The sequence below is a fragment of the Zea mays genome, chromosome 3 (genome assembly GCF_902167145.1).
Source record: "Zea mays cultivar B73 chromosome 3, Zm-B73-REFERENCE-NAM-5.0, whole genome shotgun sequence".
In the NCBI taxonomy this organism is placed as follows: domain Eukaryota; kingdom Viridiplantae; phylum Streptophyta; class Magnoliopsida; order Poales; family Poaceae; genus Zea; species Zea mays.
The window spans coordinates 171,010,063-171,080,845 of record NC_050098.1 but is presented as its reverse complement, the minus strand read 5'-3'; the positions used below and the strand labels follow the sequence as shown (position 1 = coordinate 171,080,845).

The 70,783-nt window shown below is 47.7% G+C and overlaps 3 protein-coding genes and 1 non-coding gene across 7 annotated transcripts; 2 read left to right on the top strand and 2 right to left on the bottom strand.

Moving 5' to 3' along the window:
* Positions 1-18,935: 18,935 nt before the first annotated feature.
* On the bottom strand, positions 18,936-25,491 carry LOC100384162 (putative recA DNA recombination family protein). The gene is given in 8 exon segments (NM_001176740.1): positions 18,936-19,703; positions 19,929-20,060; positions 20,413-20,559; positions 20,764-20,936; positions 21,793-21,880; positions 22,036-22,247; positions 22,422-22,479; positions 25,359-25,491. Coding segments are annotated over 8 exon segments (1,278 nt in total). The 5' UTR covers positions 25,434-25,491; the 3' UTR covers positions 18,936-19,310.
* A 382-nt stretch (positions 25,492-25,873) lies between these two features.
* Positions 25,874-28,477, top strand: LOC100272546 (uncharacterized). 4 transcript variants are annotated; one of them, XM_008674127.4, is made up of 7 exons: positions 25,874-26,075; positions 26,686-26,823; positions 26,928-26,987; positions 27,089-27,331; positions 27,432-27,617; positions 27,727-27,975; positions 28,081-28,475. In XM_008674127.4, exons 2-7 carry the CDS (start codon positions 26,719-26,721, stop codon positions 28,312-28,314), a joined length of 1,077 nt encoding a protein of 358 aa, XP_008672349.1. In that variant the 5' UTR covers positions 25,874-26,075; positions 26,686-26,718; the 3' UTR covers positions 28,315-28,475. The 4 variants fall into 4 exon arrangements, with proteins under 4 accessions (XP_008672349.1, XP_008672348.1, XP_008672350.1 ...); XM_008674126.4 differs by having other exon boundaries at positions 25,903-26,395; positions 26,729-26,823; XM_008674128.3 differs by having other exon boundaries at positions 25,908-26,075; positions 26,729-26,823.
* Positions 28,478-28,763: 286 nt separating this feature from the next.
* TRNAI-AAU (transfer RNA isoleucine (anticodon AAU)) lies at positions 28,764-28,837 on the top strand. Its single transcript has one exon. It is a non-coding gene; the product is annotated as a tRNA-Ile (tRNA).
* Positions 28,838-31,349: 2,512 nt separating this feature from the next.
* LOC100281758 (uncharacterized) lies at positions 31,350-34,010 on the bottom strand. The gene is made up of 5 exons (NM_001154678.2): positions 33,788-34,010; positions 32,449-32,605; positions 32,140-32,190; positions 31,899-31,991; positions 31,350-31,636 (listed from the first exon to the last, which is right to left on the bottom strand). Exons 1-5 carry the CDS (start codon positions 33,931-33,933, stop codon positions 31,577-31,579), a joined length of 507 nt encoding a protein of 168 aa, NP_001148150.1. The 5' UTR covers positions 33,934-34,010; the 3' UTR covers positions 31,350-31,576.
* Positions 34,011-70,783: the final 36,773 nt, after the last annotated feature.

The window sequence follows — 70,783 nt, the reverse complement described above, 5'->3', positions numbered from 1 at the left end:
GTTGTGAAGTCCCGCATGGCACTGGGGCTACCAAGTCCGGAGAAATCCCAACAGAAGCTGGGCTCGTCGTCTTCCTCGGACCCAGAGGGCCCGTAGGTCAAGACGTCCGTCAGCCGGTCCCAAGGTGACCGCACACGAAACCCCAGAGGGTTCGGACTCGCCTTTGCGAGGGCGCCCGCCAAAGCGAGGCCGCTAGGCGGGTCGAGGCTGAATTCGAAAGGCGTGGGATGGGAATCGGTCGGTACCTCTTGGTCGACGGGCGGTGATGAAGTCACGTCGGGGACTGACTGCACCGTTGTCTCAGGTACGAGGGTGACGTCCAGCAAGCCTTTCGCGAGCGTGCTGGCGTCGTTCGTTTGCTCGAGATTGGCGTGTTGCGGGGAGACGGTGCTCGTCTTCGTCTCGAACGCGAGGTCGATACCCGACGCGCCCCCCGTTGGGGTGCTGGCGCCGACGAGGCGCTGCCTCCTGCTTGGCCTTGGTTGCCCCGCCTCCTCCTCCGTCGGCGGGGGAGAGGACGGGGTGAGCTCGAAGGTTGTTCTTCCACCACGCGGGGAAGACGTCGTCGATTCCGCCACCGGCGGGCGGGTTGTCGGCCGCCATTGTCGCTGTCGCACGGCGGTGGAAGGAGTATCATGTCGTAGCTGCCATCGAGGGACTTGAACTCAAGACTCCCGAAACGGAGCACCGTCCCGGGCCGGAGAGGTTGCTGGAGACTGCCCATCTGGAGCTTGACGGGAAGCTGTTCATCAACACGCAGCAGGCCCCTACCTGGCGTGCCAACTGTCGGTGTTTCGAGACCGGGGGGTCCCTAAGCCGACGAGTGAAGTGTCGCCGCGTGCCCCAGCCCAGATGGGTAGGCGCGAGGCCGAGCGCGAAGGGGGGAAGTGAGGCGGCCGGAGATGGGCGTGAGATAGGTGGAAATCCCGCGGCCTTCGTGTTCGTCCCGCGCCCAAGTCGGGTGCGCTTGCAGTAGGGGGTTACAAGCGTCCACACGGGAGAGGGAGCGAGCGGCCTCACGCGAGCGCCTGTCTCGTCCTCGTCCCCGCGCGTGAAAGGGAAATGTGCCCTTGGGCCATTTCTAAGTATTTTGGTGATTTAGTGTCTAACACAAGTGCTTAAATGTAAAATGGTGGACAAAGTACAAACCAAGGATAAAGGTATGTTTCTCAGACTTAGTACATTGTTTTATGGACTAATCTATTGTGTCTAAGTGCTGGAAACAGGAAAAATCCAATTGAAAATGTCTTGGCTCGAGCAGCCAAGAATCTGCTCAGTCTGGGAGCACCGGACTGTCCGGTGGTGCACCGGACACTGTCCGGTGCGCCAGACTGGATCGAGCGAAGTGGCCGCTCTCGGGAATTCACCGGCGACGTACGACTATAATTCACCGGACTGTCCGGTGTGCACCGGACTGTCCGGTGAGCCAACGGTCGGCCGGGCCAACGGTCGGCCGCGCGATCTGCGCGGGACACATGGCCGAGCCAACGGCTAGAAAGGGGCACCGGACTGTCCGGTGTGCCAACGGCTCCAAGTCTGCCAACGGTTGGCTGCGTCTGTTAAGGAAAGAAATCTGGCACCGGACAGTGTCCGGTGTGCACCAGACTGTCCGGTGCGCCAGACGGCAGAAGGCAAGAATTGCCTTCCCAGATTGCTCTCAACGGCTCCTAGCTTCCTTGGGGCTATAAAAGGGGCCCCTAGGCGCATGGAGGAAAATACCAAGCATTCCTACAACATCTCTAAGCACCAAGACACCGATTCCGCGCATTTGTTTCATTGTGATAGCATATAGAGCTCTAGTGGAGTTGTGAACTCATTGAGTTGTGTTGCGAGCTCTTATTGCGACTTGTGTGCGTGGTGTTGCTGTGATTTCTTGTCTTGAGTGCGTTGCTAATCCCTCCCTTGCTCCGTGCTTCTTTGTGAATTTCAAGTGTAAGGGCGAGAGGCTCCAAGTTGTGGAGATTCCTCGCAAACGGGATTGAGAAAAAGCAAGCAAAACACCGTGGTATTCAAGTGGGTCTTTGGACCGCTTGAGAGGGGTTGATTGCAACCCTCGTCCGTTGGGACGCCACAACGTGGAGTAGGCAAGCGTTGGTCTTGGCCGAACCACGGGATAACCACCGTGCCATCTCTGTGATTGATTTATTGTGGTTATTGTGTTTTGACTCCTCTCTAGCCACTTGGCAATTATTGTGCTAACGATTAACCAAGTTTTTGTGGCTTAAGTTTTCAAGTCTCACAGGATCACCTATTCACCCCCCTCTAGGTGCTCTCAATTGGTATCGGAGCCGTTCTCTTCAAGAAGGGACTAATCGCCCGAAGAGATGGATCCTAAGGGAAAGGGGATGGTGATCAACAACAATGAGAAGGAGTCTATCTTCAATGAGCCGAAGGATGACAAGCCTACCGACTCAGGCTCGAGCCACAAGCGCAAGGACGGGAAGAAGAAGAAGACAAGGCGCATCAAGGAGATCGTCTACTACGACAGCGACGAATCTTCCTCTTCCCAAAAGGATGACGACGACTACGAGAAAAAGAAAACGGTCAATTCGAACTTTTCTTTTGATTACTCTCGTATTCCTCAAAGTACAAATGCTCATTTATTATCTATTCCACTTGGTAAACCTCCTCATTTTGATGGAGAGGACTACGAATTTTGGAGTCACAAAATGCGTAGTCACTTGTTCTCTCTCCATCCTAGTATATGGGAGATTGTAGAGAGTGGAATGCACTTTGATAGTTCGGATAGTCCCATGTTCATTAAGAGCAAATTCATAAGAATGCACAAGCTACTACTGTTCTTCTAGCTTCATTGTGCAGGGATGAATATCACAAAGTGAGTGGCTTGGATAACGCCAAGCATATCTGGGACACCCTCAAGATTTCACATGAGGGGAACGACGTCACCTTGCTCACCAAGATGGAGTTGGTGGAAGGCGAGCTTGGACGATTCGCGATGATAAGGGGCGAGGAGCCAACTCAAACGTACAACCGACTCAAGACCCTTATCAACAAAATAAGGAGCTACGGAAGCACGCGATGGACGGATCACGACGTCGTCCGATTGATGCTAAGGTCCTTTACCGTTCTTGATCCTCATTTGGTGAATAACATTCGTGAGAATCCCAGGTACACCAAAATGTCGCCCGAAGAAATCCTTGGAAAATTCGTAAGCGGGCGAATGATGATCAAGGAAGCGAGGTACGTGGACGACGCTCTAAACGGTCCAATCAACGAGCCTCAACCCGTTGCTCTCAAGGCAACAAGGAGCAAGGAGGCGTTACCCAGCAAGGTAGCACAAATTGAGGCCGCCAGACTTAATGATGAAGAGATGGCCCTCATCATCAAGAGATTCAAGACGGCGCTTAAGGGTCGCAAGGGACAGCCAAGCAATACCAAAGCCAAGGGGAAGCGCTCATGCTTCAAATGCGGTAAGATTGGTCATTTTATTGCTAATTGTCCCAATAATGAAAGTGACCAGGAATACGGGAGCAAGAGGGAAAAGAAGAAAAATTACAAGAAGGCCAAGGGTGAGGCACATCTAGGAAAGGAGTGGGACTCGGATTGCTCCTCCTCCGACTCCGACAATGAAGGACTCGCCGCCACCGCCTTCAACAAGTCATCTCTCTTCCCCAACGAACGTCACACATGCCTTATGGCAAGGGAGAAGAAGGTATGTAGTCGAAACTCTACTTATGCTTCTTCAAGTGAGGACGAATCTAGTAATGAGGATGAAATAGATTATTCATGTTTATTTAAGGGCCTAGATAGAACCAAGGTAGATAAAATTAATGAATTAATTGATGCCTTGAATGATAAGAATAGGCTTTTAGAAAAACAAGAGGACTTGTTGTATGAAGAACATGACAAATTTGTAGAAGCACAAAAATCTCATGCCTTAGAAGTTAAGAGAAATGAAGTGCTTTCTTGTGAATTATCTTCTTGCCATGAGACAATTTCTAGCTTAAGGAGCATTAATGATGATTTGAGTGCTAAGTTAGAAATAGCTAGTAAATCAACAAATTGTGTAGAAAATGTTGTTATTTGCAATAGATGTAAAGATTTTGATATTGATGCTTGTAGTGAACACATAGCTTCTATTGCAAAGTTAAATGATGAAATGGCTAGTCTTAATGCCCAACTTAAGGCTAGCAAAAGTGATTTTGATAAACTAAAATTTGCTAGGGATGCCTACACGATTGGTAGACACCCCTCAATTAAGGATGGACTTGGCTTCAAGAGGGAAGCCAAGAACTTAACAAGCCATAAGGCTCCCATCTCCGCCAAGGAGAAAGGGAAGGCCCCTATGGCAAATAGTACTAAAAAGAACCATGCTTTTATGTACAATGATAGAAGACAGTCTCATAGGAGTTGTAATGCTTATAATGCTTTTGATGCACATGCCTTTGATTATTATGCTATGTTTGCTTCTAGTTCTTCTTATATGCATGATAAAGATATGTTTAGGAGTTATGTTCATCATGTGCCTAGAAAGAATGTTGGTCATGTTGCTAGGAAAGTTATGAATGGTCCTTCTACAATTTATCATGCTTTAAATGCTTCCTTTGCTATTTGTAGAAAGGATAGGAAGATAGTTGCTAGGAAATTAGGGGCAAAATGCAAGGGTGATAAAACTTGCATTTGGGTCCCTAAGACAATTGTGACTAACCTTGTAGGACCCAACAAGAGTTGGGTACCTAAGTCCCAAGCCTAAATTTGCCTTGCAGGTTTATGCATCCGGGGGCTCAAGCTGGATTATCGACAGCGGATGCACAAACCATATGACGGGGGAGAAGAAGATGTTCACCTCCTACGTCAAGAATAAGGATTCCCAGGATTCAATCATATTCGGTGATGGGAACCAAGGCAAGGTGAAAGGTTTAGGCAAAATTGCAATATCCAATGAGCACTCTATCTCTAATGTGTTTTTAGTTGAGTCTCTTGGATATAATTTACTATCTGTCAGTCAATTATGCAATATGGGATATAATTGTCTATTTACAAATGTAGATGTGTCCGTCTTTAGAAGAAGTGATGGTTCACTAGCATTTAAGGGTGTACTAGACGGCAAACTTTATTTAGTTGATTTTGCAAAAGAGGAGGCCGGTCTAGATGCATGCTTAATCGCTAAGACTAGCATGGGTTGGCTGTGGCATCGCCGCTTAGCACATGTGGGGATGAAGAACCTTCACAAGCTTCTAAAGGGAGAACACGTGATAGGTTTGACTAACGTGCAATTCGAAAAAGATAGACCTTGTGCAGCTTGCCAAGCAGGTAAACAAGTGGGAGGAGCACATCACAGCAAGAATGTGATGACCACTTCAAGACCTCTGGAGCTGCTGCATATGGACCTCTTCGGACCCGTCGCCTATCTAAGCATAGGAGGAAGTAAGTATGGTCTAGTTATTGTTGATGACTTTTCCCGCTTCACTTGGGTGTTCTTTTTGCAGGATAAGTCTGAAACCCAAGGGACCCTCAAGCGCTTTCTAAGGAGAGCTCAAAATGAGTTTGAGCGCAAGGTGAAGAAGATAAGGAGCGACAACGGGTCCGAGTTCAAGAACCTTCAAGTGGAGGAGTTTCTTGAGGAGGAAGGGATCAAGCACGAGTTCTCCGCTCCCTACACACCACAACAAAATGGTGTGGTAGAGAGGAAGAACAGGACGCTCATCGATATGGCAAGGACGATGCTTGGAGAGTTCAAGACCCCCGAGTGCTTTTGGTCGGAAGCCGTGAACACGGCTTGCCACGCCATCAACAGGGTCTACCTTCATCGCCTCCTCAAGAAGACATCGTATGAGCTTCTAACCGGTAACAAACCCAATGTATCTTACTTTCGTGTATTTGGGAGCAAATGCTACATTCTAGTGAAGAAGGGTAGAAATTCTAAGTTTGCTCCCAAAGCGGTAGAAGGGTTTTTGTTAGGTTATGATTCAAATACAAAGGCGTATAGAGTCTTCAACAAATCATCGGGTTTGGTTGAAGTCTCTAGCGACGTTGTATTTGATGAGACTAATGGCTCTCCAAGAGAGCAAGTTGTTGATCTTGATGATATAGATGAAGAAGACGTTCCAACGGCCGTGATACGCACCATGACGATTGGAGATGTACGGCCTCGGGAACAATTGGAGCACGATCAACCGTCTTCCTCAACTATGGTGCATCCCCCAACTCAAGACGAGGAACAGGTTCATCAACAGGAGGCGTGTGATCAAGGGGGAGCACAAGATGATCATGTGATGGAGGAAGAAGCGCAACCGGCACCTCCAACCCAAGTTCGAGAGATAATTCAAAGGGATCATCCCGTCGATCAAATTCTGGGTGATATTAGCAAGGGAGTAACTACTCGATCTCGATTAGTTAATTTTTGTGAGCATTACTCCTTTGTCTCTTCTATTGAGCCTTTCAGGGTAGAAGAGGCCTTGCTAGATCCGGACTGGGTGTTGGCCATGCAGGAGGAACTCAACAACTTCAAGCGCAATGAAGTTTGGACACTGGTGCCTCGTCCCAAGCAAAATGTTGTGGGAACCAAGTGGGTGTTCCGCAACAAACAGGACGAGCACGGGGTGGTGACGAGGAACAAGGCTCGACTTGTGGCAAAAGGTTATGCCCAAGTCGCAGGTTTGGACTTTGAGGAGACGTTTGCTCCTATGGCTAGGCTAGAATCAATTCGTATCTTGCTAGCATATGCCGCTCACCATTCTTTCAGGTTGTACCAAATGGATGTGAAGAGCGCTTTCCTCAATGGGCCGATCAAGGAGGAGGTGTACGTGGAGCAACCCCCTGGCTTCGAGGATGAACGGTACCCCGACCACGTGTGTAAGCTTTCTAAGGCGCTCTATGGACTTAAGCAAGCCCCAAGAGCATGGTATGAATGCCTTAGAGACTTTTTAATGGCTAATGCTTTCAAGGTTGGGAAAGCCGATCCAACTCTTTTCACTAAGACTTGCGATGGTGATCTTTTTGTGTGCCAAATTTATGTCGATGACATAATATTTGGTTCTACTAATAAAAAGTCTTGTGAAGAATTTAGCAGGGTGATGACGCAGAAATTCGAGATGTCGATGATGGGCGAGTTGAACTACTTCCTTGGGTTCCAAGTGAAGCAACTCAAGGACGACACCTTCATCTCTCAAACGAAGTACACGCAAGACTTGCTGAAGCGGTTTGGGATGAAGGATGCCAAGCCCGCAAAGACTCCGATGGGGACCGACGGACACACCGACCTCAACAAAGGAGGTAAGTCCGTTGATCAAAAGGCATACCAGTCAATGATAGGGTCATTACTTTACTTATGTGCTAGTAGACCGGATATTATGCTTAGCGTATGCATGTGTGCTAGATTTCAATCCGATCCTAAGGAGTGTCACTTAGTGGCAGTGAAGCGAATCCTTAGATATTTGGTTGCTACGCCTTGCTTCGGGATCTGGTATCCAAAGGGGTCTACCTTTGACTTAATTGGATATTCAGATTCCGACTATGCTGGATGTAAGGTCGATCGGAAGAGTATATCGGGGACGTGCCAATTCTTAGGAAGGTCCCTGGTGTCATGGAATTCTAAGAAACAAACCTCCGTTGCCCTATCCACCGCTGAGGCCGAGTATGTTGCCGCAGGACAGTGTTGCGCGCAACTACTTTGGATGAGGCAAACCCTCAGGGACTTTGGCTATAATCTGAGCAAAGTCCCACTCCTATGTGATAATGAGAGTGCCATCCGCATGGCGGAAAATCTTGTTGAGCACAGCCGCACAAAGCACATAGACATCCGGCATCACTTTTTGAGAGACCACCAGCAAAAGGGAGATATCGAAGTGTTTCATGTTAGCACCGAGAACCAGCTAGCCGATATCTTTACCAAGCCTCTAGATGAGAAGACCTTTTGCAGGTTGCGTAGTGAGCTAAATGTCCTAGATTCGCGGAACTTGGATTGATTTATAGCATACATGTGCTTATGCTTTTGATCATGTTCCTTATGCATTTTGTTGCTTACTTATGGTGCTCAAGTTGTACAAACACTCCCCGGACCTCACAAGTCCTTTTTGCAAGTGATGCACATATTTAGGGGGAGCTGTGCTACAACTTGACCCTTTGAGACTAACCATGTGCTTGAGTTTGCTTGTTTTAGCCTCAAAGGAGGTTTGAAAGGGAAAAGGTGGACTTGGACCATGAAAGACTTCCACTGCACTCCGATGAGAGGGTAACTTATTCCAAGTTCATCTCATGTACTCTTATTGCCTTTGTATTCTTATTGAAGATTTTGGTGAGGCAATGGGGTTCTGGGGCCAAGATTGATCCCGTTTTGGTGCTTGATGCCAAAGGGGGAGAAAATAAAGGCCAAAGCAATAGATGGATCAGCTACCACTTGAGGAATTTTGAAAATAGTAGATTAGAGCTTTTGATTTGTCAAAACTCTTTTGTTGTCTCTTATGTCAAAAGTTGGCCTCTTGTGGGGAGAAGTGTTGATTATGGGAAAAGGGGGGAGTTTTTGAAATCCTTGATCAAATTTCTTTGGAAAACCTCTCTTTATGTCTCTACAAGTGGATTTGACTTAGAGATAGGAATTTGAGTTTGATTTGCAAAAACAAACCAAGTGGTGGCATAGAGTGATCCATATATGTCAAATTTGAATCAAAACAAGTTGAGTTCTTATTTGAATTGATTTTGTATTTGTTCTACCTTCTTTATATTGTGTTGGCATAAATCACCAAAAAGGGGGAGATTGAAAGGGAAATGTGCCCTTGGGCCATTTCTAAGTATTTTGGTGATTTAGTGTCTAACACAAGTGCTTAAATGTAAAATGGTGGACAAAGTACAAACCAAGGATAAAGGTATGTTTCTCAGACTTAGTACATTGTTTTATGGACTAATCTATTGTGTCTAAGTGCTGGAAACAGGAAAAATCCAATTGAAAATGTCTTGGCTCAAGCAGCCAAGAATCTGCTCAGTCTGGGAGCACCGGACTGTCCGGTGGTGCACCGGACACTGTCCGGTGCGCCAGACTGGATCGAGCGAAGTGGCCGCTCTCGGGAATTCACCGGCGACGTACGGCTATAATTCACTGGACTGTCCGATGTGCACCGGACTGTCCGGTGAGCCAACGGTCGGCCGGGCCAACGGTCGGCCGCGCGATCTGCGCGGGACACGTGGCCGAGCCAACGGCTAGAAAGGGGCACCGGACTGTCCGGTGTGCACCGGACATGTCTGGTGCGCCAACGGCTCCAAGCCTGCCAACGGTCGGCTGCGTCTGTTAAGGAAAGAAATCTGGCACCGGACAATGTCCGGTGTGCACCAGACTGTCCGGTGCGCCAGACGGCAGAAGGCAAGAATTGCCTTCCCAGATTGCTCTCAACGGCTCCTAGCTGCCTTGGGGCTATAAAAGGGGCCCCTAGGCGCATGGAGGAAAATACCAAGCATTCCTACAACATCTCTAAGCACCAAGACACCGATTCCGCGCATTTGTTTCATTGTGATAGCATATAGAGCTCTAGTGGAGTTGTGAACTCATTGAGTTGTGTTGCGAGCTCTTATTGCGACTTGTGTGCGTGGTGTTGCTGTGATTTCTTGTCTTGAGTGCGTTGCTAATCCCTCCCTTGCTCCGTGCTTCTTTGTGAATTTCAAGTGTAAGGGCGAGAGGCTCCAAGTTGTGGAGATTCCTCGCAAACGGGATTGAGAAAAAGCAAGCAAAACACCGTGGTATTCAAGTGGGTCTTTGGACCGCTTGAGAGGGGTTGATTGCAACCCTCGTCCGTTGGGACGCCACAACGTGGAGTAGGCAAGCGTTGGTCTTGGCCGAACCACGGGATAACCACCGTGCCATCTCTGTGATTGATTTATTGTGGTTATTGTGTTTTGACTCCTCTCTAGCCACTTGGTAATTATTGTGCTAACGATTAACCAAGTTTTTGTGGCTTAAGTTTTCAAGTCTCACAGGATCACCTATTCACCCCCCCCCTCTAGGTGCTCTCAGCGCGGCCAACCCTCTCTAAGAGGGCCCTGGTCCTTCCTTTTATAGGCGTAAGGAGAGGATCCATGTGTACAATGGGGGGTGTAGCAGAGTGCTACGTGTCTAGCGGAGGAGAGCTAGCGCCCCAAGTACACGCCATCGTGGCGGCCGGAGAGATTTTGGTGCCCGGTTTGTGTGATGTCGTGGCCGTCGGAGGAGCGCTGGAGCCTGGCGGAGGGACAGCTGTCGGAGCTGTCGAGTCCTTGCTGACGTCCTCTTGCTTCCGTAAGGGGGTTGAGAGCCGCCGTCGTCACAGAGTATGCGGGGCGCCATCATTGCCTATCTGGCGGAGCGAGCCAGATGGGACGCCGGTCTTGTTCCCCGTGGCCCGAGTCAGCTTGGGGTAGGGTGATGATGGCGCCTCCTGTTGATGTGGCCGGTCTGCGCCCTAGGTTGGGCGATGTGGAGGCTCCTCCGAAGCCGAGGTCGAGTCTGTCTTCCGTGGCCGAGGTCGAGTCCGAGCCCCTGGGTCGGGCGAGGCGGAGACCGTCGGCTGAGGCCAGGGTGGAGTCCGAGCCCTGGGGTCGGGCGAAGCGGAGTTCGTCGTCTTCAGGGGCTGAGCCCAAGTCCGAGCCCTGGGTCGGGCGGAGCGGAGTTCGCCGTCTTCCGGGGCTTAGCCCGAGTCCGAGCCCTGGGTCGGGCGGAGCGGAGTTCACCGTCTTCCGGGGCTTAGCCCGAGTCCGAGCCCTGGGTCGGGCGAAGCGGAGCTTCCTATGGTGCCTGCGGCCGGGCCTGACTGCCTGTCAGCCTCACTCTGTCAAGTGGCACCGCAGTCGGAGCGGCGCAGGCGGCGCTGTCTTTCTGTCAGGCCGGTCAGTGGAGCGGCGAAGTGATGGCGGTCACTTCGGCTCTGTCGACTGAAGGGCGTGCGTCAGGATAAAGGTGTCAGGCCACCTTTGCATTAAATGCTCCTGCGATTTGGTCGGTCGGCGCGGTGATTTGGTCAGGGTTGCTTCTTGGCGAAGACAGGGCCTCGGGCAAGCCGGAAATATGTTCGCCGCTAGAGGGGGGCTTCGGGCGAGGCGGAGATCCTCCGGGGTCGGCTGCCCTTGTCCGAGGCTAGGCTCGGGCGAGGCGTGATCGAGTCCCTCGAATGGACCGATCCCTGACTTAATCGCACCCATCAGGCCTTTTGCAACTTTATGCTGATGGGGGTTACCAGCTGAGAATTAGGAGCCTTGAGGGTATCCCTAATTATGGTCCCCGACAATATAAATGACAATCAATACATTAATAAGCTAGCATAAAAGGAACAAGTGATAACTAATTTTAGCCTAAAATTTGTTACATGAAGTTTATTTCAATTAGAACATATTCAATTAATAATATTATGAGACATATTTATAAAAATGTTGATTTTAAGGCGGGTTTTAAAAACCCATGGGTTTGCGGGTATGGGTAGGGGAAGAACAAACCCATGCCCACGTACCCGTTGGGTTTCCATTTGAACCCATTAATAAACTCATGGGTAAAGAAATTGACACAAACTCATACCCTAATAGAGCAAAAACCCACCGGGTTTCGGGTAGCGGGTACCCATTGTCATCTCTAGACACGCACGGCGGCACGGGCCAGCTGGGGTTTCACCGAATTTGCATATTGATCCTTGGAGCATGAAGACGAGAGAAGAGGTTTCACTACAAACCGATGTCAGTCATCACAGACGACCAATTGTAATGTCAGAGTCATCACGGACCAACACGACGGGACGGGAGGCCAAAGACGCCGCCGGCCACCAGCATGGCAGCATCAAACCACACCATATATTTATACATATATACAGACTGTATATGATAATTAAATTTACACGAGAAACTACTTTCTTGACACACTAAACTTGGTATCCACAGAAGCTAAGAGTACATATTAGTGGCTCCGGTCAGATGACTCGCTTTTACTGCTACACGTACTTCTACAGTTCTACTGCTAAACATGTTGGCCCCGACACGGTTAGCAGCTGGAAGATGGATAGCGACACGACGAGAGCCCGTGTGGCCATAAAACCCCCAAAAGGCGCTTTGATTACAAGTAGTTTGGAGCGTGGGTGAGAGTGAGAGAGCGATCGTCCCATCACCCATTTGCACATTGGGGTACTGCTAGTAGCCGGCAGTCATCATTAGTCCAATCAAAATCATATCAAGCGGCCTAGCCTAGCTAGCTTCAACAACATGTGTACTATTATAAGCTGTTTGGTTTGAGGAATGAGCTAGTCCATCATCTTCTCACTCCTCATTTTTTTTATTTGGTTTATGAAATGGATTGAGTTGATCCATCATCACCTCATTCCTTATAATTATTTAGTTAGTACTAATACGAGAAATGGGATCATCCCACCAAATTTGAGGAATAGACCCTTAGGGGGTGTTTGGTTTAAGGAATCACTACATTCAAATTGAGGTGGTGCATCATGGGTTCATTTCTCAAATTTGATGGGATGACCCCATTCCTCATATTAGTACTAACTAACTAACTATGAGGAATGAGGTGGTGATGGATCAACTCATTCCATTCCACAAACCAAACAAAAAAATGAGGAGTGAGAAGATGATGGACTAGCTCATTCCTCAAACCAAACACCCTATTAGTGTCTCTTGAACCGTCTTTCTGTACTTATTGTCTCTTTGAACCGTCTTTCTGTACTTATTGACTACTTCCTACGGTGTACTATTAGTTGTCGTTTAAGACGGCGACACGGTCTATAAAATATAACTTTGACCAATGTTTTTTTGTTAAAATACAAATAAACTCTTAATACATTTATACTTTTATTTGTTAAGATAAATCAGTGCATATAAACATTATGTTTCAAAACTACATCATAAAATAGTTACTTGTAGTTAAAATTTTATAAGTTTAACTCAAACCTTATTCAAAACGACAACTAATAGGACACCAGAGGGAGTAGTAGCCGACAATCATCATTAGTACAATACCATTAATTAAAGCGCCTTTTTGAAAAGTATCTAAAGAGTTAGGTAAAAAATCAAGAATCAGGCTATTCGCAAATAGCTTATCTCTTCACTACTTTCAATATTTATTGTCTCTTAACTATATTTATCATTTAGAGGCTCAAGGTTATATCGTGCAGTCTCTTAACTCTCTCTTGTATTTACAAAATCGTTCAAGAGTCTTTAGGTTGGACATACCCTAATACCGAAAGATAATATACTGGTGGAAGAGCAAAACAAGTGGACAAATCATGATGTTGCTAGCTCTGGCAGCTCGAGCTTTGTTTCTTCATGCAAAATTTCACGACACCACCTTAGAATATATTTTATCTTCTTTTAAAGCTTAATCAAAATTTTATTACTATGACAGCTTAGCCATTTAGCTTGAGTATAGTATAGAGATGAATTGAGCATATACAACACTTTTAGCTCTAAAACAAATCTAGCCACCTTCTTGTGTTTTCATATTTTTATGCGGTTAAACTTGTTTCTTGAGATGTGATTGGTTAAAAAAGGATATTTTATTGTCCGGCTTTAATATTGGAACACTTGTCTATATTCGAACAAATTCTTTCTTTGTCAACTTCGCCAGCTAGCAAAGTTTGTTTTCTTATGTTTATGCTCATGACTCATGTGTGATTGGCCTCTTGCTAATTATTGCATAGCTTCTTTTCTATCTCTAGCAAATGTTTTTAGAGAGTCTATAATTATATTTCTAAGTTTAGCAAGTTATGCTTGAGAATATCTAGCCGAATTCTTAGTGATTCGACTATAGTTACTAGTGGCATATGAAGCTGAATCATGAATATTAACGACGTTAACTCACCTTTCATTGATTTGGCTTGAGTTAGGAGCAACATATGAAGCCGAATCATGAGTATTACAATTAGCACATATTGCTGAATTTTCATTAGTTTGTCTCGACTTAGACATAACATAATAAGCCAAATTATGAGCATGAACACTTGCATATGGCGCTGAAAAATTAGAGTAATTTTATAAATAATTAGCATAATTATAGCCAATTATCTCAATATACCTTATGGTGGAACCATATGTTGTGAACTTACGGCCAATAAATAAATATATACATGTTGTATGTTGCTAGCAGCACTAAACCCCCAAAGAATTCATAGTTGACATTGGCTTGTGAACATGATACCTAGCATTATGATGTTTAAGATGAAGACCATTATAAACATAATAATTAGTTGATGCAATAGATCTATTGTTTTTATAGCTAGTAACATCAACATGATATTTCATATGATTTGCAAAATAATTACTACAATCATGATGTATTTGCATGTTGTACCTCCAGACAAATGTAGTGGTTTTATGGTGTCATACCTTGGTATTCCATGATTCTAGTTCTTAATTGTCTTGATAGACTTATATAATAACATGTTGCACAATAATAAGAACAAGAGAGGGTGATAACTAGATAGGATAGACTTTTAGGTTAGATATAATGGTAATGGCAAGTAGAAGAATGATGGATAAACGAAGAGTATAGCTAGGGCAAAGAGATTCAGCTATAAAGTAGAACTGAAGCAATTCTTTTCCAACCAAGTCACAAAAAGTATGTTGACACTGAATGGGATCACAGACCAGCTAGAGCTAGATCACTCTGGTCACCAAGAACCAAAGAATGCAGTGAAGATATCACATTTGCATGGTGAAGAACAGAGAGATTTACGAGCAAACCATCAAAGAATAACCAATCGTGCTTACATGAAAAGAATGGCTAGTTTTCAAGCAAACTAAAGAAATAATTATCAAAGCTCTCACCTCGGAGGGACCTCATGAGGGAAAGAATGTCGTCAGGTTGCTCTAGATCGGTTGGCAAGCCTAGAGTGCCATACTTGATAATTAGATCAATCGACCAACACTAACATACAATTTAAAGAGAGATAATCAATTGTTTTTTTTTGCTCAATTGGATGTTAAATACCTCGATCCACCCTGATGCTCTTATATGTAGAAGGGTGTGGTCTTATCTCTATAGAAAACAACTATAAAACATATTCTCTGTAAGATTCCCATGTCAAAAATCAATGAAATAAATTGGTTTGTAATCCAAGCAATCTTGGCCATGTCGTCCTCCAAACCTGACCAAGCCGACTTTCACAAGCTCTAGCATAGTGGTCGGGACGACAGCAGGAACCCAATCAAGGTGACTTCACCCCATCTTGACTAGATTTAGACACTTGGTCTAGCCAGCCTCCAAACTCGGCGAGACCGACTTTAGGTCACCTAGCCAGACTAACTTTACCTCGCCTTTAGGATGATGATCGATAGTTGACGTGGTGGTTGATACAGATCTGTAGCACTAGAACCAGCCTTAAGGTTTATACGTACTGCCACATCAGCTATAGACCATACTATTCTTTCTGTCATCGATCATTGTCAGCTTGTATCTATTGTAGTGCCTCCGTACAAAGCCTTTACCATCAATTTAGAGTCACATCGGCTTTACTTTTACAAACTTTTAATTGAAATAAACATGTTATTTTATTAAAAACATAAATTTATCAGAGTATACAATTAAGCAAATAAAGTTATATAATACATATAAAACAATTAAAAATGACATACTTATAAAATAGATAATTCATAAATGAGGCTGATTGTTAATGGCCAATGGTGGGATTGACAGTATAAGTTGAGAAAATCCCTTCAATGACATTCAAACCTATATCAATCCCTTCAATGCCATCAAAATTTATAGCTTCCTTCAATGCCATCAAATTTAAATTTTAATCCTTGAAATTTCATCACCGTTAGTTCCATTTAAAGCAAATCCCTCCAATGCCATCAAATTCTATAAATAACCACATAGTTATGTGGGTTCTAAAAAATATGGACTGAATTTTTAAAAAAATATTTAAAACCTCTATTCATATCAATTAGGAAGAATATAATGAGTCCCTTGGAGTTGCTCTCCTCTAATGCATAAATTTGCATATGCATTATCCATCGGAGAAACAAAATTTTGTATGTCACACGTTTATGCTATTAGGGCTAGGGCTGGAGAAACACAAGTGCATGCTATAATTTACTGTCAAATGCTAGCTCATTCGAGCTAAGGAGCTAGCTCGTTAACAAACCGAGCTAAGATGCCAACTCAGTTCGTGAAAAAATTGAAACGATCTGAGTCGAGCCGAGTTGACCACGAACCAAATAGATATATCATCCAGAACCCTTGGACTGGTTTTTAAGATATATCAACGAGAAAACCCCTTCAATCGCATATTTTTTTATTTTGGAATTTTTTAAATCCAAATAGATCGAGCAAATTTCTAATGGCAATGAAGGGAATAGTATATATTTTGATGGCATTGAAGGGATTTTGCTTTAGATGGAACTAACGGCGTTAGCTTTAAACTAACGACGATGACATTTAAAATATTAAAATTTAAATTTAGTGGTACTAAAGGAAATCTATAAATTCTAATGATATTGGAGCGATTGATATAAGTTTGATATAGGTTTGAATGATATTAAAGGGACTTTCTCGTATAAGTTGCCGTTGCAGATTGGAATCGCAATGCGATCGAGCAGGTCTGGACTGTCGGTCCCACACACTATACTAAAAGTTAGTGTATAACTAAACTCGACGACCGCGCGCGCACCAAATCATCGTCATGATGAATGCGCTAATGATGGCCACGTTGGTACGCCCGATAGATTTTTATCGACAGAGAGTGAGAGGGCGCCAAGCGATCAATGCACATGTGCATCTGCCCTAGGTTTGGCCTTTGGCGGCTGCAAAGACACACACGAATAGAAATCTCTCGCCTCCTCAAACACACACATGGAGAGGAGAGCTGGGAAGCGACAAAGAACGCGGCCGTAACGAGGCGTGCTGGCGTCACCAACTCATCACCGTACTTAGGTTCGTTCCCTCTGGGCCCTGGCTGGCTGGGCAAGCGAGGCACAGTACAGCCTGGGGTTAGGAGCATGTGAGCTGCACATGACGGTGTCCCCGGGCATCGCAGGGCCGGCCGTCGACCGTGGCGTCGGGGCACTTGTTAATGCGTTGCGAGGCGACGGGGACGACGGACGGCTCCCGGGCTCCAGGCTCCAGGTGCAGCGCATGTGGCGCCACGGACAGCGGCTGCTGCCTGCCCTGCAGCTACGAGGACACGGACAGGGACAGTGCCGCGTTGGATGCTGGCACCGGCACCAGACCGGACGAACGTACCGCACCGCGTGCCAGTGCCACGCCACCGACGCCTCGGCCTCGCTCCCGGCGTTGCGTGCGGGCGCGGAGGACCGGGCGGCCGGCTCCGGAGCACAAGGGCCAGGTGGACGGGGATGGCAGCGTGTGCAGGGGCGACGCCGACGGCAATGCCAGTTCATGAGTCACGAGTTCACGGCGATGCGTTGATGTAATGATGTGCTTGCCGTGTCCGTGTGCAGCATCGCGTCACGCCTGCTGCTTGTACGTGCGTGCTCTCTCCGTCACGCGTCGGGGGTGGATTGGATCAGAGCCGATCGAGTGCGGAAAACACCACGCCAGGGGTGCTTCAGATGGCAGTAAAGTCAGTACTCAGTACCCTCCCCCTCTCCCCAGACCTGGTTGTTGGTTGTTTGTTTCTGTCTGGGCATGGGATTAATACTCTCCGTGCAGGTAGTTTACCGAGTGTACCCTAAAAGATGAGATGAGTGGCACAGCAATAACAGAGCAGATGACCTTCTATGCTACTACTAGTACATGGTAGTCAAAGCCAGTAGTTGCCTCTTAAATCATTGCGTTAAGATGAGCCCCAACAGAGTACTCCGTGTTTATCTAGTTTGACAGTCTCAACGATATTTATATTTACTAGTACTATGTGGTTGTTGGGAAAGTAGTTGCTCAATTAGATAATGCACATGGCGCTCAACGGAGCGTTGTCACTGTCACCTTAACAGAGGACACTCCCGTCCCATAAGCTATCGCCGTTGACTTGCTGAGGCGTAGTACACTCCTAGCAGATAATTAGTACCTCGCCCAAAAGGATTTTATAACCATAACCTTGGATTGGATAAAATGATAGAGGCAGTGAGGTAGTACTATCGAATCACCTTGGACCTGTTTACGCCACAACGAACGAAACGAAAAGTACTGCCAGCAAGGCATCGTTTCGTGCCTCAGCTGGAACCTGAAAAGGAAGCCACTTTTATGATAAACAGATATAAAGGGAAAAAGATGGCCCTTTGCTGGATGAACAGGCTATATGGTAACCATTCCTCCAAGAAAACATGCATGTAAAAAGACAGAAAAGAGGGGAGCAATGGACAGTCCAGGAAAAGAACCTGTCTTGGTCTGATCTAGGGGTGGAAACGAGCCGAGCTCGGCTCGGCTCGCTCGGCTCGTTCACGCAACAAGCTCGGCTCGGCTCGCTCATCTGACGAGCTCGAAAAAGCGGCTCGGCTCGGCTCGCTCCAGGCTCGCGAGCCGGCTCGCCGAGCCAACGAGTCCAGGCATAAATTTAAATCTGCTCTCTAAATTATAATATAAAATCTTAAAAATATTTTAAATAACATATTTTAAATTAGTAAAATAGATATATCACAAATATAATATAGAAAATAGATTATTTTTGTATAGTATTCTCAAATAACATAAATTATTGTCTACTTTGTACTAATATTATATGCTAATTAAGATTTTATGTAACAAATTGTTGTTGGATCGAGCCACGAGCCAGCTCGCGAGCTGCACCGAGCCGAGCCGAGCTGGCTCGCTCTTTTCACGAGCCACAAAAACAGGCTCGGCTCGGGCTCGTTCTGAGCGTCGAGCCGGTCCGAGCCGAGCCGAGCTGCTGCGAGCCCGAGCCAGCTCGTCGAGCTTGAGCTTTTTTTCCAGCCCTAGTCTGATCGGCGAACATAGATCAGCCAAGGTCAGAAATGCCCCAGCTCTACGACATTGGATCTTCCAGCAACAGGCTTCCGCAGAAGCACCATCCAAAAAACTAGCTCCACGCAAAAAAAAGGTAGGTATTGGAAGTGGAGGGAGCTCAATGTAAATCTAGCAGCAGTCAATAAAGAATGCCCGGTTTCAAAATGTGCACATCATATATACACGGCGTTTGCTTACTGAAGTTTAAATGCCACGGACCACAATACCTCACCCTTCCCGGCTTACTACAACTTCCACCTCTCAGATATCACCATGATTTCACACAATGTGAATTCTCTTCCTGCTGCACTACTGTATAAGCACAGTAAAGACTGAAGTCTGCTATGATGAGATCACCAGAACACCACAGGCATGTCGATCCAAACGGTGGTGACTTCAGGACCCAAGATATTGTTTTACAGGAACAACTGCTCCAGAAATTCTGTTCCCACTTGCCAGCACATCAGATCACTGGCTAACCTTCAATTATGGCTCCCAGATCCTCTTCTGACGATGCTTCAGGTGTGACACTCTCTTCAGGAAAATCACTCTGCGAACTGTCTCCTGCCTCCTGCTCTTTAGACGCATCAGTTCCCATCAATCTCTTTAGTTCCATCTCCAGATCATTGGCAACACTCTTGTTTTCAGTAAGGTAAGATTTAAGGTTACTTTTACCATTGAAAGCCTTACCATTGAAACTATAATACGAACCACCACTCTTTCGGATAAGCTTGTGCTTCAATCCAAGTTCAAAAAGCTCAGAACTGCGGCATATCCCCTTTCCAAATTCAAGCTCAAACTGTGCAGTCTTGAAGGGTGGGGCATGCTTGTTTTTTACAATCTTCACAGCAATCTGACTACCTATTGTCTGCAAATGGAAGGAATCATCATTCAAAAGCTACACAGAGTGCATACTGTTTCAGACAACACATGTAGATGCCTATTACATGTGTCTAGTAGTGGCTCAGTTAAATAGGTCTCATAAAGACATGTATATCTCTGTTAAATCAAAGTCACGCTGTGAACTTACTGAATTTCATACGTTATAGTATGAGACTAAACTAATCAGGTAAATGCCAAACATATGCAATACCTCTTCGCCTTTCTTTACCAAACCAATACGCCTGATGTTCAAGCGAACAGATGCATAAAACTTCAAGGCGTTGCCACCAGAAGTAACCTCAGTTGGTCCTCCAAATCCAAATGTGGCTACCTTGGCCCTGATCTACAATGGAGACAAAGAGACTAAGTTGGCAGCAAAACTACAGGCTATTTTAAGGAAAAGAAAGGATATAACTGCATAAGAAAACAAATGATCAATTGCATGCAAAAATTGGTAAGCTTGCACAGGAAGAACCAGGTATCTCTTCAAAATATAGAAATATATGCTAAAGTTTCCTAATTTACAGTGGCATTCCTTTTTGCTTAAGGAGCATGTAATTCCAGAACTTGAGGGTAAAAAATATGGCAACAATCTTCTGACTTATGTGAAGCTTCGCTTCAATAAGATACATAATGGAATAAATTATAAATAAATTACTTCAACTAACACCGAGAATATTATGTATGATTAATACCTGATTAATAAATAACAAAATTGTTTGTGAAAGTGAAAGGGAGTGGCTAAGCTTGCGAAGGGCTTGACTCATCAACCTAGCCTGAAGAGCAATATGTGCATCACCCATCTCACCATCAAGCTCAGTCTTTGGAACAAGCGCAGCAACCTGCATAGTAGAATAAGATAATATGAACTGTGCAACTAACTTCAGTAACAAAGGGAGTCTTTGAAGTTATTAAGATCGAACTGCCAGTTGGAAAATGTTCTTCAAAACTCGTAAGGAACTGCAATATTGCACAAATAGAAAGCAACCCCGCTTAAGATGAGAAAAAAAAGATCGGTGAAGCAGCTAGATAGACCTAGGTCTTACACTGTCTACTACAACAACATCAACAGATCCACTTCGAATCAGTGTGTCCACAAGACTGAGTGCCTGCTCAGCACAATCGGGCTGAGAAAGGAGTAAATTGTTAGTGTCAACACCAATTGACTCGGCGAGAGCTGGATCCAAAGCGTGCTCTGCATCTACAAAGGCACAGTAACCTAGAAAACAGGAAAAAATATTAAGATTTTCTTATAGAGTTACACGACATTAAAGAATAAAAATTTGACATAACTGAAACTAAGATTCAAACTAGTCAAATGATTAAGCATGCCAGCGAAAAATTATAAGGCTCAGTAGAGTGTGAACAAAAGAAGTTCAAACTTCAAACTGGTGAAAACTAACATCCATGGCTGACATCTTCATATATTTCATTCATACTCTTAAAAAAGGTAAGGACAGATTCCCTTTTTACTTCAGGTATATCAACTTTCCAGCCCATTATTCAAAAAGCTTTGTTAGGTAGTTTTGCTTTAGCTGACACCCTCAGGGCATCCAGGTAGTCCCTGGTTGGTTGTAGCGTGTTGTGTGTGTCCGTGTGGGTGTTGTTCTTTCTGTAAGACCTGTTTTCTCTATTATCTACAAAGATGCACAGTTCTCCTGCGCTTTCGAAAAAATAGGCAGCCGAGCGACATTTTTTTTAAAAAAAAAAAGCAGCATGAGAATCAAACTGGAAAACTGCCTTTTCAAAATATATTCATGACTTACAAAAAAACAACAGATAAAGTCGTTACAGAATTCTGATTTTGTAATCATGATACATGGACAAACTGCCTTAAAAGATGTCAAGGTTGGGGTCTCCATTTCTGGACCAGGGAGGGCAGGCAAAAAAGGGGCAGTTTCCATAGAGGATAGCACTCCTTTTAATGGTGAATGTTACACACACAAAAAACAGCTGAGCGGATAATTCACAAGATCAGGTGCGTCCTATAAAATCCCAAAGTTTGCTTGTCCTAATTGTCAAGCTACTTCCTATTTTTTCCACCCTAAGGAAATTGCTGAAAGTTTAGAGTTTACCTCCATTCTTTTGTGCTTCTGCAATGACATGTAGAGCAAGCGTTGTCTTGCCTGAAGCCTCTGGACCATATACCTCTACAACACGCCCCTATAAAAGATATCTAGCATGAAACTTTTACAAAATAAATACATCAAATTACAACATCATAAACTAGCCTAATCCAATTTTCGAATTAAAAAATAGTATCATGTAATTGTCAACCAAAAAAGATCTACTTAAATCATCAATATGCAAATGCTTACCTTTGGAAGACCACCAGTTCCTAGAGCCATATCCAAATCCAAAGACCCAGTAGACACGACTGGTACATCTCTATGGCCTTGTGAACGCCCAAGCCACATTATTGCCCCCTTCCCAAATGCAGACGTTATCTGATCAATAGCCTGGTGTAAAGCCAAGTCTTTCTTTGACATGTTCTCCTCCCCAGAGTCTGTTCCACTTGACTTCTTTTTTGCTACATAGGCAAGAGAAGAATCAGTAACTGATCCAGTAGGCAGTGACAAAAGAGTATAACAGAAGCAAAGGAAGAAATCCTGTAGTAGTATAATCATGTCACAATGCAGGTAAGAGATCAAGAGTTCAAAACAAGAAGCAAAGTGCAAAAAGTAATACGGAATTTGTCTATGACCTTTTGATGCGAACTCTCGGCAATGAAATGTGGAGCCACAGATCCCTTGCTTATAGCTCTGCATAAATACTGAAGTATCAGAAAAATAGGACTCACATTTTTTTTTAAAGTACAAGTATCATATTCCATCCAGTACCATTACTATTTTTAATCTCAATTTGCCGTGCATACTAAAAAAATATGGATCCATTATTGTGCTTTAAGCAAGTTGTTGAACTAAAAAAAGTTAATAACAATGGGGAGTGTTTATGATTTTGTATCATGGTCACACAATAGGAAAAGAAACTTCGCCTACGGTGTCTCAACATAGCAGGTCTCAAGCCCAATGAAGGAGAAAGGTTGTGATAGGCTTGGCGAGCCAACGTTAAACCTAGCCATTATAATGGAGATGAAACCCGAAAGAAATCCATTCAAGCGTAACCCTCTTAGTGACAGGCCATATCAGGTATGGTGTTAAACGGGCAAGGGCCAGATCGGCACCCCCTTGGTGATGCGTCATGTCGCGGTTTAGGCACAAAGTCAAGTGAGCAAGGATCAGGTCGCTACTTCCTTAGTGGCGCACTACATTGGCGTCCAGGTATAGTGAAAATGTGCAAGGCCTTCACATCATCGATAGGTGCGAAGAGTAAGAAAGCTAGTCGGGCCAACTAGGGTTCGTCTAAGTAGTTGGAATGTAAGGTTACTTACAAATAAGTTAAGTGAGTTAGCTAAGACAGTGACTAAGAGGCATGTAAATATCTAATGCGTCCAAGAGACTAAATGGAAGGGTTGAAAAGCGAAAGAGGTGGAATGGACAATACCTGCTTTAAGCTTTGGTACACGGGGACAACTGCAAATAGAAATGGAGGAGTTTTGATTGATAAGAACCTCAAGAAAGGTGTGGTGGATGTGAGAAAGCAAGGAGATAGGATTATCTTAGTAAAGCTTATTGTGGGTGATTTGGTCTTGAACGTAATTAGCATGTATGCCCCCAAGTAGGCCACAATGGGAGTCCTAAGAGACTTATCTGGAAAGACTTAGATGGCATGGTAATCATGGTTAGAGATACACCTATTAGTGAGAAGTTTTTCATAGGAGATCTCAATGGGCATGTAGATACAACAAGTGTAAGTTTTGAGGCGGTTCATGAAGGTTTTGAGTATGGTAGTAGGAATCAGGAGGAAGAGGAATCTTGGACTTTGCGGTAGCTTTGACATGTTAATAGCCAACACTTTCTTTAGGAAGAGACCTCCATTTAGTGACCTATATTAGTGGCCAACACTAGTAAGATTGACTTTGTCCTCATGAGAAAAGAGGATAAACAACCATGCTTGGATTGTAAGCTGATACCTGGAACTGTATTTCAACATAAGCTTGTGGTGACGGTCTTTTATTTCTAGGTGCGGGCCCATAGAGATAAACAAGCCAAAATTGCGAGAACAAAGTAGTGGAAAGTGGAGGGGAGAAAGCAGAGGTCTTCAAGGAAAAGACCATCAAAGAGGGCATTTGGAAGGAAGAATACATAAACAACATGTGAAAGAAGATGGCAACCTACACATGGAAGGTGGCCTCAGAGGTGTGTGGGGCAACTAAAGGGAGTGAAGGCGAAACTGAAGATACTTGGTAGTAGAATGACAAAGTCCAAAGGCAGAGCAGAGCAGGGCAGTGGAGCAGAGCAGAGCAGGGCGGTGCGCCGAGTGAAGCAGAGCATGGTGAAGGGTAGGCGAAGTAGCTGATGGGGAAGGGGAGGCGAAGTAGCTGATGGGGAAGGGAAGGAGAGGCAGAGGAGGGGGTGAAGATGATGGCGACAATGATTTCTCCTTGGCTGGCAATGGCGACAATGATTTCTCCTTGGCTGGCAATGGCGGTTTGTTTGCCCACTTTTTAGTCTTAAATACTACTGCTTGTTTCACCCTGCCTAAACCTAGGCATTCGGCACGACAACCCCAGTCGATGTCTAGGGATCCTCGCCACAACGCCTTGCTCTCCAGGCACCCGCCGTGTTGGCTTCAGGCAAGGCGACACACCATGGCGAGTCCGGGCACCTGGACACCTAGTCAGCGCCTAGGCATCGCCTAGGGGACACCGTGTTAACCAAGCATGGATGACTTCTCGATTAGAATAGGACTAACCAAATATTTGATATGTCTTTCCATTTCTGCAGTAGGTTCTACCCCTGGACTACAGGACTAGGAACAATTGGTGAAGAAGAATAAAGATTTTGCTTCACAACGACGGTTTCCATAAGTTATCTATCTTTACATTATTTGCCATGTATTAGTTTTTAGCATACTTTTGTCACAACCCTACCATGATTTGGCCCAGGGCTTCACTTAATCCTGGTCGGCCACTGCGCGATAGCAATGAGAAAAGAGAAAGAAAAGTTGTTACGGAAAGAGGCAATAAAAGAAGACTTGAAAGGATGAAGTATAACTAAAAATATAGTCTTAAATAGGAGTCTATATTGAATTTTACCTCTAATTTATGGGTTTTATTGAAATTTAACAGCATACGCCAACTTATTTGGGAATAAAAAATTTGTTGTTGTCGTTGTTGTTCTTGTTTTCACACAATAGGAAAAGAAATCTACCACACAGTAAGATCAAATAACATTTCCAAATAGGAAAGTGATATTCGGGCGGCGCTCAATAAAGCAGGTAAAAGCAAGAGATAAACCTACAAATTAAGTTATGGGATAAAGTCATAAAACACGTTGACACGGAGCTACAAGGGTTCACCCGGTCACTAATTGAGATTGAAATCGAGAGGGATCAGCCCCACAGACCGTGATCATGCATACAAACGATCAAACTCCCGCGACCAAACTAGGACTCACTCTCAATCAGCATAGTAGAAAACTCAACTAAACGCATCGAGCATTCGACCGAGAATCGCCAGTCGCCAACCCAGCCCAGCCATAAGAAAGCTTAAATACAGAAGAGAAAGCGAGGGTTGGACCTCAGGGTGAAAAGAAGAGGCGGCGGCGGCGGCAATGACGCGCCGCAGCGACGCGCGCCTGAGGAGGGTCGTCATGGAGCCGGCTTCGCCTCCAACCGCTGCAAGTCGCGCGGATGAGGGCGGAGGCGAGAGGTGAGGGGCTAGGGTTTAGGGGTTTTGCGGGACTCAGGGTTTTTTTTTTTTTTTTTTGGCTGCGCTCCGCCGCCTCTCCGGGCTCCTCCAACTCCAACTCCGGGTGTCGGGATTCGGGAGAGCGCCCGCGGGCCGGCGCTTGCTGTGTACACTCCGATTGACCGACCGTAGACCCGAAAATACCTGATGAGCAGAGTCTGTTTGTGAGGGTCTCGGAATAACTGATGAGTCATGACCACAGTCTGTGGATGTGGTCCACGAATGGTTTTGTTGACTGCAAGTGGGTCCTCGTATACGAGATCCAATTTTTTGTTTTGACGGTTCTTTTATCGCCAGTGGGCTGGCGCAGAAGCCTCTCATGGCCCATCATCAGTTAACTGAATCGGCGTGGCGTGGCCCATCTGCCATCTTCGTCTATCCCTTTCATTTCATCTCAGTTTTGCAGTTTCTACTGCTGTCTTCGCTCCGAAATCCAACCGAAATCTCAGAGGTCAGAGGAAAGTAGGAAACCTCGTTCGGGAACCTGCTTTGAGTGAGACTCCAATCCTTGGGCGCCATTGCCGCCTGTTTTTTGTGCTCGGAAAGGTGCGTTTATTTCCCTGTCCGGGGCGCTTTCCCTTCTCTTCCCGTTGCTTATCCACGTGGGGTTGCCGTGAATCCACCGTCTTCTCCGCCTACAATCTCTCAGCAAAACCACCAAAGCCAGCTGCTCATTTGGGGGAAGACCTTCTTTGAGTGAGGTCCAACCCTTGGGGGCCATTTCAACCTTCGTCCTCCGCAATAAAAGTTGGGCAATCCTATGTCAGTCACTTCTCTTCTAGCCCAACCCATTCCATCGCTGTTTGCTCCTTCTCCCGCGCCTTCGAGAGCTCGCCGAAACCGAACCTCCCGGCGGCGTTTCTTAGGTAACTCCGGCATTAGTCTTTGTGCTTGTGGTCAGGGAAAGACAGCACACATGGATCAGTTGAACATGTGGTGTAGAAAAACTGGTGGTCGAAAATGTGAAATGATCCGTCTACTTCATGCATCTGTTTTCTACATTTTTCTTCTTATTTTTTCGGATTACTGTTACACACTTCCATATGAACAACTGGGCATTTTCTTAAGTGATGCTCGTTCATAGCGACCTTGTATTGAACGCAATGCTAGTAATGAGCTGTATGGAACTTAGCTAACACAAACTCATATGTTGCAGGCGCTGTCTGATTCCTGTATATTTATTTTGGCAATGCTTTCAGCTGCAACAAAACTAACCATGGATGGCACTAGCTTTGACCTGACAGAGCACGAAGGTTCAAATTTGTCTCCTTTTCTACTCAAACTTTTTAATGAGGTTTGTAACTTTTACATGTCTTAGACACATCATTTCTGCATTACAATTATGATTTGTATCGAAAGAAATGCTAGTTGAAGTATAAACATGAACGGTCATTGCAGTGGGATGATCGCAAGACAAGGGGCTTGTTTCACCATGACATCAGTTCCTGTGAAACAAAGGTTTTTTTTTTCAAGATCTGATTCTCTCCTGTTAACTGGCCATGGCCAGGTGTCTTTTGTTGATTTCATTTCTCGCTTAATTTTGCATGATCATGCCATAGGTGCTACCTGGAGTACATAATTTTGTGGCAACATTAATTGAAGGACGTGACCAAAAGAAGCGGCCAACTGAGTTCACAATGAACCAAGTTCTCCAGCCATTTGTTAGTGAGAAGTTCAATTTCACAAAAGTCAGCCCGTTGGAGGTGATCTTTAGATTCAATGACACTGAGAAAGATTCTGCACAATATTTTGATGGTGTTCCTGATACTGTTTCAGCTTCTTCTAGTGCCATCTTGATTAATGTCAGTGCCCCCTCCCCCCCAAAAAAAAAAATACTTAACACTGTACTGATAGATATACGGCATGATTTGATTAACATTTTTGTCATCTTCCGTGTCATAGGTGAGCCCAATTGGCTACTGCCATGTGCTATTGACTCCCAAGATCCAGGACTGTTTGCCGCAAAGGATTGATCAAGAGAGCTTCTTAATAGCCATGTATGTTGCAAGAGAAGCAAGGACTCCCTTCTTCAGAGTTGGTTATAACAGCCTGGGCGGCTTTGCAACTATCAACCACCTTCACTTCCAGGTTAGTATTTAGAATGTCTCGATGTCATATACTTCTGGTTGCAGCATGGCAATTGACAACTGTCTGTATATTGCAATCCTCAAAGTAAGTCATATATTTCGTTCACTAGGCATACTACCTGAAAGTACAGTATCCAGTTGAAAAGGCAATCACGGAGAAGCTCAAGACCCTAGGGAATAGCGTGAGCATTTTTCACCTGGTGGATTACCCAGTCAATGGCTTTGTGTTCGAAGGTGGTGCGAGCCTGGAAGATTTGTCAGATGTGGTCTCCAAAGTCTGCATCTTCCTGCAAGAGAACAACAGACCTTTCAATGTCCTCATCTCTGAATCTGGCAAGAGAATTTTCCTTCTACCACAGGTATTCCCATGCGACCTCAGTTGTGTATAAGCTCTGAAACAAATGTTCACAACACGTCCTTCAGTAATGTGTTGATGTTTATCTCCACCAAAATCGATTGGCCAGTGCTATGCGGAGAAGCAGCTCCTCGGAAAGGCGAGCCAAGAGTTCCTGGACATGAGAATCAATCCAGCAATCTGGGAGCTCAGTGGCCATCTGGTACTGAAGCGGAGGAAGGACTACGAGGAGGCCTCTGAAGCAAACATATGCAGGTTTTTGGTTGAAGCAGCTCTTTCTGAAACAGAATTTCAGGAGCTGAACCTATGCGTGCTCGACTTCCTGACCAGCTCTCTTGGTTGAAACTCGGATGTAGGTTCCTATAGATAGTAACAGTTCTGAGGTTCCAGTTAAAACAGTTGTGCTGGTACTGTTACTTTATGATGGTATATCATGTAGTAGTATTTCTGATTTGACTCGTCACCTCTGCGATGAAATAATATGTCTTCTCCGGCTTCAATTTCGTAAAGAGCCCACATAATCCTGCTGCTGACCTGCTGTACTGCGAAGGCTTTCTTCAATTTCGTAACGCAGGAACTATACTGCCGTGCAATTACAGCCGTAGAATTTCTGAGATTTGAACTTACTCATACCTCAGATGCAGGTAGTGGTTGTAGCATTATTTGGCATTTGCCTCGCATAGTTGATCAGTGCTACGTGAAGAAGCAACTCACCGGGCAGAGTCGCTCGATAGCCATGTGCATTGGTCACGTATTAGTATTTAATTTGTTTATAGAAACAGATTATCAAATGGCCTATTAGCTCAGTTGGTTAGAGCGTCGTGCTAATAACGCGAAGGTCGCAGGTTCGAGACCTGCATGGGCCAAATATAGTTTTTTGTATTTTTAATTTATACTGTACTTTTTTTACCTTGTATTGTGTTTTTTTTTACCTTCCATTCATTCATATTAGTACCCCTTCCTTGTACAAAACTGCTCTGATTACTCTCTCGGTCCAATAGTCTCAATCGATTAAACCTTTCGTGCACATACCAAGGAATACTGATGGCCCACGGGCTTCACCAATCTTCTAATGTTACTGGAAATCTGCTATAAGAATTGTTACAATCTTGTACAGTCCAGAGCCTAGGCCATTTAGCTGTGGAGTTATCCTGGGTTTGCTTCAGTAGTTCCGCATTACACAAAGCATGGTGGAAACTGAACTAAGAATAATCCTTTTTTCGTACAACATGCAGTCTGATTTTAAATACAACTAGTCGGTTGCCCGTGCGTTGCGACGGCTTACAACAATACCCACGTAAACTATCCATCAAAATTTTTTTAATATTTTTTATTGATTGTCTCCGCTCTCTGTATAATATATTTTTTGATTTGGCTAACTGATGTTATTGTTTACTCCATGCAAATATGTCTTGATACAACACGACCAATGAAGTGAGCAATTAGAATAGAGTTCACAACGATTGACTGAATGAACAGAGATTATAAAATGATATAATTCCATCATACAAAGACCAAATAAGAGAAAGTTTGTGAGATCAAGTTTTTAAAATAAGTCCCATGAAGTCAAACTTATAAAAAAAGATAGATCAAAATATGGAGTGATTGATAAAGTCAGGCATCAATAAAAACTGTATGTGCTCCATATAAATTATGCTACTTCGTAACAATTACTAACGTTTAAAACCAACAAATAACATTTCATTTTGTTGTTAGTGTGACAAATCATTGCTGCTCCATCCAATTCAGCAACCTCAAACATCATGTAGTCTATTGCGCCAATGTGGTCTTAGAAACGACCTAATGCTTACAAGAGCCAAGAATGTCGTGCCGTGCTTGGGCTGTAGCCTCGGCCCATAGTGCTGGCCCGGCTCGACACGATTATTTTTTTATTTTACAAAAAACGTATATACATATATACAATTTATATTTAATATTAAAAACATCTTAGCGTGATGTTCTACTGGTTAGACAGTTTCACCCAATATCTCCCGCCCTTCTTCTATCAGGGCATGGGTTCGAACCCCACCTCCTGCAGCACGTGCCTGTGTCATAGTTATTGCCCGCGTGCATCTAGCCCGTGTTGGGCGTCGTTACGCTGGCCCGACACAGTTAGCAGGCCGACATGACGTGCATGTGCCATAGTTGTGGCCCGCGTGCATCTAGCCCGTGTCGGACGTTGTTTGACATCTAAAGACGTGCAACGGATTAATTTGAAATAGCTGTGAGGTGTTATTTGTAAAAAAAATGACGCATGACAACCGTTGAAACTGGTGCTTTAAGTATAGTATAGAATACACTGAAGAAGAAAAATCAGCTCTTCATGGGAGTCAATGAATGATGACAACAGATTAGTGGTCACAAATCATCACTTTTTTGAAAAGGAAGGATTTTTATTTATTCAAGAACAGTACATCGAGGTGATACCAGTCCTTAAAAGTCACTTCCGTCCTCTGCCCACAAGAGCCACACAGACCAGCAGAATCTAAAGATACACACTAGTGGCTATCAATCCGAAGACTAGACCGCCAAGCATGCTTCCAAGGAAAAAAACTCCTTGGTCACTTGAGTCAAATGTTACGTAACCATTACCAAAAAAATTGCATCAGTTCTACCTCCGCAGCACAGCCCATGTGTGAAGCCTCTAGGCTACAGTAAAAATAACCTGCAAAGAAGATAAAGAAATTTTGTTTTAAAAAATTAACTCATTTCTACCTAGCCAGATAGACCAACATACAATTGTTGTCCCAAGTAGAGCTAGACCTTTATGGTCATTTCCGAAGCATCATATCCAGTTCCCAAACATATTATGGATGTTAGAAGGTTTAGAAATACCAAAAGCTACAAAAATGATGTCCCAAACTCGCCTCGCAAAATGACAGTCAAAAAGAAGATGCCTGATCGTCTCGTTTTGTGATAGAAGCTAAGTTATCCTTTGTCAGAATGACTCCCCTTTTTAGATACCACAAGGATACTTTGATTTTTAGGGGGGGTTAGCTTCCAAATAACTTTATTATGATTTGGGATGTTGATTTTGATCAAGGCCTGGTAGAGCGACTTAACTGATAATTTTCTTGACTTAGTTAGACCCCAGGTGAACTCATCTTCACCCTGGTCTAGCTGGACCCTCGCGATACCTGAATACAATTCGTTCCACGCTATTAATCTTGGTCCTATCACAGATCTCCGCCAAGAAATATTTGGTTGTGGGGTTGATAAAACTTCTACGATGGTTATGAATTTTCTTCTTGTTATGCTATATAATCCTAGGTACTGGTGTTTTAAAGTCTCATTCCCAAGCCCGTTGTCTTCCTAAAATCTCACCTCAGAGCCATTTCTATTGGTCACAAATCATCACTATTCTAATCACATTTTAGATTTCATCAATCATAACCATGACATTATCGAACAAATGTTCTGTACAACAATCCTGTGAACATCACCTTGACAAATAATCACGTTCCATCAGAGCTTACAACATTCGACAACACTACAGCACCAAGTTGAAAATCTTACCAATACCTAAAGTAGCAGAACACTAGAGAAACTTCTTCTCAAGTCCCCGCGATGCAAATGCTACAACATTTCTCCTGCACCTTCGGAGTTCAAACGAATAATTGTCCTGCTGTGGCTATCGTACACCCAAGCAATGCGCCAGCAACAACCTGGGAGCAATTTGGCACCCAAGAAATTAGGGACACAAAATGGTATTCATAAATGTATAGATAGTGGTACTGACGAAGCTGCATGATGTTGATAGTAGATAAGCATATATCTACATGTTACCAAGTAAAATGAGGGCATGGTGATGTGGGGTCAGCCAGTTTGAGGTTCTTTTGGTATCCACATAACCAAAATGCCAATAAGCCATCGCTTTCATTTTGCCAGCAACAATAAAATGTAGTCAAAAAGGACATTTGAACAAACCTGGGTTGGTGTATGGCCTAAAAGTTCTCGCAGTGGTCTTGTTTCAGACAAGGGATGTTCAGAAGGAAGTTCACAAACTATTTGGTTCAGTACCTAAAAATTGGAGAAAACAAAATTAAGTTCAACATAAGCACAACACAAATTGTTATCATAATACATAGAGAGCTATCACAAGGTTGTAACGATATAGAAAGGCTACCGAACCAACATTACAGATGCCACGCATAGAGTTATTACATACCGCTGCTTGCTTTCCAGCATGCAATCTGATACCAGAAGCATCGTACATTACCTGCCAAGTCACAAAAAGTGAATTTGTAAGATCTCAAAACCTGGAATTAACTTGCGTTAAAAAAATGGAGTTAACCAAAAGGAAGTCAGTACAAATGTGTGCACAATATGTCCACATGCAACAGAACAACGTCCAACCCGAAACTGAAAATTGCATCCAAGCAACAACAATATAAATGATCATTTTTCTTCTATCAAGATCTAAGAAGTAAAACCTCTTCAGAAGGATATAGGTTGGGATGGAGAACTGATAACCTACCACACTTGCAAATATAGTTGCTGTTGCAAAGAGGGAGCAGTTAAAGCCATCTTGCAACCCAATCGCTACTGCTAGTGCTGTAACCGTGGCAGAATGTGATGATGGCATGCCACCAGAGCCGATAAGCTGCTTGGGATCCCACCTGTTCTCCTTGTACCTTTGTTTAAAAAAACAAGAAGAAATCAAACTTACTTCTGCATGAGAAACAGTATAAACACCTGTTCAGACTTGAATCATAAATTTATAGCTGATCTTCCATAAAGTGCACGCTGATGTATCATATACATCAAAACTGTGGGAAAAAAGAATCAAGAACCCTTGATGCATAATCATCCTTTTGCCAAAATAGGGCAATAAGACAAACCAAATAGAACATTCTTGTTTATAAACACAATAAGAACTCTATGTGTTTATCTCCTTGCCTGGCTTCACTGTTACAAGCGTTCCTTGACCATCTATCTGGAAATCTGATGATTGAACTCAAGGTCTACAATCACTGTGGATAATTTTCATTTTCTAAAAAGAAAAGCCCCAACCTGTTTCTTCCTGTATATATTTCTAGTAGAGTAGAATGATCAAGGTTGCCACAATGGAACATAAAGTTTAAAATGAGACAGCATTATGTGTGAATTCCACAGCCAAAGATCATACTTTTACCAGGACAGATCAATTGATCAAAAATGTGGTGTAAATAACCAGCAAACTGCACTGCATCAATGATCAATGCATTCCAGTCGCCCCATAAAGCATGCACTAGTAGAGTAGAATGATCAAGGTTCCCGCAATGGAACATAAAAATTAAAATGAGACAGCATTATGTGTGGATTCCACATCCAAAGATCATACTTTTACCAGGACAGACCAATTGATAAAAAAAATGTGGTGTAAATAACCAGCAAACTGCACTGCATCAATGATTCCAGTCGCCCCATAAAACATGCACTGACCCACAATTCTTCCCTAGTTTGACCACCAGATCAAGGCCAATTCCATTTGCTTCCAGGTCAATTCACCAAAACCATCGACAAATGAAAGCAAATCCAGCACACAGGATACCATTACATTCCCAGGCTATCATCACTCATTCCTCTAGCTGTATAGGCAACCAAAAAAAAGAAAAGAAACGGGAGGGGAGGGGGGAATTCTTAGTCTCGCTTCGGATGTCCAGGAAATGAGAACAGTCGAACAATGTGTCAAGAGGCAGCTTCGACCGACGGAGCAGCATGCGGATCCGACCACGCTCGCGCCCGATCCCAGACCCAGACCCAAGCACACAAAAAGGGGGAGAAGAGGCAGGACGAGAGGAGTAGGAGGGAATCGGGGAACGGGCGAGGCGTACCATGTGAGGAAGAACTTGATGGACTGCGCGACGGCGAAGCCGAGCAGGGCGGCGACGAGGGGGTAGTTGTGGAAGACGGCGAGGTAGGAGAAGCCCCCGTCATGCGGCGGCGGCGAGGAGGCGTCGTCAGCACCACCGTCCCCCATGGCCGAAAGTCCCTGGCTCCTGGACGGGCGGTCCGGCCGGCGCGGCGCTGCCCTGCCTAATCCTGCCCTGCGCCACCCCCCACCTGCAGCACGTTACCGGACCGGAGCGCGCGCCCTCCGACTATATATATACAGCCTCCGCGATCCGCGCGCGCCAGGAAGCTCCTCCTTCGCTTGGCTTCGCTCTCGCGTGTCGTCTCTCTCACTGCCCCCCCCCCCCCCCCCCCCCCCCCCCCCTGCGTCGCACCGCTCGGGCTCGCACGTACCGCACCAATGCCGACGACAGCCCGGTTGACTGCTCTCAGCTCTGCTCCGGACTCTGGAGGGAGGGAGGGAAGGAAGGAAAGGCCGAAGGAAGGAGCAGAGAGGTGAGCAGCCAGGCGACACTGTTCGGCCCCTCGCCAGCTGCTGATTGGAGTGGAAGCTGGAAGAGGAGGGGAGACAAGTTCAAGAAGGAAGCCTGCTGGCGAAACTTTGGCGCGATCGGTCGACTTGCGCGCGGCCACGGAGCGATGCAGGAAAAGCTGCCGTGGACCGTGGTAAGCTTCAGCCATTGGTCCAAACTACTGTACGCTTTGCTGGGATTTTCTGGCCGGTAGGTCCGGCCTCCTGCCTGTCACGTCCCTCGGCTCCGATGTGCTTGGTTGCGAAAACAACACAGGAAGCAACGGGGACCCCCCCCCCCCCCCCCCCCCCCCCCCCCCCCCCCCCCCCCCCCCCCCCGCTTTGGCGGTTAGCACTTAGCAGGCATGATGCAGATCGGAAACCTTGGGATCTTGATTCATGCATTCCGATCCGATACAGCAGCGCAACTGTCAATCTAGACTAGACATTTGCTGCTACGCAACGCTCATGGTAGTATGATAAATTGATACTACTACTTGCACAAAGCTTCACGCATAGACCAGGCGAATTGATATCCTAATCGCGACGTGAGAGCCTAGCTTGCCCGCCCGCCCGGCGTTTGATCAGGTCGCGCACCCGGAACGAGGTTTCGACTTTCCAGCACATGGTTAGCCTGTCTGTATTTAAAACTTCATTCTAGTGTAATCAACAGTGTAAATTTCTAAGGATAGCCTTAGATCAACACGATTGGAATGTCAGAGCAATGTTTTTTTATGCTCTCTGTTCAACACACGCCTCATATATATATAAAGATCCAGTCCCAACGAACCATCAGCTATTGCTTTGTTTCAGTCCCATATAAACATGAGCTCAGGCTGCAAACCGTCCAAAAATCATCCGATTTGGTCTGTTTTCACTTACTAGACAAGCTCACTAAACGCCTACCAATGCAAATAATTGTCATTGATCGGAAGCATGACAGTCAAAATTGCCAAATCACAACTTCCAACAGGCGGCAAAATCTGACGCTACCAAAACATACATTCACATCTCCTGCACAACCAACAGCTACATCTAACCTATGCCAAGCCTAACCTTCCATTTGGTAGTGTAAAACTGGTTAATGACTTGTTTGGGAGCAGGATGCCGAAGGGGATTTTAGTCCACCAATCCCTTCCGATATCCTTCCTCCCAAACAAGCCCTAATGCGAGACACGAGGATCGGTCATTTTCTTTAAGTTTGGGTCCATGATATCCTTATACTCGGTCTCTTGTGGCTCCAACATCTTCCTCTGCCTTTCCCTCATTGCGTTAGCTGCTTCCAACCATAGCTTATCGCGGACATTAAATTGTCTTCAATAATAAGTTGTACGTCTTGTACCCTAAATTTTAGAGAAGATTTTTCATCCTCTACGCACCCCCAACAACGTATTTTAAATGGTTCTATAAATTTAGAGGACACCGTTGGATCATCTATATAGAGAGTTTCTCTCACCTCTCCTCTATCCATTTTAATATTTTAAACACCAGATTTAGCAAAACTAAAATATGTACAGTACTGTCGGCGTTTCGAGACCGGGGGTCCCTAAGCCGACGAGTGAATGTCGCCGCGTGCCCCAGCCCAGATGGGTCGACGCGAGGCCGAGCGCGAAGGGGGGAAGTGAGGTGGCCGGAGATGGGCGTGAGAGAGGTGGAAATCCCGCGGCCTTCGTGTTCGTCCCGCGCCCAGGTCGGGTGCGCTTGCAGTAGGGGGTTACAAGCGTCCACGCGGGAGAGGGAGCGAGCGGCCTCACGCGAGCGCCTGTCTCGTCCTCATCCCTGCGCGGCCAACCCTCTCTAAGAGGGCCCTGGTCCTTCCTTTTATAGGCGTAAGGAGAGGATCCAGGTGTACAATGGGGGGTATAGCAGAGTGCTACGTGTCTAGCGGAGGAGAGCTAGCGCCCTAAGTACATGCCGTCGTGGCAGCCGGAGAGATTTTGGCACCCAGCTAGTGTGATGTCGTGGCCGTCGGAGGAGTGCTGGAGCCTGGCGGAGGGACAGCTGTCGGAGCTGTTGAGTCCTTGCTGACGTCCTCTTGCTTCCGTAAGGGGGCTGAGAGCCGCCGTCGTCACAGAGTATGCGGGGCGCCATCATTGCCTATCTGGCGGAGCGAGCCAGATGGGACGCCGGTCTTGTTCCCCGTGGCCCGAGTCAGCTCGGGGTAGGGTGATGATGGCGCCTCCTGTTGACATGTCTGGTCTGCGCCCTAGGTTGGGCGATGTGGAAGCTCCTCCGAAGCCGAGGTCGAATCTGTCTTCCGTGGCCGAGGTCGAGTCCGAGCCCCTGGTTCGGGCGAGGCGGAGACCGTCGGCCGAGGCCAGGGCAGAGTCCGAGCCCTGGGGTCGGGCGAAGCAGAGTTCGTCGTCTTCTGGGGCTGTGCCCGAGTCCGAGCCCTGGGGTCGGGCGAAGCGGAGTTCGTCATCTTCTGGGGCTGAGCCCGAGTCTGAGCCCTGGGTCGGGCGGAGCGGAGTTCGCCGTCTTCCGGGGCTTAGGCTGAGTCCGAGCCCTGGGTCGGGCGGAGCGGAGTTCGCCGTCTTCCGGGGCTTAGCCCGAGTCCGAGCCCTGTGTCGGGCGGAGCGGAGTTCGCCGTCTTCTGGGGCTTAGCCCGAGTCCGAGCCCTGGGTCGGGCGGAGCGGAGTTCGCCGTCTTCCGGGGCTTAGCCCGAGTCCGAGCCCTGGGTCGGGCGGAGCGGAGTTCGCCGTCTTCCGGGGCTTAGCCCGAGTCCGAGCCCTGGGTCGGGCGAAGCGAAGCTTCCTATGGTGCCTGCGGCCGGGCCTGACTGCCCGTCAGCCTCACTCTGTCAAGTGGCACCGCAGTCGGAGCGGCGCAGGCGACGCTGTCTTTCTGTCAGGCCGGTCAGTGGAGCGACGAAGTGACGGTGGTCACTTCGGCTCTGTCGGCTGGGGGGCGCGCGTCAGGATAAAGGTGTCAGGCCACCTTTGCATTAAATGCTTCTGCGATTTGGTCGGTCGGTGCGGCGATTTGGTCAGGGTTTCTTCTTGGCGAAGACAGGGCCTCGGGCGAGCCGGAAATATGTTCGCCGCTGGATGGGGGCCTCGGGCGAGACGAAGATCCTCCGGGGTCGGCTGCCTTTGTCCGAGGCTAGGCTCGGGCGAGGCGTGATCGAGTCCCTCGAATGGACTGATCCCTGACTTAATCGCACCCATCAGGCCTTTGCAGCTTTATGCTGATGGGGGTTACCAGCTGAGAATTAGGAGCCTTGAGGGTACCCCTAATTATGGTCCCCGACAGTAGCCCCCGAGCCTCGAAGGGAGTGTTAGCACTCGCTTGGAGGCTTTCATCACACTTTTTTGCAAGGGGACCAGCCTTTCTCGGTTGCGTTTTGTTCCGGTGGGTGCGCGCGAGCGCACCCGCCGGGTGTAGCTCCCGAGGCCTTGGAGTGGTTTCACTCCTCCGAGGTCTTATTGCCTCGCGTAGTGCTTCGGCTGGTCTGGTCGTTCCCTCATGCGAGCTGGCCGTAGCCCGGGTGTACGGTCGGGTCCCAAGTTCTCGGGCTGGTATGTTGACGCTGTCAACGGTTCGGCCGGAGCCGGGTTTGCGAGAGCAGCCCCCGAGCCTCTGCACAGGGCGAGAGGGCGACCAGGGACAGACTCGACTTTTTTATATACGCCCCTGCGTCGCCTTTCCGCAAGGAGGAGGGGGGGGGGGGGAAGCGCCATGTTGCCCTCGATGGGCGCCGAACATGGTGTCTCCGGTGAGCTGCAGGCGGGTAATCCGAGTGGACGTCCGTGCCCCATTGGTTGGGGGTCGGCTAGGGGCCCGGAGGCACGCCCAAAAGTACCTGCGAGTGATCTGCCGGACCCGGTCCCCTGGCGACGGGGTCTGAGGGATCGATGCCTCCCTCTGATGGGATTCCGTTACAAGATCGTTCCCGCTAGTCTCGGAAATGTCCTAGGGTACCTCAGGAGCGCAGCCCGAGCCTTGGTTATGTATCGAACGTACCCATGGTCATCCCTCGCTCTGTGTCTGAGGCGACTGTGAACCCTTCGGGGGCCAGCCTTCGAACCCCTGATCAGTAGTGGGCGCGGAGCCCGAGTAGCCTGAGGCGGTCGTTGAACCCTTCTGAGGGGCCGGCCTTCGAACCTCTGACCAGTAGTGGGTGTAGGGCCCACGTGATCTGAGGCGGCTGTCGAACCCTTCCGAGGGGCCAGCCTTCGAACCTCTGATCAGTAGGGAGGCTCGGAGCCTGGTTCCTTCACGGGGAAGGATCCTTTTCGGGATATCCCCCTTTCCCGGTCCCTGTTGCAAGAGAGAGAAAGAGGAAAAAAGGAAAAGGATACGAAATCGAACGACGCGGCGTACCTTTTTTGTCGTGGTCATTATGGCGAAGGCGAAGCGTCGTTCGCTTCTCCTGCCAGAGGCACCGCCTGTCCCGCCGCGAAGTTAATGCGGCGGGGCTAGTGGTTGGCGGCCGTTGCGCGTGCGCGAGCCGTTCGAGGAACGGAACACGGGCGCGTTGTCTTCATGCCGTGAGAGAGGGTTCTCTCGCTGCCCCCGGATGGGACGTAGGCTTGGCTGGCGACGTGACCGCTGCTCCTGCCCGCCTGCCACCGCCATTACTGCCGGCCCATTTTGGCCGCATTGACCGTCGCGCCAGGCTGGCGCCGCTGGGTCGTGCTCTGGGTCGCCTCGAGTCGTGGTATCGGTTCCGCAGTCGAGGAGGCGCGGTGGTGGCGCAAGTGGCGGTGCAGTTGCATGCACGAAGCACTCGGCGCGCCGGTTGCATGACGCGTGGGCCTGGGCCTCCATGCCGGGCGTGTTGGGAGTCGGAGAAGTGCGCCCACTTGGCGCGGTTGCATGCCGCCTGCATGGCTGCCCGCCCTTTCGCCCGCTGGTCTGGGCAAAAGTGGAGAGTCGCTTGTAACCGCTGGGCGGTTGTACGCACCGCGCACGACGATTTGGCTTCTGCTTTGAGCCGGCTTGCATGACGTGTGGGACCCAGCCCCCGCACCGTAGGGGAAGACCTTGGAGTGTGTTGGAGGAGATTCAGCCCGCGACGGCTGGGGACGCAAGTAGGGAGAGCCGCCTTTAAAAGGAGGGTGACCCCGTTGGAAGGCGACCATGTCTTCGCGCTCCCTTATGCATCGTGGCTTTCCACCTTCCAAGCCCCCGGATGGGGGATACCCGCCGTCTTTCCGCCTCGTCGTTGGAGGAACGCAACTCCGTGGGAGTTGGTACCTTTCAGCCATCGTTCGGCTTCAAGGATTTTCATCACACAGCCCGGTTGCACCCCTCCACTGGTGGTCACCCAAAACGGTGACCTCCAGCCCCTGGATGGGGAGAGGCAAGCCGGGCTGTGATCTTGGTCCCGCCCTCAGCCTCGAGGGTGTTCGTCATCCTCGCTGGGGCGGGGAGCGAGGCGAGCCGGGGCTCTACCTCCCGCGCGGGCCGGCGGGCCACCTCTTCTTCCAGCTTCTGGTGGTGGCAACCATCCTCCAGCTCTGCGGAGGATACGTCCTCCAGCCATGCCGGGGAAGGCGAACTGTTGCTGCCCAGCTAGGATGCAACATTCCGCCCTCTTCCTCGCTTTTGTGGCGAGGACGGGAGCGAGGACCTGCCGGTGCGCTTTGGAGCGGCTCGCTCTTTGGCTTTAATAGCTAGTTCGCGTCCCTTGAGAGGGAACGCGAACGAGAGCCCTCCGGCGGCCGCGTCTGTCCTGTGACCATGGCTGCTGCTGCAGAGGTCGCTGGCGGGTCCCCCGGTGCTCGTCGCCCCGCAGGCTCCCCGGTGTGGAGATTGTACATACCCGCGGGGACAGAACCAGAGTTCCGTCTGTAATGGCACTTCGAATGCCAGTGTTTTTGTTCATTGTGGCTGTCGAGGCCTGAACATGTATGTAATTTTGGCACGGAGCCGTGTTTTTTCCTCATTTTCGAGCACTAAGACTCGCCTGTTGGTTGTCTGAACCGCTTCACCAAGCGTGAGTCGCCCCGTGCAAAGGTGACGAGTGAGGTATCCGTATCCCGGAGGCGTAGGAGTCCCTCGGCTCGGTCAGCCTTGTTGTCTGAGGCTTCCCTTGCTTAGTTAAAGGAACCCCTCGGCCGCTCTTCGATGAGCCGAGGCCAGGGGTAGCGGTGTCAGCGCGAACAAAGGCAGAGTTGGCCCGAAAAGAAGATCTGGTTGGCCGGAGCCTGGCCGGGTTGCCCGTTAGCGGGACCGACGCCGGAATTGACCTGCCGAGGCCTCGGGTCGGGCTGATGTCCGTGGTGGACAGCCGGCCGAGGCCTCGGGGTGACCAGCCGAGCCGCCCGCCCGAGCCGGATTCTCGGAGAAGACCCTGGCGGCGATGGCCCGGGCGTGGCGATGACGTCGTCCTTCAGAGTGGAGATCTTCGGACCGTGTCGCCGTCCGAGGCTAGGTCGGACCTCGCCGAAGGTGTTGTCGACGCCGAGGGTGCCGCTGCTCCCTTCAAGCGTCAGGATCCGAGCCTGCAGGATCGGATTGTCTTGTAGCGTGTGTTTCCTGCGGCCGCCGAGGCCAAAACACACCCTCGCCGTGTTGTAAAGTTGCGTCTCTTTTCCTCTTGTTTCGAGTATCTGGACTTTTTTGTCGGTAACAGAAATGTTTGTGCGAGCGAGAGTTGCTTCTCGCGGAAGGTGATGAATGAGGTATCCGTATCCCGGAGGCGTAGGAGTCCCTCGGCTCGGTCGGCCTTGCCGCTTACGTGCACTCTTACCCGTCCATGGGGCTCTGTCACCGACGCAGTCGAGAAGGCTCGAAGAATCGCTTCGGCAGAAGAGCTTCCGAACGTGAAGACTTGTTCGGTCCGCGGAATCACTTATCCGAACGTGAGTTACTTATCGCAGAAGGTGATGAGTGAGGTATCCGTATCCCGGAGGCGTAGGAGTCCCTCGGCTCGGTCAGCCTTGGCTGCTTACGTGTACTCCGTCGTTTTCAGGATCCACTTTCGAAGTAGTCAAAAAGCACGAAAGACATTCTGGCAGAAAAGATCTTTTTTCGAGGAAAATTTCGACGCAGAGGGGGTTCCTCCCTTTTAGCCCTCGAGGGAGGGTCGGGCTTTGCCGAGGCGAGGCCGACCCTTCCTTGATGACTAAACTTTGCGTGGGAGCGAGGTATATGAACAACTTGAAAACATCTTAAGGGTAGAAACGACGTAGCTGTTGGATGTTCCAAGCGTTGCTGTAGACCTCGCCTTGACTGTTGGCCAGCTTGTACGTTCCGGGCTTCAGAACTTTGGCGATGACGAATGGCCCCTCCCAGGGGGGCGTGAGCTTGTGCCGCCCCCGGGCGTCTTGTCGCAGCCGAAGCACCAGGTCGCCCACCTGGAGGTCTCGGGACCGGACCCCTCGGGCGTGGTAGCGTCGCAGGGACTGCTGGTACCGCGCCGAGTGTAGTAAGGCCTTGTCCCGAGCCTCCTCCAGCTGGTCCAACGAGTCCTCTCGACTAGCTTGGTTGCTTTGGTCGGTGTAGGCCCTTGTCCTCGGGGAGCCGTATTCCAGGTCTGTGGGCAAGACGGCCTCGACCCCGTAGACTAGGAAGAACGGCGTGAAGCCCGTGGCTCGGCTCGGCGTTGTCCTCAGACTCCAGATCACCGAGGGGAGTTCCTTCATCCATCGCTTGCCGAACTTGTTGAGGTCGTTGTAGATCTGAGGCTTGAGCCCTTGTAGAATCATGCCGTTGGCACGCTCTACTTGCCCATTTGACATGGGGTGAGCTACGGCGGCCCAGTCCACCCGGATGTGGTGATCCTCGCAGAAGTCCAGGAACTTTCTGCCGGTGAACTGGGTGCCGTTGTCGGTGATGATGAAGTTCGGGACCCCGAAACGATGGATGATGTTGGTGAAGAACGCCACCGCCTGTTCGGACCTGATGCTGTTTAGTGGTCGGACCTCGATCCACTTGGAGAATTTGTCGATGGCGACCAACAGGTGCGTGTAGCCCCCGGGTGCCTTCTGCAAGGGGCCGACGAGGTCCAGACCCCACACAGCGAAAGGCCAGGTGATGGGTATCGTCTGCAGAGCCTGAGCGGGCAGGTGGGTCTGCCTTGCGTAGAACTGACACCCTTCGCAGGTGCGGACAATTCTAGTGGCGTCGGCCACCACCGTCGGCCAGTAGAAGCCTTGTCGGAAAGCATTCCCGACGAGGGCTCGAGGTGCTGCGTGATGGCCGCAAGCCCCCGAGTGTATCTCTCGAAGGAGTTCCAGACCTTCGGTGATGGAGATGCATCGCTGGAGGATGCCTGAGGGGCTGCGGTGGTAGAGCTCCTTCCCATCTCCCAGCAAGACGAACGACTTGGCGCGCCGCGCCAACCGCTAAGCTTCGGCTCGGTCGAGGGGTAGCTCTCCTCGGTGGAGATATTGCAGGTACGGGGTCTGCCAGTTTTGACCAAGCGTGACCCCGCTTTGCTCCCCCTCGACACGCAGCGTCTCGCCCTCGGGGGCCGAGGGTACCTCGGGCCGAACCGAGGGTGCCTCGGGCTGTGCCGAGGGTGCCTCGGGCTGGGCCGAGGGTGCCTCAGGCTCGGGCGTGTTGTCGATCTTGACGGAGGGTTGATGCAGATCCCGGGAGAAGACGTCCGGGGGAACCGTTGTTCGCCCCGAGGCTATTTTAGCCAGCTCATCCGCAGTCTCGTTGTAGCGCCGGGCGATGTGGTTGAGCTCGAGCCCGTAGAACTTGTCTTCCAGGCGCCGAACCTCATCGCAGTAGGCCTCCATCTTCGGGTCGCGGTAGTGGGAGTTCTTCATGACTTGGTCGATGACGAGCTGCGAGTCACCACGAGCATCGAGGCGGCGGACCCCTAGCTCGATGGCGATCCACAATCCGTTGACCAGAGCCTCATACTCAGCCACGTTGTTGGACGCTGGGAAATGGAGGCGTAGCACGTAGCGTAGGTGCTTCCCGAGGGGCGAGATGAAGAGTAGGCCTGCGCCGGCTCCTGTCTTCATCAGCGACCCGTCGAAGAACATGATCCAGAGCTCCGGTTGGATCGGAGCTGTCGATAGCTAAGTGTCGACCCATTCAGCCACGAAGTCCGCCAAGACCTGGGACTTGATGGCCTTCCGAGGAGCGAACGAGATCGTCTCGCCCATGATTTCCACCGCTCACTTTGCAGTCCTACCCGAGGCCTCCCGACACTGGATGATCTCCCCCAGGGGGAAGGATGACACCATAGTTACCGGATGAGACTCGAAGTAGTGTCGCAACTTCCGCCGTGTCAGGATCACCGCATACAACAGCTTCTGAACTTGTGGGTAGCGGATCTTGGTTTCGGACAGTACCTCGCTGACGAAGTAGACTGGCCTCTAAACGGGCAATGCATGCCCCTCTTCTTGCCTTTCGACCACAATCGCGGCGCTAACCACCTGAGTGGTCGCGGCGACGTAGACCAAGAAGGCTTCTCTGGCAGCTGGGGGCACCAAGATAGACGCCTTCGTGAGGAGCGCCTTCAGGTTCCCGAGGGCTTCCTCGGCCTTAGGGGTCCAAGTGAAGCACTCAGCCTTCCTTAAGAGGCGGTACAGAGGTAGACCTCTTTCGCCGAGGCGTGAGATGAAGCGGCTCAGAGCCGCGAGACATCCCATGACCCTCTTTACGCCTTTCAAGTCCTTGATGGGCCCCATGCTGGTGATGGCTGCGATCTTCTCCGGGTTGGCTTCGATGCCCCGCTCGGAGACGATGAACCCCAAGAGCATGCCTCGGGGCACGCCGAAGACACACTTCTCGGGATTGAGCTTGACGCCTTTCGCCTTGAGACATCGAAATGTCACTTCAAGGTCGGAAAGGAGGTCGGAGGCTTTCCTCGTCTTGACTACGATGTCATCAACATAGGCCTCGACCGTGCGGCCAATGTGTTCGCTGAACACATGGTTCATGCACCGCTGGTACGTCGCACCCGCATTCCTCAAACCGAACGGCATGGTGACATAGCAGTACATGCCGAAGGGTGTGATGAAAGAAGTCGCGAGCTGGTCGGACTCTTTCATCCTGATTTGATGATACCCTGAGTAGGCATCGAGGAAAGACAGGGTTTCGCACCCAGCAGTGGAATCCACGATTTGATCGATGCGAGGCAGAGGGTAGGGAACCTTCGGACATGCCTTGTTTAGACCAGTGTAGTCTACACACATCCGCCATTTCCCCCCCTTTCTTTCTCACAAGCACAGGGTTGGCAAGCCATTCGGGATGGAATACCTCTTTGATGAACCATGCCGCCATTAGCGTGTGGATCTCCTCGCCTATGGCTCTGCGCTTCTCCTCGTTGAATCGGCGCAGAGGCTGCTTGACGGGTCGGGCTCCGGCTCGGATGTCCAGCGAGTGCTCGGCGACATCCCTCGGTATGCCGGGCATGTCCGAGGGACTCCACGCGAAGACGTCGGCGTTCGCGCGGAGAAAGTCGATGAGCACTGCTTCCTATTTGGGATCGAGCCCGGAGCCGATCCGGATCTGCTTGGAGGCGTCGCCGCTGGGGTCGAGGGGGACGGCCTTAACCGTCTCCGCTGGCTCGAAGTTGCCGGCATGACGTTTCACATCTGGCACCTCCTTAGAGAGGCTCTCCAGGTCGGCGATGAGGGCCTCGGACTCGGCGAGAGCCTCGGCGTACTCCACGCACTCCACGTCGCATTCGAACGCGTGTTTGTACGTGGGGCCGACGGTGATGACCCCATTGGGGCCCGACATCTTGAGCTTCAGGTAGGTGTAGTTGGGGATGACCATGAACTTCGCTTAGCATGGTCTTCCCAGCACCGCGTGGTAGGTTCCTCGGAACCCGACCACCTCGAACGTCAGGGTCTCCCGTCGGAAGTTGGAGGGTGTTCCGAAGCAGACGGGAAGGTCGAGTTGTCCGAGGGGCTGGACGCGCTTCCCGGGAATGATCCCATGGAAGGGCGCAGCGCCTGCCCGGATGGAGGACAGATCGACACGCAGGAGCCCGAGGGTCTCGGCGTAGATGATGTTGAGGCTGCTGCCTCCGTCCATGAGGACCTTGGTGAGCCTGACGTCGCCGATGACGGGGTCGACGACGAGTGGGTATTTCCCTGGGCTCGGCACATGGTCGGGGTGGTCGGCTCGGTCGAAGGTGATGGGCTTGTCGGACCAGTCTAGATAGACTAGCGCCGCCACCTTCACCGAGCGGACCTCCCGGCGCTCTTGCTTGCGGTGCCGAGCCGAGGCATTCGCCGCTTGCCCACCGTAGATCATGAAGCAGTCGCGGACCTCGGGGAACTCTCCTGCCTGGTGATCTTCCTTCTTGTCGTCGTCGCGGGCCCTGCCACCCTCCGCGGGTGGCCCGGCCCTGTGGAAGTGGCGCCGAAGCATGACGCACTCCTCAAGGGTGTGCTTGACGGGCCCCTGGTGATAGGGGCACGGCTCCTTGAGCATCTTGTCGAAGAGGTTGGCACCTCCGGGGGGTTTCCGAGGGTTTTTGTACTCGGCGGCGGCGACAAGGTCCGCGTCGGCGGCGTCGCGTTTCGCTTGCGACTTCTTCTTGCCCTTCTTCTTGGCGCCGCGCTGAGTCGACGCCTCGGGGGCATCTTCCGATGGGCGGCCCTGGGGCTGCTTGTCCTTATGGAAGATAGCCTCGACCGCCTCCTGGCCGGAGGCGAACTTGGTGGCGATGTCCATCAGCTCGCTCGCCCTGGTGGTGGTCTTGCGACCCAGCTTGCTCACCAGGTCGCGGCAGGTGGTGCCAGCAAGGAACGCGCCGATGACATCCGAGTCGGTGATGTTGGGCAGCTCGGTGCGCTGCTTCGAGAATCGCCGGACGTAGTCCCGGAGAGACTCTCCCGGCTGCTGTCGGCAGCTTCGGAGGTCCCAGGAATTCCTGGGGCGCACGTACGTGCCCTGGAAATTGCCAGCGAAAGCTTGGACTAGGTCGTCCCAGTTGGAGATCTGCCCCGGAGGCAGGTGCTCCAACCAGGTGCGGGCGGTGTCGGAGAGAAACAGGGGGAGGTTGCGGATGATGAGGTTGTCATCGTCCGTTCCACCCAGCTGGCAGGCCAGACGGTAGTCCGCGAGCCACAGTTCCGGTCTCGTCTCCCTCGAGTACTTTGTGATAGTAGTCGGGGGTCGGAACCGGGTCGGGAACGACGCCCGTCGTATGGCCCGGCTGAAGGCCTGCGGACCGGGTGGCTCGAGCGAGGGACTCCGATCCTCCCCGCTGTCGTAGTGTCCCCCACGCCTGGGGTGGTAGCCTCGGCGCACCCTCTTGTCGAGGCGGGCTCGACGGTCGCGGTGATGGTGCTCGTTGCCGAGGCGACCCGGGGCCGCAGGCGCTGTGTTGCGCGTGCGCCCAGTGTAGATCGAGGCTTCCCGCATGAATCGGGAAGTCGCGACATGAGGTTCCGAGGGGTACCCCTGCCTTCGGGAGGCGGAGCTCTCGGCCCGTCGGACCGCGGCGCCTTCCAGGAGATTCTTGAGCTCTCCCTGGATTCGCCGCCCCTCGGTGGTTGATGGCTCTGGCATCGCACGGAGGAGCATTGCTGCTGCAGCCAGGTTCTGGCCAACCCCACTGGATGCGGGTGGCGGCCTGACCCTGACATCGTCGGCGATGCGGTGCTAGAAGCCCTAGGGTAGATGACGTATTTCTCCGGCCGAAGGTTGGGCCGCCCATGCCTGCCCGACGTCCCGGCGGATCGGCTCAAGCGCTCCTGCTCCCCCGTCGAGCCTGGCCTGCACCCCGCGGATTTGCTCGAGCTGTGGGTCATGGCCCCCCGCCTGAACGGGGACCACAGCTAGCTCCCGTGGGATGTCAACGCGAGGCACCGGCCTAGGGAGATCACCATCCTCCGGCATGCCGAGATGGTTGCCTTCGGAGGGACCCCCTAGATCGACGTGGAAACATTCGCGGCTTGGGCCACAGTCCTCGTCGCCGAGGCTACGGCTACCGTCGGAACAGTCGGAAAGGCAGTAGTCGCATGCGGTCATGAAGTCCCGCATGGCACTGGGGTTGCCAAGTCCAGAGAAATCCCAACAGAAGCTGGGCTTGTCGTCTTCCTCGGACCCAGAGGGCCCGTAGGTCGAGACGTCCGTCAGCCGGTCCCAAGGTGACCGCATACGAAACCCCAGAGGGTTTGGACTCGCCTCTACGAGAGCGCCCGCCAAAGTGAAGTCGCTAGGCGGGTTGAGGCTGAATCCAAATGACGTGGGATGGGAATCGCTCGGTACCTCTTGGTCGACGAGCGGCGATAAAGTCACGTCGGGGACTGACTGCACCGTCGTCTCAGGTACGAGGGTGACACCCAGCAAGCCTTCCGCGAGCGTGCTGGCGTCGTCCGTTTGCTCGGGATTGGCGTGTTGCGGGGAGACGGCGCTCGCCTTCGTCTCAAGCGCGAGGTCGATGCCCGGTGCGCCCCCCGTTGGGGTGCCGGCGCTGTCGACTCGCTCGACAGCCGACGAGGCGCTGCCTCCCGCTTGGCCTTGGTTGCCCCGCCTTCCCCTCCGTCAGCGGGGAAGAGGGCGGGATGAGCTCGAAGGTTGTTCTTCCACCACGCGGGGAAGACGTCGTCGATTTCGCCGCCGGCGGGCGGGTTGTCGGCCGCCGTTGCCGCTGCCGCCCGGCGGTGGAATGAGTATCATGTCGTAGCTGCCGTCGAGGGACATGAACTCAAGACTCCCGAAACGGAGCACCGTCCCGGGTTGTAGAGGTTGCTGGAGACTGCCCATCTGGAGCTTGACGGGAAGCTGTTCGTCAACACGCAGCAGGCCCCTACCTGGCGCGCCAACTGTCGGCGTTTCGAGACCGGGGGGGTCCCTAAGCCGACGAGTGAATGTCGCCGCGTGCCCCAGCCCAGATGGGTCGACGCGAGGTCGAGCGCGAAGGGGGGAAGTGAGGTGGCCGGAGATGGGCGTGAGAGAGGTGGAAATCCCGCGGCCTTCGTGTTTGTCCCGTGCCCAGGTCGGGTGCGCTTGCAGTAGGGGGTTACAAGCGTCCACGCGGGAGAGGGAGCGAGCGGCCTCACGCGAGCGCCTGTCTCGTCCTCGTCCCCGCGCGGCCAACCCTCTCTAAGAGGGCCCTGGTCCTTCCTTTTATAGGAGTAAGGAGAGGATCCAGGTGTACAATGGGGGGTATAGCAGAGTGCTACGTGTCTAGCGGAGGAGAGCTAGCGCCCTAAGTACATGCCGTCGTGGCAGCCGGAGAGATTTTGGCACCCAGCTGGTCTGATGTCGTGGCCATCGGAGGAGTGCTGGAGCCTAGCGGAGGGACAGCTGTCGGAGCTGTTGAGTCCTTGCTGACGTCCTCTTGCTTCCGTAAGGGGGCTGAGAGCCGCCGTCATCACAGAGTATGCGGGGCGCCATCATTGCCTATCTGGCGGAGCGAGCCAGATGGGACGCCGGTCTTGTTCCCCGTGGCCCGAGTCAGCTCGGGGTAGGGTGATGATGGTGCCTCCTGTTGACGTGTCTGGTCTGCGCCCTAGGTTGGGCGATGTGGAAGCTCCTCCGAAGCCGAGGTCGAATCTGTCTTCCGTGGCCGAGGTCGAGTCCGAGCCCCTGGTTCGGGCGAGGCGGAGACTGTCGGCTGAGGCCAGGGCGGAGTCCGAGCCCTGGGGTCGGGCGAAGCGGAGTTCGTCGTCTTCTGGGGCTGAGCCCGAGTCCGAGCCCTGGGTCGGGCGGAGCGGAGTTCGCCGCCTTCCGGGGCTTAGCCCGAGTCCGAGCCCTGGGTCGGGCGGAGTGGAGTTCGCCGTCTTTCGGGGCTTAGCCCGAGTCCGAGCCCTGGGTCGGGCGGAGCGGAGTTCGCCGTCTTCCGGGGCTTAGCCCGAGTCCGAGCCCTGGGTCGGGCGGAGCGGAGTTCGCCGTCTTCCGGGGCTTAGCCCGAGTCCGAGCCCTGGGTCGGGCGAAGCGGAGTTCGCCGTCTTCCGGGGCTTAGCCCGAGTCCGAGCCCTGGGTCGGGCGAAGCGGAGCTTCCTATGGTGCCTGCGGCCGGGCCTGACTGCCTGTCAGCCTCACTCTGTCAAGTGGCACCGCAGTCGGAGCAGCACAGGTGGCGCTGTCTTTCTGTCAGGCCGGTCAGTGGAGCGGCGAAGTGACGGTGGTCACTTTGGCTCTGTCGGCTGGGCGGCGCGCGTCAGGATAAAGGTGTCAGGCCACCTTTGCATTAAATGCTCCCGCGATTTGGTCGGTCGGTGCGGCGATTTGGTTAGGGTTGCTTCTTGGCGAAGACAGGGCCTCGGGCGAGCCGGAAATATGTTCGTCGCTGGAGGGGGGCCTCAGGCGAGACGGAGATCCTCCGGGGTCGGCTGCCTTTGTCCGAGGCTAGGCTCGGGCGAGGCGTGATCGAGTCCCTCGAATGGACTGATCCCTGACTTAATCGCACCCATCAGGCCTTTGCAGCTTTATGCTGATGGGGGTTACCAGCTGAGAATTAGGAGCCTTGAGGGTACCCCTAATTATGGTCCCCGACAAGTACGTTTGAGAGTATAACATATTTACTCATAGAGGATGAGATATAGAGAACACCGCTGGAGAAGATGGTGATATAGAGGAAGAAATCTTCTAAATGAGACTATAAAGGACAGATATAGAGAGTGGATATAGAACCTCCTATCTCATTCTCTATTTCATCTCGTATTTCAAACTTCATTATGTAAACAGGGCTATCTACATTTTAATGCAGTGTTTTGCATGACCATATACATGATCTGCTAGAGACATTCTTAGACCATTTCTGGCAGACTCTCTATCTCACCTCTTATTTCACCTACCATTTCAAACTCCACTTTATGAACAGTGTGGTCTACAGTGTAAAACGATGCTTTGTATGGTCATTGTGAAGCATCTAGGTCCCTAAGTGGTGTTTTAGTAATTAATGACAATCATATATGGACTAACAGATTCTTGGAGAAATAATAATTACATGTTGGACCACAAAAAGATGAGTTATATTGGAAGTCTTGGAAACTTTTGACATTGACTGTAGAACGGATCAAGTCAAAGGTATTGCATAGGGTTTTACTTTTGTCGATCACAAGGTGATTGGAGAAGTAAATTGACTGGATTGTAGGCTAGATAGTTGTACTATCAAGAGGGGTCAATGATGATTAATTGTGTGAATCTTAGTGCCTCGTAGAGCATATAGATGTTGCATTAGCATGATAACTAACATCGCTTCCGATTTTGCGAGTTAAAATCTTTTCAAAAGAAAATTTGAAAAGTGGCTAAGTGTTTGTGGCACGGACCGTTCGGGCCAGGAGGTGACCTGCAAATCACCGAGACCACATGAAAAATCAGTGTCTCTCTTGTCCATTACTTGTTTTCTTACAATTGCTTGTGATTAGTTGAATCATTGTTCATTATTATTCAACTTGTTTACTTGTTCACCCTAGGTTGCCAACCTAACTTAGCTCAACTTAGGCTAGATAATTTATCTCTTTTATCGTAAGATTAAATTTCTCTATTGTTGTTGATTTTAATCAAAACCGTATATTCACCCCCTCTAGCCGGTGTCCTAGATCTTACAGACATATGCACGTTCTGCTGGAGATTGCCTTAGTCATTGTACGACGGACACCTCACACCATTTCTTCGTTTCGTCGACCACCAGTTTGTTGCTGCGCTCGACATCTCACTCTAGCTTGGTCTTCTCAGTGTTCTTGGGTTCACACCAGTAGTCATAGTGGTACATTGGCATTTCCATGTCATAATAATCCTTCACATAGACCTTTGTCTCGTCTGTTCCATATCACCCGACTCCTCGATAGGAAAAAAGTGGTTTTTTACTGCAAAGTGTTAGGAGCTAGCAAACTATGCATTAGGTGTGACAAATAAAATTCGCACATGTAATAGATTTACCAACATATGCATCTGATAAGGGCTTCTCTTTCTCCGAATGAACGAAGCCATTGCATCAGATCATACTCATCCATTTTTTTGTGGGAGCTTCCCAATCCTAGCTTCATATTCCTCTCCTCTTTCCTCGGCTTCCTTTTTCAGCTTTTTTATCAGCTGCAACGATTAAAGTTCAACATGGAATGGTGAAAGAGTAAAGAAACCATGTTAATGTATGGAAAAGGAGGTACTTGGCATTCAGCACGAGCAACATCCAGATCAAGCTCTTTGATGCTTAGATTCTAATAAAAAAGGTCAAAGCAGGATGCCATTAGGGGATATATCTACTTGCAACTAACTAGTTGCAAAGATCTAAGGATGGTGATCAGGATCCACAAAGATTGCATGCATACCACAACTTTTTTATAGCAGTGTTTCTCTTTCAAATATCTTGTGGTCTCATATATTGTGCATGAATTTATTCGGATTTTGTTTCTCGTAGTCTAAAATCATTTGATCTGCATCATGTCACTTCCAAGGGTGAAAAAAGAAAAGTTAACTAACTACATGTTTGTCAGGAATTCAGGAAACTAATACAGAAAGCCACAACATGATGCAAATTATAAAGCATGAGGCATATGATCCAAATTATGTGTTTAGAGTTTGGGACACATTGTCACACTAGCATACACCAAATGTGGTGAAATGGCAACTCCTCGAGTAGGCCCTGGGCAGGCTATCGAATGCACAAGTTGGTATGAGACATCAAGCATGATATGTGAATTTACATGTGTATGACGTTTTTTCTGCAGACTGAGTTTTTTAGTAGTTTTGAGAAGTTTTCTATATTGTCTTGTCAGAATGGTTTGTAGTTTGTTGTTTTTTCATATTTATTTTCTTTTCCTGTCTTAAGTCTACATCAAAGCTTTTATATTTTTTACCTCTACTAATATATTGGAGTGGCAAAGCTTTTGTCGCTTCCTTTCAAAAAAAGAGGCATAAGACTATGAATCATGGAGAATACCGTACCAACAAAAGGATGGTCTGGTATCATAGGTTCCTTTCCATATCTTTTAAAGGTTTTTCATATGAATGGAATGGGTGGTCTAGATTCTATATCAAGAGGGATCGATCTCTCCACCATACTCCCAAAATATCATCCACATAAATTTGGCATAAAAATAAATCATTATTTGAAATCTTAGTGAACACCAACTTTCCCGAGTTATCAATTAAGAAATCTATCAGGCATTCATATCATGCTCATGGTGCTTGCATAAGCCCATAGAGCGCCTTAGAGAGTTTATACACATGATCAGGATACTTGTCATCCTCAAAGCCTGGAGGTTGCTCAACATAGACTTCCTCCTTGATCTGTCCATTTAGTAATGCACTTTTGGAGTTCATTTGAAATGACTTAAAACCATGGTGAGTACTGAGTAGCATAGGCCAATAACATGTGAATAGATTCAAGCCTAGCTACAGGTGCAAAGGTCTCATCAAAATCCAAACCTATGAATTCTGCATAACCTTTTTTCAACAAGTATCTCCTTGTTTATCATCACCACACCATGTTCATCATGCTTGTTGTGGAATAACTACTTGGTACCCACAACATTCTGTTTAAGATGTGGCACCAAAGTCTAGACTTCATTCCTCTTGAAGTTGTTGATCTCTTTGTGCATTGCCATCACCCAGTCTGAATCCTTCAAAGCATCCTCAATCCTGAAATACTCAATGGAAGACACAAAAGAGTAGTGTTCAAAAAAATTAGCGATGTGAGAACGAGTGGTTACTCCCATGTTTACGCCTCCTAGGATCATGTACACCGGGTTCGTTTCCTATCTTAACCAAAATATAGCATTTGCCCCCAAAGACTCTAGAATAAGAAACAATGGGTTTGTTACCAGTGAGGAGTTTGTATGAAATCTTCTTGAGGAGTCAATGAAGATACAACCGGTTTATGGCGTGGTAAGTTGTGTTCATAGCTTCCGCCCAAAACCGATCATATGTCTTATACTCTTCAAGCATGGTCCTCGTCATATCAATGAGAGTCGTTTTCTTCCTTTCCACCACACCATTATGTTGTGATGTATCAGGAGATGAGAACTCATGCTTGATTCCCTCCTCCTCAAGGTACTCTTCGACTTGTGTGTTCTTGAACTCCAAGCCATTATTTCTTTGAATCTTCTTGATTCTTAAGTCGAACTCATTTTGAACTCTCCTCAAGAATCACACTTAGGGTCCCTTGGGTTTTACTTTTATACTGCAAGAAAAATACCCAAGTGAAGCATGTATAATCATCAACAATTACAAGACTATATTTACTCCCGCTGATGTTAAGATAAGCAATGGGGTTGAATAAGTCCATATGCAATAACTCAAGCAGTCTTGATGTCGTCATAATGTTCTTCGAGTGATGACTTGAGCCAACCTGCTTTCCTGCTTGACAAGCTGCACAAGGCATGTCTTTCTAAAAAGCATACATTTGTTAGTCCTAACACATGTTCGCCTTTAGAAGCTTATGAAGGTTCTTCATCCCAACATGTGCTAGTCTATGGAACCACAACCAACCTATATTGGTTTTAGTAGTTAAACATGTATCAAAAGTTCAACAATATTCTTGATTTGAGAAAGGATACTCAAGCTCGATCTAGATGATCACTTGAGAGAGGGAAAGGGTTGAAAAAACTCGTCCTAAGTGGACTCCTCAATAGAGACATAGGTTTTCTTTGGGAACAGAACTCTGGTAAATAAATTGCCCATGTTCTTTGTATTATGTGTTGCATTCTTGTGCTCTTAAGCTTGGAGTTTTCACTCCCATTCAGTTGTAAAGCTAGCGAGAGACTCTAGTTTGTGTGAAGATCCTCGCATAAACTATGGTCTCTCATCCGAGTAAAGAGAGGACTCAAGCTTGATATAAGAATCACTTGAGAGGGTTGAAAGAGACCCAGTCATTTGGGACACCTCAAGTCCTCAACTGAGATGTAGGTTTCATTTGGAAACCGAACACCGGTAAACAAATCATGTTGTTTTGTTTATGTTTTGTCCCCCATCTCTTAGTTCTCTTGGGTCGGAGGTAAACTCCAGCCGAGTGGCGGAATGCACCCACCTAATCCTAAGAACGAGGGGGTGCCTAGGGTTTACCTGTCGAGATGTAAGACCATAAGGATTTAGAGTGGTTTGGGTCGCCGGAGCGTAATACCGTATATGCCACTATGAGTTATACTGCTTGAGTGTGGAGAAGATGAGTCTGAGTGAAGTTGTCGAGAGCTTGCGAATTATATCGCATGTGCCCTCCCTTTTATAGTCCAAGGGGGCACGTACAAGGGTGTTGAGCCCCAATAGGCAGGACCATCAATCTAGTATTAAATATGTACAAGATGGAGTGTTAAATACTGCAACGGACATGGATCTTCTACCTCGTCCATCATGTGGATCTTCTGATTAGGCGTGCTTCCACCCCATCTGTCGGGCTCGAGTCAGCTATGGAGCGGAGGCAAGTATGCTGACGTATGTAGGGGTCGGCCTTGCTGACGCACACATGATTTTAATGAGATAGATGCGAGTTGTCGCCTCTGGTCACTGTTGCAATGGGTGCACTACCTGAGCCAATAGTTGCTCATGATGGCGTCGCTCAAGTGTGCGATGCTGAGACACAACCGTCTGCCTCAATAACATGTGGGTTAATGTGTGGGCCATGCACGCGGCGCTGACACACAACTGTCTGCATCGATAATGCATGAAGCTGTCATTTGAGCCTGTGTAGCCTCACAAAAGCCTACTCATGCCTTATGCACAATAGGGCATGCCTCACCTGCTCGTATTTAGTGCAGGCGACGAGCTTGCTTCTAGCCAAAGGCTTGTGCCACACGCCCACGACCCACATGGTAGCATCATACCCCTTTTCGAGCGGAGAGCAGGGATCAGAGCGCATGCTGGCATGCCGTTAGATAACTTGTTGTCACGTATGTTGTCACTTATGTCATTGTGGCTCACTGACCTATGGCCCCACGCTTGGTGGTGCGGCGAGTCATGCGCATAACGTTCCCAACCACCGCGACAGTAAAACCAGTTTTACCCCCGCAACGGTTCCTGAGAAGGTACTCATTGCACACGTGTTGCACGCTCGGTGGTTCATATCCCACCTTTTCACACCTGCACTTGCTGCCTGCCACCTGCTATGTATGTCTGGCAAGCCCAAGCCCCCATGTCATGGTCTGGGTTGCTAGCATCTGGTGTGGGTGTCGCTTGGGATTCCGCCCGATGCTTCAACTACTGTTAGACCAAGATTTACCCTGCATATAACTCAAGGTTTATGTTTAGTAGCGCACCCATGAGACCCACACTCTGTTACACTTGATCCTATGATACATGTGACCGGGCTTGACAAGTAGAGTTTAGGAAGCCAACCTTTAAGCTAGAATGAGGCATGGGCCTCTAGGGACCTAGTTCTAGGTACTATAGCACCTATTCCAGAGTGTTGATGTCACACCCGATTCTGGGGGAAGAACCGAATGCATAGCATATGTGTGCCAAGATCCATTTTCCACACATATGTTGACGTCACAAGTGTAGTATATCAAAAGACAATGCAATAAAGGCGTAAAGAGAGTAGAATAGTCTTTATTACAACATCCAGATAATAGTATCTTAAAATGTATCATCAAAGTAAAGCAGAAATAACATGGGTAATCTCCCACAGGAAGATGATCGGCGCATCGTTAGACTCAGTATTCATCAAAATCTCCATCAAGGTCTTCTTCATCACCCTCTGATCAAAATATTAGCAAGGGTGAGCTCACTTATGGTCGGGGCTCAGCAAGGTTGCTCTTAACCGTGAGCACGACTGACATATCAGTTTTACACTCTGCAGAGGTGGTACAACTTAACCCACAAGCCATGTATCCCATCTAGCCTAGGTTGATCGGACCCGTAAATACTGCCGAGGTGAATGGCTAGTGATCCATTATGAGGCTTTCACAAAATACACTTAATACAAAGCAACCCGCTAAGGTTTTCAAGTCGGTGTGGAGGCCCTCTGGGCGAGGTACCTTAGCCAAGAATACATCCCCATGTTAACGTGAGCTGCCACCACTTTCGCTCCCCCTCTTGCCCATATTTCAGGTAAGGTTGCTAGGTACTAAGCATATAGAGCTAATTACCAAAGCCAGAGCCATGATAGCACTCGTGGTTGCACTGTTATCCTGGGTGGTCACTCCATGTTCCAATTAATATGAAATAATCTTGTTTAACCATCGGGTTAACACCATAATGCCAATTTCATTTCCGGAACATTAATATCAAATAATGAGTGACATCAAAATTATCAAGTTGAGCGGTAGCATAAATTTCAAAGCATAGTATTTTTCAGGGTAATCAAGGAATACAGTTCGTAAATCCTTAATTAGGCAACACCCATCAAATTATGCAGTATATCAAAAAAATAAACATTATTATATGCATTAATTGGATACAGATATATTATGCAGAGGGAGAATCCACTTGCCTTGCTCGAAAGTTTCCTGCTGGTCGTCCTCGAACGTGTTTGGCTCGTCTACCTCACAGTCCACTTCTAGCATCGATTTGCGTATCGCACATACAAAAGAATACGTACGCCAAATAAATAAACATACACCAGTACATGGGTAATCATTCACCATTACATTCATACATCACACTTATCAAACTCATAAATACGTCTTAAAGCGTAAATACTTATTAATTCATTATGACTATTACTGCGAGTCATTATTGATGAAATTATGAGTAGGTGGCCATAATACTAGTTTTATCTAGTATAATATGTATTAACATTCTTTATGAAAATAAAGGCTAATTATTTTCTTTATTACTAATAATAAACTAATAGATTTTATTCCTTTTATTTCTAAACATAACTTATGTCTATAGCTAAAATGACTTATTTATGATTCTTCTAACATTAATATTCTAAGAATCAATATAAATCACTAATTAGACCTTCTAATAACATATTCATGATTATTATGACATAAATAAGTGTTTTACTAATTTAAAGAATTTAAGTGCTATACTCATGGACACATTTATTTTGGCTAGTAAAAACTTATTTTCATTACGACTAATGATATTCTTTTAGTTTTCTCTTTTCTTTCTAAAAGAAAGTATCAATAATAATCAGAGGTCAAAACATCTAATAAATAACTTAGACCGATGATTAACCTCTAATAATAATTCATACACATATACTCAATGATTCACATACACATGAATCGCCAAATCACATCATCCCAATATTACAACGATAATTCACAAAATTCATAAATTAATTCAAACATAATTTCAAAAATAAATTCAAATTGATTTGGGTTGTCTTCAACCTTGGGTTCTCGCTTGTGCAGGAAGGAACTCGACGGGGGGGGGGGGGGGTCGACCGAGTGGGGAAGGGGCGCGGGGTTGGCGAGGCTCAAGCTCGGCAAGGTGGCGCGGCTCCGGCGACGAACGGCGAGCTCCGGCGACGAACGACGAGGGAGAGAGAGTGAGAGAGAGCTCGGGTAGGGGAGGGAGAACTCCATGGCGCGACCGACTTTTATAGAGAGAGGGAGGGGAGAGGGAGTAACCCCGGCGGCTCCATTATTCGGATTAATGGCGACGACCGTTTCTAATGGCATCAATGGAGAGGAATGGGGGAAGGGAGAGGAGAGGATTCCTGCGTCGGTTTCTGGTTTGGCATCGAGTGCGCGGCAACCAGGTCTTCGGTCGAGCGCGTGCATCGACGCGGCTTGGGCGCGGTTGGACGCGTCCTGGCGGCGGCCAGCACGTGCGCGCGGGGATGGAGGCGCCCGCGGGTGGGCCCACGCGACTGGGAGAGCGGGGGGGGGGGGGGGGAGGGAGGAGTCCCCCTTGCGGCGACAGCTAGGAGAGCAGGAGAGGGAAGGAGAGGAGGGCGCGGGTGGGGCTTAATGGGCCCCTAGTGGGCCGACTAGGTTAGGGTTTCCCTTTTTATCTATTTCTTTTCTATTTCAAAATATATTTTTTAATAACCCTAAAATTCATAATAATTGTGCCAAGATTATTTATAACTAAAATATTTATTTTTGGACAAATAATTATTATATTATTTAATTGGATTTTCATTAAGAAGGAAATTCTACTAAATATCCAAAATCAAACATGACTAAAATGAAAAGTTATTCTCTATGCAAAATACAAATCAAACATTAGAAAGAAAAGTTATTACCCTAATTATCATTAATACTCATAAATGTATTTTTTTTAGTTGATGGTTTTTATAGTGTTACAAACCTACCCCTCTTAAAAGAATCTCGTCCTCGAGATTAAGGAACTTCTGAGAATAACTAGGGAAATTCTGCTCTGAGTTCATCTTCTCTTTCCCAAGTGGCCTCATCTTCTGAATGATGACTCCACTGAACTTTGCACATGTTAATGACTTTACTCTGTGTAATTCTGCGAGATGTTTCCAGAATTCTGACAGGGTACTCCGAATAAGTCAAATCCTCATTAACATTCAGTTCTTCCATGGGTAACTGTTCCTCTTGTACTCTCAAGCACTTCTTGAGTTGTGACACATGAAATACATCATGCACATCCCACAAACTATCTGGTAGCTCTAACTGGTACGCTACTTCACCTTTTCTCTCCAAAATCTTGAATGGGCCAATGTAGCGAGGAGATAATTTTCTCTTAACTTTAAATCTTTTCATTCCTCTCATCGGTGAAAATTTAAGGTATATGAAGTCTCCTACTTCAAATATCAACTCTCTTCTTCTATTATCAGCATAGCTTTTCTATCTTGACTGTGCTGTCTTCAAATTCTCTATGATAATCTGCACTTGCTTTTCTGCTTCTTAGAGAATTTCTGGACCAAATACTTGACTTTCTCCGGTCTGATTCCAATAGAGCGGTGTTCGACTCTTTCGTTCGTAAAGTGCTTCAAATGGTTCCATTTTTAGACTTGCTTGATAACTATTGTTATATGAGAATTCTGCATAAGGCAAACTTTTATCCCAGCTTCTACCATGCTTTAGAGCACAAGCTCTTAGCATATCTTCCAACACTTGGTTTGTTCTTTCCGTTTGCCCGTTCGTTTGCGGATGATAAGCTGAACTAAAGTTTAGCTTGGTATCCATGGACTCATGTAGTCTTTTCCAGAAGCGTGAGGTAAACTGGGTTCCTCGATCTGATACGATCTTCTTCGGTACTCCATGCAGACAAACAATCCTCGACATGTATAACTCTGCTAACTGGGCTCCTGAGTAAGTTGTCTTCACAGGTATAAAGTGTAACACTTTAGTCAACCTCTCTACTATGACTCGTTTTGAATCATAGCCATCTCGAGTATGGGGTAGTCCAACTATGAAATACATATTGATTTCTTCCCATTTCCATTTCGGTACCTTGAGAGGTTGTAGTAATCCTGCTGGTCTTTGGTGTTCAGCTTTAACTCGCTGACACACGTCACACAATGCAACATGAGTAGCAACATCTCTTTTCAAACCGTACCACCAATACTTTTCCTTTAAATCCTGGTACATCTTTGTGCTTCCCGGGTGAATAGAGTAAGCTGAATCATGAGCTTCTCTCAAAATAAGTTGGCGTAGGTGTTCGATTTCCGGTACACGGATTCTCTTTTTAAACCATAATGTGCCTTGTTCATCTTCCATGAAATCTAGGGCTTTACCCAACCCAATCAAAGTTTTAATTTCCTTAATTTTCTCACCAGCTTCATGTCCTTTGCGAATCTCTTGTTCCAAAGTAGATTCAACTTCCATAACTATTGCTTCCATATTATTGAGCATAATAAGCTTGAGCTATTCCATTTCCCAGCACAATTACTGTGATATCAAATGAGTAGTGATGTTGTTCACTTGACCTTTACGGCTCAAAGCAACAATCACTACATTTGCTTTTCCTGGGTGATATTGTATTTCCAAATCATAGTCTTTGATCATTTCAAGACATCTTCTCTGTCTTAGATTGAGTTCTTTCTGAGTGAATATATATTTCAAGCTTTTGCGATCCGTGAAGATTTTGCACTTGTTTCCAATCATATAGTGTCTCCAAATCTTCAAAGCATGCACTACGGCAGCTAGTTCCAAATCATGCGTAGGATAATTCTTCTCATGCTTTCTCAACTGTCTTGAGGCATAAGCTATTACTTTTCCTTCTTGCATTAGCACACATCCAAGTCCAAGGTGTGATGCATCGCAATACACATCAAATCCCTTGTGAATGTTTGGCATTACCAATATTAGTGCAGTGGTTAGCCTTTTCTTGAGTTCTTCAAAACATTTCTGGCATGCTTCATCCCACTTAAACTCTTTACCTTTCTCTAGTAGTGAGGTAAGAGGTTTCACTAACATGGAAAAACCTTCAATAAATCTTCTGTAGTATCCTGCCAATCCAAGAAAACTTCTGATCTTGGACGCATCCTTTGGTTGCTCCCAATTTAGTATTTCACTTATCTTTCTTGGATCTACTTTAATTCCACCATCAGTAACAATATGTCCGAAGAAAGCAACTTCCTTCAGCCAAAAATCACACTTCGAGAACTTTGCATATAATTGGTTGTCACAAAGCTTTTGTAGGACTAGCCTTAGATGATCTTCATGTGTTTCTTCATTCGGAGAGTATATCAGTATGTCGTCAATGAATACGACCACAAACTGATCTAGATATTCCATGAATACTTTATTCATCAAGTTCATAAAGTATGTTGGTGCATTAGTCAGTTGTAACATCCCAATTTTCAACCCAGGTTTGAAACCCTAATCTAACCCCCCCTTCTTATTATCTATCCCAAAACTCCCCTAGATTTTTCTCATCATATGCATATACTTTGTGTGATTAGAAGCACCTCACTTAAATTTTATTTTCTAGCACCTAGGATTACCTATTAATTAATTGTTCAAAAGAAAAGGATATAAAATGGATATAGGAATTAGAAAATAAAAAGAAAAATAGAAACCCTCTCCCCCCTAACTGGGCTGAATTCAGCCCATGCCGCGGCCGCTTCTCCCCCCCCTCGCGCCCGTGACTCCCTCCCCTCGACCCATTTCCGGCCTGCTTCCACGCGCGCGCCAGCCCGCCCTGCGCTCCCTCTCTCTCTTGCTAACGAGCCGACCCCACCCGCCAGCCGCTCTCTCGCGCGCTCACTCCCGCTGGCAGACCGGCCCCACCGGTCAGCCGCCTCGTTGTCCTCCCCACGTACGACTCGTCGCGGTCACCTCCGACCACCGTCCCCTCCATCGCCCATCCCCTCGCCCATCCCCTCGCCGCACAGGGAAGTTGGGCACCGCCCCGTCCTCACCGCTTGACCGTGTCCTTGCCCGGTACCGCCCCCTGTCGTGCGGTCTCGTCGTCGCCGCTGTGCGGCATTAAACGCTGGCGTTGTGCACCTCACCGGCGTTCGCCGAGCTCCGCCACTCCCCTCCCCTCGGGCGCCTATAAAAGGGTCGCCCCGAGCACTTCCTTCCCCGCACCGGCCTCAGCCATCCCTCTCCTCCCCTCGCCCGAGCTCGGCCGCGGAAGCACCGCCGTCTTCTTCCCCTCTGGTAAGCCTTCCCCCTCATCTCCCTTCCCCTCTGTTGGTCCAACGAGCAATTAGTTAGGCCTATCAGCTTCACCACACCGCCGTGAACTTGGGACACCACTCCCCTACCCTAATCCCCGCCCGAAGCTCACCGCCGGCGACTCCCGCCGTGGAGCTCCGCCACCTCCCCGCAGACAGCCCCCTTCCGGACCCCTCTAGCCAAATTGAGCCCGCCCCTAGGTTCGCCAGCCCCTCCCCGTGCTAAGGCGCCTACCCGTTGCCCAAGAACCGGGTCACCGGCGGCGAATCGCCGCCGAGCCCACCGACGGTCGGGTTCTCCCCCCTGCGGACGGCTGGTTCACCCCGCCGTCGATCGTAGCGCCGTTTTCCGCCCCTTCCGCTCTCGCTGGCGTGTGGGCCCCGCGGCGACGGTGTCATCCTCGCGCGCCCGCGCCGTCTCCTGCCTTGGGCCGCAGCTGAGCTGGCGCAACCGCGCGCCCGCGCGCGCCCTGCGCCTGGCTGGGCCAGTTCCCCCCCACGGCCCACCAGAAGCTTAATTCCTTTTTCTTTTTCCTTTTTCAGCCTTTTCTCCTTTAATTAATACTTCTCAATATTTTATGCACCAAAAATTATCAAAAATAATTTCTAAGGTCACATGTAATAATAATGTTAGAAAATGACACACTACAATTAGTAAACCACTGTTGATGTATTGTTTTATTGCCTGTTTTACTAGAAGAAGCGGGGACCGTCGATCCGGAACCCGTAGCCCCGGAAGAAGGGCCGGAGCCCGATCTCCCGGAGGTAGACCTTTTGTGCCAGGAAAGCTTCGACGAAGGCAAGTCCATCCTTCCCTTGATGCATAAATTACCTATTCTTTCTACCACTACCTAGGCCAGGATTTCAGGGTGTGATATTTGCATTGTGAGTAGAGAGATGGCCCACATTAACATATATCTTTTGGATACGAAATGTGGGTTGGGAAAAAGGGCAATATGTTACTTCAAATAAGGTTTCTTTTAAAAAAGGAATGTGCGATGAAGGGTATTCACCCTCATCACCTTGGGAGTGGGATGATCAGGGACTCCCTGGTTTAGGGGAGGGCCTAAGGTGTTGGCTCAGCTGGTTTAGGCGTGAGCAGAAGGATTGTCCCCTCATATAAGGACCGGTTTGTCATCTTTCACTACCTGTACTCTTTAATAGTACAACCACTCGAGACTGTGTGGGCAATCACTCAATCCGAACTCGTACGGTCCAACCCCAGGGTTATGAAGGCTGGGGAGCACCGGGAGGATAAGGAGGGGCAATGTTTTGTCCGGTTTGGACATGGCGGTGGCCTGACTCCTTCCGGTATAACCGTTAAGGTTAGGACGTGCGAGGAAAGAAAGAGATCCGGCATTCGGGTCTCGCGACGGTGAGATCGCAGAAACCGGACTAGTGGGTAAAGTGTACCCCTCTACGCAGAGTTGAAACCTATTCGAATAGTCCGTGTCCACTGGTATGGACGAGTCTGGTGTGGTATGACAATTAGAGATTTTTATAACCTCTGTGAATAGGGAAATGTGTGTGTAAGTGCGTACTAAAAAAGAAAACAAGGCCACAGGAGCGGGAAACTCAGTGGTGGTTGAGTATTTTGTTACTTTTAAGTCTTTGGGAAAAACCTCACATCAACTGCCTTTCTCTAAGAAAATGAAGAGTGACTTCAACTCCACCAAATAAAGCACGTATTATATAGGTCTCTTTCTCTTTACGGGAGCGGGGTGGGCTTGCGGAATACCTAGTGTATTCACCCAGATTTATTTATGTTTTTCAGCAGCCGAAGACTTCTTTTCTGCTATGCTTGATTGAGAGGGTTGTGTCTGCACCCAGTTCTGCCTGTGGCTTGGGCTAGTGTACTTTCTACTGTGCTTTATATTCTGGCTCTCTCGAGCTTGTACCCCGATATTGTAATAACCTTTAATTAAACTCTGTACTATCTGAAGTAAGGAATGTGTTTACTAGCCTCCTAGGACTAGTAATTGTATCACATTTGAGTCCCAAAGGATCGGGACGCTTCATCAGTCCAAATGACATGACCAAAAACTCATATAATCCATATCTCGTAGTGAAGGTTGTCTTGGGTACATCTTCTGCTCGAATCTTTAACTGATGATATCCCGACCTTAGATCTATCTTCGAGAATATCTTAGCTCCCTTCATCTGATCAAATAAATCTTCAATCCGAGGTAATGGGTATTTATTCTTAATTGTTACTTCATTCAAATTTCTATAATCAACACACATTCTCCTCGAATCATCTTTCTTGCTCACAAATAGAACTGGGGCTCCCCAAGGGGATGAACTTGGGCAAATGAAACATTTTTCTAGTAATTCCTCTATTTGTTTCTTCAGTTCAACTAAATCTTTGACATCCATTCTATAAGGTCTTTTTGAGATAGGTGTAGCTCCGAGTAATAATTCAATAGAAAACTCTATATCACGGTCAGGTGGCATACCTGGTAATTCCTCCGGAAATACGTCTGGGTATTCACACACTACCTTGATATTTTCCAAGGGCTTTTCTTCCAAGTGATTTACCATTGTCTCTCCTTTTGTATCGGTTGACTTGTTTGTGCTAACTTGGATTCTTTCACCTTGTGGACTTGTCAACATAATTGTTCCTTTGGCACATTGTATCACTCCATCACAACTCTTCAACCAGTCGCATCCAAGAATCACATCAATACCGTTGGATCCTAAGACCACTAGGTTGATTGGAAAATCTATTCCTTGAATATTGAGATTAACATGGAGGCATGAGTGTGTGGCCTTCATGTCACCTCCCGGTGAACTAATGTGTAACATCTTCTTAAGAGGGTGCTTTGGTAGGTTATGTTTTCCACGAATGACTCGGTTATAAATAGGGATGAAAACGGTCGAAAACGATCGAAAAAACACTGATATTGGTTTTGGTTTCGTTTTATAACAACGGTCCGAAAACGAAAACGAAAAGTTTGGTCGGTATACAATATCGAAATTACCGGTCATTCGAAAACGAAAAAATCGAAACGAAGATACGTAAAAACAATCGACATATGAAACTTGAGTCGGTAACTAACAAAAACAAACAATAAACTGAATGACTTAATTCAAACATTAATATATATTAAGTTTATAACATCAACATAATCACATAGTGACATTATTTGAGTGAGAAATTATATCTACACTCATGTCACATACAAGCATACTGATTAACTGATAGTTTGACGCTATGGTACAGATCACATGCCCGTGAACTATGTACAAAAAACTGCCAGGGACAACGGACATTCAGTTTATCCAGAAGTGAAACCTACACCTATCACTCTCTCCAAGTCTCCAGTGAGCAGCAGTGACCACAAATCCAAAAGACCAAACAAACGGCTGACAACAGACATTCAGTTTGTCCAAAAGTGAAACCTATATGACTCTCTCCAAAGTCTCTAGTGACTTAGTGAGCAGTGACCACAAACCCAAAAGACTAGAGTAACATCTAGCTGTCCAAAAGTAAAACATGTCACTCTCTCCAAGTCTTCAGTGAGCAGTGACCACAAATCCAAAAGACTCAAGTTACTACAAGTCTCAAGTTCAGATTAAAATGTCCCATACAACTCTTCTTCATCATTCATGACATCTAGATCACTTGCATCATTATCTTCGTCTCCCGCCTAAAACAAGATAAAAACAATTTATATCAGTACAAAGATTGAACCAGAACTGATGTCATGTAATTTTGTGCAGTGAACCATGTATACCTCTTCATTCGCAAGCTTTACATATGTTGCAAAGTCCTCTAAATTGTTCAGATCAGTGACAATTGGGCTGGGCGTCTAGCCGGGTTGGGGCGCTCCGGCGCTGGGCGAGTCAAGACGACAGCCGACAGAGGGCAAAGGCGGCTGGCGGGCGGCGGCCATGGGCAAGAGCAAGGCATGCGTCTGGCGGGCGGCGGCCACGGGATGACGGGATAGGGTTTCTAGTTTCATAGTGTGTGTGCATTGGTGGGCCTTGCCGCCTTGGGCTCATGGGCTATGCCTGACAAGTGACATTGGAGAACTGAAAGGCCCAAAACTGAATAGCCTAAACGGTATGAAAAACGGGATTTTTCCGACCCAAAACGGTAACCACAAAAACGAACGAATAAATAGTCTGCTCGTTTTCGATACTGTTACCGAAGACAATCTACCTGTTTTCGTACCGAAACCGAAAAAATACCTGAAGTATACGAAAACAATCCAAAAAAACCGGTAATTGGAACGGGACTGTACATGATTTTCCCGTACCGTTTTCATCCCTAGTTATAAATGAATGTGATGCTACAGAGTCAAATAAAACTGAAGCAGGTATGGAGTTGATAAGAAACATATCATACACCACATCGGCATCCTCAGGCACTGATTCCGCTGTGACGTGATTGACCCTTCCTCTATTCTGGTTTTGCGGTGTTTTGTTCTGCGTAGATCCACGAGCGGGGGTGTTCTGGTCCGTTCTCTGTCCACTATCCTTCTGAGGTGTCTGTTGGTTGCGCCTTGGGCAGTTGTTAGCATAATGGGCAAGCTCACCGCACCTGAAACAACCATTGGGTTGGACTGGTGTGTTGTTGCCTTTGGCCTCCGTGTTCACGGTGCCACCTTGACGAGTCTGCGAACTACCACCAGACCTTTGGTTGGTCTGAGAGTTGTTCCTCTGCTGGTTCTGACTTTGATTTCTTCTCTGGCCTTGTTGTCCAGAGCGTTGCATCTAATAATTGTTTCCACCCTGATTTCCAGAGCGAAACTGAGAACCCTACGAGTTGTTCGGGCATGTGTTCCTGCTAGACTGACCTTGAAACTTCCTTTTGTGGTCAGACAATTCCCTTCTTTTGCTTTCAAGGCCAATTGCCTTATTTAGCAGAGTCTGGAAATTGGGGAAGGTAAGATTCTGCAGTTGATAGTTCAGTGGTCCAATCAATCCTTCCAAGAAACGCTCTTGGCGCTTCTCATCAGTATCTACCTCTTCCGGTGCGTAGCGTGAAAGCTGAGTGAAGCGATCACCGTACTCATTGACGGTCATTTTCCCTTGAGTGAGGGAAAGAAACTCCTTTTTCTTTAGTTTCATAATCCCCGAGGGAATATGATGAGCGTGGAAGTTCACTTGGAACTCCTGCCGGGTTATAGTATCCGCATTGGGGTGTGCCGCTGTGAAGGCATCCCACCAATCAGACGCGACTCCCTCGAGTCTTCCCGAGGCGTACAAGACCTTCTCTCGGTCATTGCACTGGGTGATATCCAACTTCTTTCCGATAACCTTGAGCCAATCATCGGCATCCAAAGGATCAACTGCATGAGAGAAAGTAGGCGGGTGATGGGTCATAACATCCCGATGCTTAACTCTAGCCGGGGGTGCATTCTGCTGTTCCTGATGGTGTTGTTGGTTCTACTGGTTTTGCTGAATCTGTTGAACAGACGCAGTGAGTCCCTACAGAAGCTGCATCTGAGCTGCGATAAACTGCTCCATGTTAGGGTTCGATGGTGGTGGTGGTATCTGCTGACCACATTAGTTCATGTTGTTGTTAGGTCCTGAACAATCGTTCACCATCTGATTGGTTAGAAAGTGTACTTCTTAGAGGAGTGAGGAGTAATAAAGATTCTAGAGGGGAATAGCTTAAGTTTATTTTTTATATGCTCTTATGGCCATCATTCCATAAGACCATTGCACTCAAACAAAAATCCAACTCAAACATTGCAAACAACACCATCACATGGTTGATATTATTATAAGGATAACTTATAAAAGAGTATTCATCGTCTGACGCAAAAACTATCTTATTACAATATAACTTAAAATTTTCAAAGCAGCCTGGTGATGGATCCGGGCTCCCCATAGCGAATCCTCTTGCGGGGAGGGGACAATGCCATGGCGGGGACCTGGGCTTCAGGGGGATCCCGTCCTTGAAGCTGAGTTTCCAGGGCTGCAATCCTGGCATGGGCATCCTCTAGCTCCAAGTGCACCCTAGAGAGATCCAGGGTGGCACTGTCCAGGTCGGTGTTAAGACCAGCCACTACACTAGCTAGAGTGTTGAGGCAATTCTCACCAGCTCCACCTGAAACGATGCTGGTCTGGCTTCCTCCACTCAGACACAGAGGAAGATGCCTGAACCTCATGTCATGCAGCTGCTGCCAGTAGGTGTGGCCGAGAGACCACAGAGTCCGTCTGGCAGCATCGCTGACCGAAGCAGCGTAGGTGGATAGTGGTGCCAGGGACTCTTGAGCTGATAGAGTCCTGAACCCCCTATCCCCTGCATCCATCACCCTGATGTGGATGTGAGTGATGTAGTAGCAAGCCCGAGGAGGCTCGCACACTCGCCATGTCTCGTACAAGGGTCGAACATAGGTTCCCAACGCATGCAGCACGCCTTGCAGCAGGTTGGGGAAGTGCCCCGTCTCGAACATTGATGTGTAATGTTCGGTGACAGGCCCAAACCCCATGAAGTAGTCCTGCTAAACATTGTTGGCCTCCTCATTGACGTTTTCCTCGTCATTTTCATCGTCGTCGTCATCTTCATCATCGTCCCGAGAGTCGTCTGGGTCATCGCCTCCGGGTGCAGGAGCTTGAACTGCTAGTGTGGGCGGTGCCGAGGTTGATGACCTAGCTGCGAAGGCCAGTGACTCTGCCAACGGGGTGGGCATCGACAGAAGTTCCTCCGAGCTGTCCTCCATGATGACTCCATGCTCCACTCGAATGCGAGGGATATCCACCGAAACTTCCTCAACAACCACTGGTTAGACAAAAACTTGTCGTGGCGGAGGGACGTAGTTGGTGTTGACTTGGGTGGTTTAGAGAGTACGAACCATCTACAAGAGAAATGTCAACTCAGTTGAATTTTAAAGAGGTAAGACTGATAAAATAATTTTATAAGAATGAAATTAGCAAGTTTTGAACAAACTAGGATTTCCATTTCTAACTAGTCTAACGACCTAGGGTCAACATAGCTTTGATACCACTTCTGTCACACCCGGTTCTGGAGGCAGAACCGAATGCATAGCATATGTGTGCCAAGATCCATTTTCCACACATATGTTGACATCACAAGTGTAATATATCAAAAGACAATGCAATAAAGGCGTAAAGAGAGTAGAATAGTCTTTATTACAACATCCAGATAATAGTATCTTAAAATGTATCATCAAAGTAAAGCGAAAATAACATGGGTAATCTCCCACAAGAAGATGACTGGTGCATCGTTAGACTCAGTATTCATCGAAATCTCCATCAAGGTCTTCTTCATCACACTCCGATCAAAATATTAGCAAGGGTGAGCTCACTTATGGTCGGGGCTCAACAAGCGGGGAAAAAATTAATGCAAGTTTAACAAGGTGAGGCTAAGGTTAAGAAGTAAGCATTTTAGTTGCTCAATATTTTATTAACAACACTTGTCTTACTAATAAGTGTGTATCCCAAGTATCCCTTTTAAACAAAGGTATACGAGTATATAAAAAACACTTAAGTGAAACCACTTAAGCAAATCATTGGCAGATCATCATATCTCGATTTATTGTCCATCTTTAAGTTCAATTATCATGTGAGGGTCCAGGTTGCTCTTAACCGTGAGCACGACTGACATATCAGTTTTACACTCTACAGAGGTGGTACAACTTTACCCGCAAGCCATGTATCCCATCTAGCCTGGGTTGATCGGACCCGTAAACACTGCCGAGGTGAATGGCTAGGGATCCATTATGAGGCTTCACAAAATACACTTAATACAAAGCAACCCGCTAAGGTTTCCAAATCGGTGTGGAGGCCCTCTGGGCGAGGTACCTTAGCCAAGAATACGTCCCCATGTTAACGTGAGCTGGCACCACTGCCGCTCCCCCTCTTGCCCATATTTCAAGTAAGGTTGCTAGGTAATAAGCATATAAAGCTAATTATCAAAGCCAGAGTCATGATAGCACTCGTGGTTGCACTGTTATCCTAGGTGATCACTCCATGTTCCAATTAATATGAAATAACCTTGTTTAACCATCGGGTTGACACCATAATGCCAATTTCATTTCCGAAACATTAATATCAAATAATGAGTGACATCAAAATTATCAAGTTGAGCGGTAGCACAAATTTGCAAAGCATAGTATTTTCTCAGGGTAATCAAGGAATACAGTTGGTAAATCTAGGAAATCCTTAATTAGGCAACACCCATCAAATTATGCAGTATATCAAAAAATAAATATTATTATATGCATTAATTTGGTACAAATAGAATATGCAGAGGAAGAATCCACTTGCCTTGCTCGAAAGTTTCCTACGGGTCGTCCTCGAACGCGTTTGGCTCGTCTACCTCACAGTCCACTTCTAGCATCGATTTGCGTATCGCACATACAAAAGAATACATACGCCAAATAAATAAACATACACCAGTTTAGGGGTAATCATTCACCATTACATTCACATTCATACATCACACTTATCACACTCATAAATACGTCTTAAAGCGTAAATACTTATTAATTCATTATGACTATTACTGTGAGTCATTATTGATGAAATTATGAGTAGGTGGCCATAATACTAGTTTTATCTAGTATAATATGTATTAACATTCTTTATGAAAATAAAGGCTAATTATTTTCTTTATTACTAATAATAAACTAATAGATTTTATTTCTAAACATAACTTATGTGTATAGCTAAAATGACTTATTTATGATTCTTCTAACATTAATATTCTAAGAATCAATATAAATCACTAATTAGACCTTTTAATAACATATTCATGATTATTATGACATAAACAAGTGTTTTACTAATTTAAAGAATTTAAGTGCTATACTCATGGACACATTTATTTTGGCTAGTAAAAACCTATTTTCATTACGACTAGTGATATTCTTTTAGTTTTCTCTTTTCTTTCTAAAAGAAAGTATCAATAATAATTAGAGGTCAAAACATCTAATAAATAACTTAGACCGATGATTAACATCTAATTTTGGCACCAAGATAAATTCTACACCACTTACTAATTCTGTGCTCAAGAATTTCCTTTATTTATTAGTGCCTAAATGAACCTTTTGATTATAACTTCTAAATAAACATTAAAATTCATCCTAAACAGAATTAGTTATAAAATCACTTATTTAGTATTTGTACCACATGTCTACCAAATTTCGTCATTCTTTCTAATCCAAAACCATTGCACAC

What these genes read in the sequence shown, in the direction of transcription:
- LOC100281758 (NM_001154678.2), bottom strand. Translation starts at nt 33,933, where the DNA reads ATGGGGGACGGTGGTGCTGACGACGCCTCCTCGCCGCCGCCGCATGAC. An exon ending in CAACTATATTTGCAAGTGTG is followed by an intron (nt 32,191 to 32,448) that starts GTAGGTTATCAG and finishes GTGACTTGGCAG; the next exon opens with GTAATGTACGATGCTTCTGG. An exon ending in ATGCTGGAAAGCAAGCAGCG is followed by an intron (nt 31,992 to 32,139) that starts GTATGTAATAAC and finishes TCCAATTTTTAG; the next exon opens with GTACTGAACCAAATAGTTTG.
- LOC100272546 (XM_008674126.4), top strand. Translation starts at nt 26,290, where the DNA reads ATGTCAGTCACTTCTCTTCTAGCCCAACCCATTCCATCGCTGTTTGCT. An exon ending in CTCCCGGCGGCGTTTCTTAG is followed by an intron (nt 26,396 to 26,728) that starts GTAACTCCGGCA and finishes CAATGCTTTCAG; the next exon opens with CTGCAACAAAACTAACCATG. An exon ending in GAATTTTCCTTCTACCACAG is followed by an intron (nt 27,976 to 28,080) that starts GTATTCCCATGC and finishes TCGATTGGCCAG; the next exon opens with TGCTATGCGGAGAAGCAGCT.